Source organism: Clytia hemisphaerica, unplaced genomic scaffold, assembly GCF_902728285.1.
Source record: "Clytia hemisphaerica strain Z4C2 unplaced genomic scaffold, Clytia hemisphaerica genome assembly, whole genome shotgun sequence".
Classification (NCBI taxonomy): Eukaryota; Metazoa; Cnidaria; class Hydrozoa; order Leptothecata; family Clytiidae; genus Clytia; species Clytia hemisphaerica.
In genome coordinates this window covers 375,743-447,831 of record NW_027104248.1, presented here as the reverse complement: position 1 = coordinate 447,831, position 72,089 = coordinate 375,743, and the positions used below count along the sequence as shown (strand labels likewise).

The following is a 72,089-nucleotide window of genomic DNA, read 5'->3' as shown; positions in this document are numbered from 1 at the left end:
ACTAATTCATGGTTGTTTGTCCATACTAAGTCAAGTATATTGCCATCTTTGTGTGTTTCCTTAAGGATACACTGTTGTAACGTAAATTCATTTGCAAGTTCACTTAACAGATATAAACATTGCTTCTCATCACTAGAAGCTCCTTTTGTAGAACTCCCACAAGGCCAGGATGCATGTGGAAGGTTAAAATCTCCTAGCAAGAATATGTCTGGTAAGGTATTTTCCGCAAAAGTATTGAAAGTATCTCTCATCTTTTTTAATATTTCAGAAAATTCTATCGAGGTTGATGAATGACCGTGAGATGAGTCATCTGGTTGTCGATAAATAACAGATATCAATATGTTTAATTTCTTGGAGTGAACAATTAGCAGTTCATTCACACCGTTTGAATACTGCAACACTGGTTTAAAGGTTGAACTGATGTCATTTCTAATGTAAAGTGCTACTCCTCCACTGTGTCCACCATATTTCTTTTTGGTTCGTGATCTATCAGCTCTAATTATGAAGTAGTCGTTAATTTCAACTTCTGCATCCTTGTGATCAGCAAGCCACGTCTCAGTTAGAGCGATGAAAAGTGAATTTTTCTTATGTAAAATATCACTTACAAATGGAACAAACGATTGGACAGTTAATGGTTTTAGTCCTTGAATGTGGAGTAGCTTGAATGATTCTAAGCTTGCATCATATGCTGGTTGTGCATGTGGTGTTGAAAGATTGGTTGAGTTGACCATTGGTTGAAATTCGGGACTTGATTCATAAGCCTTGGTGGTGGTTGAGGTTGATTTTTGTTCATCTCTGCAAACTTTTTGTCCATTGTCTGTAAAATCTCGTCTTTCAGATTTTGGATGAGTATTAGAAAATCCCTCTCCTTATCACTGGCATCAGGAATTTCGCCAGGGTCTCTCAAATTTGTATCCTTCCTGTATTTTAACGAATTCTCAGTTAGTGTTCCCTTGACATGTACAAATTTGCACGATTTGTCAAGACATTTATTGTATTTGATAGAGTTGTAACACATCCTTGGGTGGAAAAATTTACAGTTTTTTCCTTCATTACATCCCCTTGGTTTTTTATTTCCATGTCTCAAAAGTTTTTTACAAGCTTGGGGGTGCTTGTACTGACATTTTTTACCTTTTATACCAAACTGACAGTCCCCTCTCAAATAATATTTGCACATTACCGTATTACTTTGAATAAACGCCCGGGGCGTTTATTTAATTCTTTCGATTTTAGGAGGGGCGTTTATTCGAGGGGGCGTTTAAAAGAAGGGGGCGTTTATTAAATTATTTGAGTCTAACGTCGAATGTTTAAAGCAAATCTACTTTTGTTTTAGTTCTATACCAGGATTTCAGGGCAAATTTCTTTTGGTCAGCGACTATAACTGCATCAAAACTGATCTGGTTACAAAAAAGACTAAAATCTTCCTTTTCAATCCTAATCAAAACTTGTATCAAAGTATTTAAGTTACAAGTTTCTAATAAACGCCCCTCCTCTAGAGGGGGCGTTCATTTGAAGGGGGCGTTTGTTAAATAATTTTCCTTTTAGGGGGGGGGGGGGGGCGTTTATTCAAGGGGGCGTTTAAAAGAAGGGCGGTGTTTAAAAGAAGTAATACGGTATATCCTTCTTCTCCTTTGGATGCTCAGTACCAATATTTAAATGCTGTTCGGCTTCTCTGGTATTTTTGAGTTCATTGCTTTGAGTATTTAGTGAAATTTGAGCTACTGCTTTTGAGAAGTTCTTGTTGATAACATTAAGTTCACAACTCTGGCAGATATAGTGGAATCCTGGTATCGATTTAAAGAATGGCTTGGGCAAACCTTTGTCGTCAAGTAATTTAAATTCTGAAAGGATTTTACTATAGCATTCACAATGAACTTCTTGTCCACAACTTTCACAGCAAAGAAATGGTTGACTTCCATGTTTGAATCTATATTGTTCATCGCATATCTGACATATATCAGGAAAGAATGATTTTACTTTAACAATAAGCATGTTGATTGCATCATCTTTCAAGAATTTTAACTTCATGGATACTGCAAACTTTTTCATTGCGGTCATTTGAATGTATGACTACACTCTACAAATCGTTGGTGATACCAATTTTAGAATATTGCTCCGTTCTATTGAGTCCAAATACTGTTGGTCTCATTCAGAGACTCGAATACATTCAAAAATCCTTTCTAAGAAGGATAAAAAACACCTCAAACAATTATTGGGAGTGTCTCAAGCAATCCAAAATCTATTCCCTTCAAAGAAGAAGGGAACGCTATCGCATCATCTATGTTTGGAAGGTGTTAGAAGGGATAGTACCTAACGTGAATAGCAGCATGAAAGCTTACGAAAATCCCTGGCTCGGCTGGTTGTGCCAACTGTCTATCTCCAAGAATCAAACATCCAAGCTTAGAGATTGTACTCTTTCTGTACAAGGTGCAAAACTATTCAATGCAATGCCAAAGAGCATAAGAAATTTAAAAAACACTTCAACTGAAAAATTTAAAAATGCCCTTGGCACTCACTTAAAGTCAATCCCGGATGAACCCCAAATTCATGGATATACTGGGTGCAGGAGAGCTAATTCAAATTCAATACTTGACATGAAAAATATCTGCTGAGATTCTTTTTCCCTCGACAGGTTAATCAAATAGAGGCGTGGTTCACCAAGAATTTTACCTGAGCACTTTGTTCGAAACACCTACAAAGTAATATAGTACTAAGTAATATCAAGATTACGAGATTTGGAGTGTGGGCCAATTTTACTTTCGTTTTTAGTGGTTTCATTTTCGATTTCAAGCCAACATCTTAGCAACGGGGTTCTCGCCCATAGTCAGGGGTTTGTGCAAAAAACTAAACATACATTCTATGTTTAATTTTTTTGCACCAATTTTTCAAAATGAAAACATTTAAGATTTTAAGTTCTTCTTTTATTCAATGATTTTTTACGGCACTTTGTTGACAATCTAACTCTTGCATCAAATGCCGGCTTTCTTCAGTAAATTGAAGATGAGAAAAAACCTAAGCCACAGATCACAGATTGAAACAAATATATGAAGGGTGGGATTTTACAGCCCCCTGTCGTGCAAAGCACTGAGAGGCCACGGATGCCAAAAAGAGGAGTCGTTTAAAATGTGGCAACTTCATTGGTGGAAATCTGATGAACAGCTGCGAAGGAGCACTGGGAAGCAATCAGTAGAAGAGACCACTTTTATTTTTGTTGCAGATTTTGATATAAACTTCTCTCAGAGGGATTACTTGTCAATGTATTGTGTCAACTTGACAGCATTGTATTGTTGTAAAGGGAAAGATAAAAGAGGTAAGTCTAGCCTAGTTTCTAATCCTGATTTAGGAGTTTAACTTAGAACTGCTGATGGGTCCGTCGTACCATATCCGGAAATTATCAGTGTGCGAAAGTTCTGGTTAGTTTATGATAGGCCCCCAAAACCTGATAAATCAGACTGAAATTGTCCCTGCAGGCTAGTTTTACCTTCACAGCGTTTACAAAAACGTATAAAAAGACGTGTGTGTGTGTAGTGTGTGAACAACTAGAACAAAAAAGTTTACGTTTAGATTCCCACGATATTTTAATGGTGAATGTGTTTCAACACTTTTTAAAAGTAAACTATATTAGCAGCTGCAAGCAAGAAAATAAACATTTAATCAAACTTACCAATCAGCTTGGTTAATTTCTTTGGATGAGAAAATAAGAAAATAAAACAGTCTTCTTGTTGTGGAGGCGAGACGGCAAGACGATGTCAGATAGTTCAGTCTGTATCACAATATGACAGTATGATATATAGTGTGGGTAGACACTCACGTCCACGTCTTTAAGTTGATATAATATCTATATCACAAAAATTGAAGTATATTTCAATATGAGCCGACTGTCCCGCAAGTGATAATTATTAAAAAAAGAAGTTTGGTTTTCAACAAATAGCTGACAAAGCAGAAAACTACACGCCCATTCCATCTGGATACGCCCTCGCAGAAACACGCCATTCTTCGAATTTCGAGCGATAGGCGTTGACATGACTAAATTTCATACACTGTAAGAACATTTCTAACACGGCAGTCCCGAACCCGAGAAGTCAGACAGATGACAGAACCACAAAGTTTGGAAGTTTTGAAAGTATCCTTTCCTTTTTTTTCACATTTTGTAATATTTGTCCTCTACATTATTTACCTTTTTTATCATGTACCTGTTTGCAACTCACATAAGTTATGGTATGTCCTAACATTACATTGTGCGCCGCATATCTCCGGCGTAGATTTGAGTTTTGAGATCTGCTGCCTTCAACTTTTCCCTGTTAAGTTGGCGCAGCTCCGGCGTAACATTTCCCTCCTTTCCAGACTGGGATTTATCTTTGCCTTGGTTGGCTTGGATTATTTGCAAAAATATGGGAATGAAAAAGTCGGCCGTGGCTTCTTTACAATAGTACCGTGATGTGAAGTCGGGTAACTAAATTAGACTACGCGTTAAATTAGAAAAACCATGGTACATGGTATTTGGCCATTCCTATTCCCCTGTGCATTAATCCGATTAATACAGTGATTTGTTTGTGTGATTCTACCCAAGCCCTGGTCGCCAAGAGGGTTAGAATTGCAGGAAATTCGGCCATCGAGATCACATGCGTTTGGTTTGGGAACGCAAAACACGAACGCGAACTACCCATGTCTATACTTTTCAATATATCTCCAGCAGTGAGGCTGGAACTTCGATTTTTGAGGATTACGATTTTACCAGTTTTTTAGCGATTTTTGCCTCGCTAGCCCAAATCTCGCAACCTCTTTACTAGCCTGGATATCCAGGCTGTAAATTATTTCACAGTCTAGTTTTAGATATTTTATGTTCTGATTTACAGCCTGGTCTCCCTAGAGCGATTTGCATTCTCTTTAAGAGAATGCAGTCCGCTTGCTTGCGCTCACTTCGCTAAAACCGTAAGGGCCAATCTACACGGTGTTGAGCAATTCTAAAGCAAAAATAGGATAGTCCTCAAGCTGCTAGTGAAGATAGGGCTTTCTGTTACACGAAAACATGAAAAAGAAGAAAACAGAGGCAAGTTCATTTTCCAAGAAAACATGGTTGGTCATGATAATGCATGCAAACTTTTTTATGGACTTTGGTGTAATCTTTGGATGTTTTTAATAGTTTTAGATCTTGTAAGACTGCTTTTTATTAATTTCTGTTTTGCTGCCCTGGGTTGGCTAGGAAACATGGGTTTTCACTTTCATTCTCTAGGGAGACCAAGCTCTATAATTTAAGAACTTTGTATGTTGAGGTAAATTTTGTTTTTTCTTAAATTTTGAGCTTGGATATCCAGGCTACCTCTTTACCTTAAGGAAGATCGAAATTAGAGTTTTTCAGCGTTCCGAAAAAAACGCATAGCAGAAATTTTTTCATCTTCACAGGATCGATTCTCAACAACAAAATACATCTTTTGGTCTTTGGGTTTGTTTCTGACGTTTTTTCTTCAAAGAATATCGATCACTTTCCTTTTCCCCTTGAGCGCGTGAGAAAAAAATGACTAGCTCGTTTTCGTGCGGGCGAATAAAGATGAGGCGGCAATTTTGCACTGAGGGTGCTACTTAGTTTCCGCCCTATTTTGCGCCCATGATAGAATGGTTCAAACACGGGGGTAGTCTAAATGATAAAATATGTCGTTCTGTAAGTGTTTATTTTCTGAGAGATACAAATAGTATATTTGAATATTATTAACTTATTTATTAAAGTATTTTTGAGCGCAAATTTAAATATATGGTTAAACAGGTTAAATAAAAAACGAATGATAACAGTTCTGTTTATTCCTCAAACCCCCAGGAAAAGTTTTTTTGCTGACTTAGCTATTTTACAAATTTCGGAAAAGAACTCCCATAGGAATTCCGATACCTAGAACCCGATTGGTTAATTTCAGAACGGCTTCAAGAAAGTCATAATGGTAGATAATTTTAAAAGTTTCTGAGGGAATGTGTGTAATTTATCGATGTTGATGGCTTGTTGATTCTTTCAAGAAAAAAGATAACAGGTATAGCTTTTTTTAATCCTAGAATATCGAGGTTCCAGCTACACTGTCCAGAACTAACAGATTTTTTGAAATTCTGTAAAAAGGTCTAAGTTCCTGAATAATTTTACTATGTTCTGTGAAAAAATCATAACCATCAGTCAAATACTCCTTCATCTATTTAAGATTGAAGACAAAAATTTGCGAAGAAAAATAAACCTTGAGCACAAAAAATGCTTTTTTAAACACTTTTTTCCACCGAAAAACAAAAAACTTTTACAGACTTACCTTCCCCAAACATTGAAGAAGCCTCTACTGTACTAATTAAATTAAATGAGATAAGATAAGATAAAACCTTAAAATCAACCAGAATTTACAACCTTTTGCCAAAGCAACAGACGTACTTTTCTCACCGCCATTTTGTTTTAGAATGAGAATTCTAGAGAATTCCATTCGATTCCAGCCCCCGTGGTCTTTTTTCATCCAATCAGATTGCGCGATTTCACTTTCGCTTTCTCTAGTCCAATAAGACTGCAGGATTTGAGTCATGTGACATCTCTATTGCAAAACCCGGCCGAATTAAAATAGAAATACTGGCTACAGGAACTGAAAGCAAGCAATTATGGCCTATGTTTGGTTTTTCTGAAGGACAAAAGGTATAGGAAGCTTTACTGAAAGAGGGATGAGGCTGGGACAATCTATTTAAAAGCTATGGACAAAAAAAGGCACTTTCTTGGGTGATAATTAAGATTTTACTTAGAAACTTTAATTCCCTTACCCCCGTCTTGGCCCCCCCTGATATGAACAAGGGAACAATGTTGGCCACCCCTACTGAAAATTTCAGATCAAAACAAACAAGGAATTAATTCCTGTAACTCGAAGAAAATTGGAAAAAGGGTTTTTGACTGTTTCTGATCCTAAAGTGCTATTTTTTGGTAAAAGCTATGCAATTTATTATTGGATTTCTAGAAAGCTTACCCATTCATTGTCAATACATTTTTTATTTGAAAGTAATCTCTTCATGGAATAAAAAGATATCTTCAAATCTTGTAGGGTCATTTTTCAAAAAATTTTTGCCAAATTCGATTTTTGCATTTTCCCATTTTACCCTACGCAAACGCACGTGAGATAGTTATTCGGTCGGTGGATAGTCGTCCACCGACCGGTGGAAAATTGGTTGTCAGAATAGTCATCCAGCCGTCGAAATACTTTATTGTATGAAAATTTCTCGGTCGAGTTCAGAAAACCGCGAAATGAAATTCCAGCGAAACTTCAGAATTTTGAGCTGTGAACCGCGAAATTAAATTCCGCGAAAATTTCTTCCCGCAAAAATTAGCGAGTAGCGATCATACATACAGAAAATTAGCACAATCGATCGCAATCGATCTTAATTGATAACAATCAAATTTTCATACAATAAAGTATTTCGACGGCTGGATGACTATTCTGACAACCAATTTTCCACCGGTCGGTGGACGACTCGATTTATCCAAGGCGTTCGACACAATCAGCCACGGTTTGCTACTGAAAAAACTACCGGCCTACGGGATCAGGACGACTGAGCTGAACTGGTTTCAAGACTACCTTTTCAATCGCCAACAATTTGTTTCGTATGATAAAGCCATGTCCCAACCGCAACCGGTCACCTGTGGCGTCCCCCAGGGAAGCATTCTTGGCCCACTTTTATTTCTTATATTTTTCAATGACTTTCCTGACTGTCTTGAGAATTGCAAAACGATCATGTTTGCAGACGACACAGTCATCTACACTGCGGCGAAAAGCTCCAAAGAAGTCAACGACATCCTAAACGCCGAACTCAACAACGTCCAACGCTTCATGACCGAGAACGAACTTATCGTTAACCTGAAAAAAGGAAAGACTGAGGGGATGTTGTTTTCCACCGCTAAGAAATTGCACGATTCTCCCAAACTGAATTTACTCTACGGTGAAACACCCATTAACAACGCTACCAGCTACAAATATCTGGGAATTTTGATCGACCCAGAGCTTCGACTATCCGAACATTTTGAAAAAACAATTAAGATATCAACTTCACGTTTAAAGCTACTGACTTTAATTCGATCGAACGTAACTTCATTCGCAGCCTACCAAATATTTCGTGCTATGGTACAAACTATCATCCTTTACGGGTCATCAACCAACCTAAACCTCAACAGATCTAGCATCGACCGCCTTGACAGTATCGATCGCAGGGCTAAAAAGATCATTAACAAACGGCAAATAGATCGCCATATTATCGAGCCGACATCGAATGTCATGAAGCGTCAAGCATGTTGCCTTGTGAAGAAATGTATGCTGGGTAAAGCAAGTGTGTTGCTGGCTAATCATTTCGAACAAAATAACCACGGTGTCAATACACGAAACCAAAATGCTTTTATTCGTCTGCCCAAAATTCGTTTAGAAGTTGCCCGACGTGGATTCTTCTTTATGGGAGGAAGGTTGTACAATACGCTACCAGTGGAATTGAGAACCGTAAATGACTTTAATATTTTTAAAAACAAAATAAAGTCTCATACTTTCAATTTTATTTAAGTATAGTGCCTCTGCTTAGCCTTTAACTTGCCACTACACTATCTCTTTTCTGGATAATTTATTTTTGGATCTAGCGAGGCTTTGGTTTTCACTCTCGTTGCTACATTTAACTATATCCCTAATATTCTGTATCAATTTGTTTACAACACCACAACACTACGTAATGATCTTTTACCAGAGATAGTAAAGAGAGGCGTTTAGGATATTTTATCTAATATTTATTCCGTCTTATTTTTTTTTTTTTTTTTTTTTTTAACATTTTGAATATGATAATTTCACTGTTTTTGGGTACTTTCTCCTTTTCAGAGTTTACACATTGCGTCACACTTTTCAGTATTAATATTCTCAGTCTCGACATACTGTATTAATAGACTTCACATACATGTATACTCTTAGTCTTGTTTACATTAATTTTAAGATAACCTTTTGAAGTATCTATCGATCACAGCGTGGTTTTTCTGCGGGTATAACCTTTCATATTTAGTTTAATATATTCTCTATTAGTTCTATTTTATGTTTGCCTCAGTTATTTTTCATACTGTGTTATGCCTCGTGTTTTTCCTTACTATCATTTACTCATGCCTTTCCAACATTGGAAAGTACGTACACCTCTCAATCAAAACGAGATCTAACATCGTAATTTCTACTTTCATAGCGAATTTAACTCCTCATTCAAATAATTAATTTTCAAGTGCTTTTTCATAGCCAAATTCAATACGTTCGTAAACTATGCCAGCATGCCTTTTATTTAACTTATAATTTATTTATTATTTTAGATTTATAACAGGACCAAAGGTAATATCAGATACTTGTAACTGTTTGCGTAATCCTGTATAAATATTCAATAAAACTAAACTAAACAATTGATGGCTAATCGATAATAATCTATAATCGATGAAAATCGATACCAATCGATAATAAAATTCCTATCGATTGGCCATCGATTAGTAATCGATCGATCATCGATTACGAACGACTTTTATCGATTGACATTGATTAAATCGACAATCGCTGTTATCGATTGGGTACGCCTGGCATTATCTTTAAGAATCAGGCAGTATGAGGAAACTTAGGAAGTGACTTTCTCAGAATTGGCCCATTTTTATATATATGGTAGGTATGAATGAGGTGAGCATCCTGTCAAAATCTTTTGGCATAACTCCAAGCGGTTCAGGTTTTATGGCAATTTGAATTTTCAAATTTTAGGGTCTACCGGCAAGAAAAAATCAACAATTGAATGAAAGAGGTACTTTGGCATAAAACTATGTTTAAATAGTTGGAAATAAAACACCTAGAACTTCATAACATGAAAATATACACAACTTTTAACAAGAAAATCAAAAAATATCATCTCCAAAATATCCGGTCAACTAAAAATCATGGCTCAAAACCAGGTTTTCATTCCGCATGGCAAAGTTTGCGCCATTTTGGAGGCCAAATTGCTCAAAATTGGCTCACCTGTAAGAGCTAATTTTTCTATTTCCTAAAACTAGGCCCAGAATACTTTACAGGAAAAGAAATTGAGACCTATACTCATACAGATTTTTCATAATGGCGGCCTGAACTTGCGAGAAATTTTTTTTTGACAAAAAAAATCACTTTCAAAGGGTCATTTTTGGTTTTTCTTGTAGAGTAACTGGAGTACTTTCAGAATAAGAAATAAAAAAAAGGGTATTTTTTGATATTTTTGAGCAATTTAACCCCAAAAATTTTTTAAAGTATTGTCCGATTTAGGCCAATTTTGCCCCGGTAACGAACCGAATAGACATGGTAGACATGATAATCTCCTTTCTAAAGGTATTGCTGAACATTTTGTGGTATTTTCCTAATTTAAAAGTCAAAATAAACCAGCTGCGCTGGAAGGTCAGCCCAATAAGCTTAAAACGATTAGAAGGAAGTACAATCAAGAAGCCTAATTCAAAGTTAAAGCCAAAGAGGTTGAAAAGCTCATTTTGGTTTAACTTCAGACAAAAAAAAGTTTAACACAAAGTTGAATTTGTCCAAAGCAGACAGAGATGTGATAGATTATTTCATCCTTGGAATTTCACATAAATCTTTTCGCTAGAATGTCTTAAACCTGTTCTTTATTCTCTGAGAAAGTATCCGAGGCGGCCGCTTTATAATATGTTCACTGCAGCTTTCGTCACTTTTGTTCATTTTTGGCATTTTTATGTTGATTTATTTATTTTTTCTCCAGTCAAGGCCGCCCTTCGTTTAAAGTTGAGTGTGCACGGTTCCAGGGGGGGCATTGACCTTGACGGCCGACAGGGACGTGCCACTGGAGTTTGAAAAGTGGACCCTGTCAGATATGAATTTTTGGCAAAATTGGCACCCTGGTCAGAACGAAAAATTGAAAATTTTCCCATTTTCGCCCTGAAAATAAAAGTAGACGAAAATTTGAAAGATTTTCTGTTTTGCACCCTGAAAATTGTCCAAAATAATAAGAAATCGACTCTGTCAGATACACATCTTGAAAATAAGTAAATTTGGGAACCTGTCAGATATCTTCAGAGCCTAAAAAAGGAACCTTGACGAAAGGCACGTCCCGTACCCAATTTTGCCTGAGTGCCTCCCCCGGGGCACAGTTAGCTGTCTAGTACACGGTTTTTTTATAAGAATGGTGTAAATCAAATTCATCATGGATATTCTTAGTCTGGACCCATACAAATTTTTACCCCATTTCACAAAGCTCACATGAGATAAAAATTACTATCGAGTTCAGAAAAAATCACCAGTAGACAGGGCCCCATCTAGGATATTCTTAACTTTTTTGGGAAAATCATCCTAAAATATTCTTACAGCATTCTTAGGTTAGAACTAGACTTAACATTTCGTACATACGTCTCAAGCTTAAATTGACATTTTTGTGAAAGGATTGAGCCTTACTTGGGGGTAATTGACAAATTTATATAATTGAAAATGCTCTAAAAACTGTAAAAATGGCATTCTTAGCTTGAGTAGTAAAATTCCATGATGGTGATAATCTTAGCAATATTCTTAATTTTTTGGTCATTTTCATCATGGACATTCTTATAAAGTGTATATATTCTTATAAAAAAAGCGTGTATAACCACTTGAAAAGAATAGTCAATTGATTCAGATTGATTTAAATGGCGTGTTGAACCTAGTATAATGTGAATGAATCGGGGCATTTTATATTGAGGAAGCTGCTTAGGAAATTCCGTCCAGTTTCGATAACTCATTCAAAAGTTATGACGATTCTAAGTTCATGTTACGCCACACTTTGACGTTCCTTTCTTACACACAAAAACTCTCCAGACAAGAAGCCTCAAAACCAATCATAAAAAACTTTCTTTTACACTCTCTATTTATTTACAATGCAATTTGAATAGCTTCTTTCAATTTATTGAATAAACAAAAAAAAATCATTTCTCACTTTCTTCTTTTAATTATAGTGATATTTTATTATTATGCGCAAATCTTTTATTTAATTTAATGAAGTTATGTGTTTCTTTTCTCTTCCAAGGAAAAATATTTTTTGCGCCAAAGTTTTCCCGATAACTAAATCATAATGAAATCGGAATTATACCAATAAATCGGAATAAAAAGCAAGACTGGAGACGCTGGAAAAAAGAGATTTGAAGGGTCACCGGGGCTGACCAATAACAATAAAAGCAAAATGGAAAAGGCTCATTTTGTCATTTTTGAGGCAAAAATAGGCCAAAATGACCCCCAAGGCTAAAAAGTTTGCTGATCCGGAGCCCGAAACTAATGAAAATTAGGAATTTTAGAAATTACTAATAAGTTTTCCCAGGCTTTGTCATTTGAAAATTCCAGGCGTGTGGTCAATCGCACTCCTAAAAAGTACTTTAGGCGTGTGATAAGGAGTGCTATGCATAACTTTAAGTAGTAAAATCCAAATTTATGGCGTGTGATTAATCACTCTCCTCAAAGATTTTAGGTGTGTGTGGAGGTGTGCGCGTGCTATCACACGCCTCAAACGATGCAGCCTGTTTTCCTAGACAAGACAAGACATACACCTTCCCAAAAATGGGAATAGGCTCTAACCTAAGTCAGAGATCACTGCACAATATACTACATAAACTATAAAAATAAATAATGAAAATAAATAACAAAAGAATAAATGACTGCTATTAAAATAAAAATCTACGAAATATTGTTAATCAACTTCCACCATCTCAGTCTATCAGAGGCAATCACATACCAATTACATTTATCAATACCAGCTTTTTTCAAACATTTAGAAATTGATCTACCATATGTAAACTTTGGACAACCTCTGGGCCTTTTAGATCGAACCCAACAAGATATCATTTTTCTCGGTAACCTTTCCCACTGCATACGCATTACATGCCCAGCCCATTGTAATTGCTTTTTTACAACATACAAATTTGGTTTGTTAGTTTTCGATGTCTAGATCTCGAGATATTTTGGTTTAAATATTGTAAATTGTCGATATTTTTTGCTGAGTCAGCAGTTTTTCAGCATATTTACCCACCTTAAAAATGAAATATCTCAAGATCAGAACATTGAAAGTTGACAAACCATACCATTTTCGGATACTACTAATTCAGGGCTATCCAACTGTGGGAATGATTTTTTTCTGAAAATGCTCTCAGAAAAATGCTGACGTCATCGGAAAACGCCAAAAACGTCAATTTTTCACCTTAAAAATGCCATTTCTCGGCACCAGGTGATTGAAACTTAACAAATAACCCCATTTTCTTTATCTAATTTTCACCCTGAATCTGTTGGTAGCGTCAGATATTTGATTTTCAGACTTTGAAAAAACCGTTAGTAAAGGGGGGACCCTTGATAAGTTCTATTAATTAACTAAAAATCGATTCACTCGAAAACTGCAGGAGATTCGAAGGGCAAATTCTTTTTGTCAATTCTACACCCTATTAGGAGCATAATATTAAAAATTTGCCCTGATCTAAGGGGTGCCCTACGAAAACCATTTTTAAGGCCTTTTCTGAATCTCGGACGCTAGTCTAAGATCCTGCATCGATGCCGAAACACAGTCAGAAAGAGAAAACAAAACTCCTGTCGTAAGTTTGTTTAATATAACTGAATTTTGCTATCTGCATTCCCGGCAAAAACAAGTTGAAAAGAAAACTGAACAAGGCACAGTGGACCTATTTATTGCGAGGGTGTCAAATACCATGTGTTCAATAATACAATCTGTTCCTCTAAAGAATCCTGCATTGTAACACACATGCGTAATTTGTCGTTCTTTTAAACCACATGTGGACAGGGAAATATGTAGTTTTTTATGAAATTTGTCGTTCTTTTTGTCTATTTTTAGTAATGCAGGATTCTTTAGATAAACCCTCATAAATTCAACTTTTATTTCCAAAAACGGCAATAATTGCCGAAAACAGCAATTTTCATTTACAGAAAAGAGCAATAATTGCTGTTTTTATCTTAAACACCCAACCGTTTCACCGAACCTCCAAAGGCATTTGATTTGAGTTAAGGAAGGGGGTATTGAAAAATACACGATTTCTCTTTCGATTTTACAGTAAGTGAAAATACAGACCAGATATGCAACAGTCCCATGTTTCGACCAATTGTCCCAAGTTAGAGCAGTTGACGGTAGCTTTCAAAATCTGCTCCCCACAAAGCTATGATTTTTAGGGGGTCAATCTGGGTCAATTTTTGCTTATTAGTCTACCTAACTCAGTACAGTAGTTTTTAGCTTTAGTAGATCTTCCACTCATGTGAACCTTTGCCAGTCTTTTGAGCTGATCTTAGAAAGCTTGTAACAATATTGTTAATAAGGTGCTTTCAAATGGCACTGTCTACCTATGGGTGGGAATTGACTTGTACCTTAACTTTTCCCTCTTGAATATGGGAGTCTACAACCAATTTGAACGTCCTTCCCATTGACACAGCATCATCAACATAATCAAAGATATCACATATATCATCCAAGGTGCTGTCCTTATATCCTTAGCTGTTTTATAAATTGGTCTGTTCTTGTTTGTCAAAATATCTGCTGAGCAATAGATAATATGGTGATCTGATAGCCCTGGGTCAATGGCATGGACATTTTGAATCTTAGGTTAACATTGTTTTGGTATGATGATGTGGTCAATTAGTGTGGCAGAAATTTCTGTTATAAATACGGTTCTGCTCTTTAATTATATTGCCCAGTGTGGAAACGATGCAAAGTCCACGCCAAATTGTTATTATTTTAAATTGATAGATATCTACAGCAAAAACCAAAAACCCTTGGATATTTGATTTTCTCATGCTTAAAAATTGCTCCAAATAAGCTTTATATTCTATTTACACTCTACGTCGTTATATGGCAGTCGAGAGAAAGGTGGAGCTTAATCCTAGCATAAAGAAATCGGGCGTTAGGATGGTGGTGCTCCTCTCGTCTTGAAAAGCTTCGACTTTCGCCAATACCTTACTTTATACCGCTCGTTATGCGAATACGCCAAAAGTAATTACCATAGTGTCCCCCCTGGATTCAGGGGGGAATGGGTTTTGAGGTCAAAAGGACGTATAGGGGGGAAAGAATTTTTTTTGAAGCCAGGGGGGGGGAAACGAGGGAGGGGGAATGGAAAATTTTCATTCCAGGCATGGGGGGGAACTCACCAAAATCAATTCAAAATTGAAAAACATCTGGTTTTATGAGATGATATAGCATAATGCTTAGTTTAAAAACAACCAACCTTTCCATATATTCTTGAATTAGAACTACCTTAGGGAAAACAATAAGCGTTAAGTTCATCAAATTACAGCTTTTTAATTTTATGCTTGAGGGGGGGGGACAGAAAAATTTTTGGAGGCAGGGTGGGGAAAAATGAGGGGGGGATGGAAAATTTTCATTCTAGGCATGGGGGGGGGGAAGAGACCCTGAAGGACACTATGAAATTACTGCCTCACTCCAAAAATATATTTGGCGTACTGTGCACCATTTCCAGCCTGGTATATATATTACACAGTTGGTGTCTTTTCAGCAAAAGGTTGAAATGAAAAACAGCACTGTTGATATCACCAATAAGATCAATATTGAAGTCACAGAGAATGATGAAATTAGTTTGTTTCTCATTTATCAAGCTAATAATTTGATCGAATTTGTCCAAAAATGTGGCTCTGTCTCATGGAGGTTGATACAGACATGACACTATCTTTTTACGATTCTGTACATTCAAGCAAAAGTATTTCAAGGTCATTATAAACAAATGCTTCATAGGTACTCAATGCCATTGAGAGTTTCTTTTGGTAAATCAATAAATCAAGTAAATCTCGTCAGAGAAGTTCATAGTTTTTGGACCTACCCCGGTGGAGCTGTCCTATAAATTAACCGTTGTATGTTCGTCTGTTTGTTCTTTCGTTAGTTACTAGCTTTTCTCGATATTGGCTCATTAGTTTTTTCTGATTTTTTGCACAAAGATGCATAACTATAAACCCTCGAATGTGACGGAGCCTGATTTTGGAGAAAAAATTTTGGAGCAAATTTGGGCCAAAAAACGGCTAAAAAACAGGTTTTTTGGACTTTTGGATCATTAAATTTTTTCTGATTTTTTGCATGAAAGTAGGGTACCATCAATTTTGTTGGCTCAAAAAACGCATATTTATCTATAAAAATCACTATTAATAAGCATACATCAATGTTTGTAGTCAAATTATTCAATTTTTTTATGAGATAGATGTTTTTTTTGCTCATGAGGGCTTACTTTTAATGAATATGTGTGTTTAGATATGAAATTTTGGTTGCTTGACGTGTTTTTATAGAAAAACTGGCCAAACTCGATATTTTTTATAAGCACATTACAATTACTTAGGATTAGCTTTTCTCGAGATTGGCTCTTTCATTCTTTATGAATTTTTGCACAAAGATGCATAACTATAAACCCTCGAATGTGACAGAGCTCGATTTTTGGAACAAAATCTTTGGGGTAAATTTCAGCTAAAAACGGCTAAAAAAGGGTTTTTTGGACTTTGTGAGATATTGGATCATTGTTTTTTTCTGCCTTTTTGCATGAAAGTAGGTAAAAGATGGCTCAAGCAGATTTTTGTAAAAAAAAAATTTTTCAGCTCAAAAAACGCATGTTTATCTATAAGAATCACTATTAATAAGCATACATCAATGTTTTCAAAATTACTGAATTTTTTTATGAGATATGTTTTTTTGCTCACGAAGTCTTGAATATGAAAGAATATTTCAAGAGCATGAAATTTTGGTTTCTAAACGTTTTTTTGTTATTTGTGTTCTGAATGATTGTTTAATGGTCACGCTCACGTAAATTATATATGTGTTAAAATGCATAACCAGGTAGGTCCATAAAAGTATCACTTGTTTATTCTTACTTCATCATCAGAGATACCGCTTTATAAATGGGTCTCGGATATGTTGAGAATATCAATCAGAGTATCTTCCAGCATTACTTTTATCTGGTCTAACTCTGGATATGATCCCTTGATGTTTGAATAGGCAATTGGCAATCCACGGTATTCTTTATGTCATTATAGTAACCTCAAGGAAAGCCAATTTTGTTTCCTCAGTAACAATTAGCTCTTGAGATGGTAATTCAAAAAGAAATTTCATTTGTATTCAAAATATTGTTTGTAGTTGGTGGTTCTGGGGGTGCTTTGCATTTTGGATACAACGAATCAAATTCCTCCAGAAGTTTAAACTCATCATATTGTTTGGTGCTGACATCACCACTAATTTGAACATCCATCACATACAGTCAATCTATGACTTGTTTTTCCTCAGCACAGTTGCATATTGGACATCTTGGATCCATTTTTCTTTTCAGTTTTGTGGTTACCGCGTTTTAGACAGGTTTCCATTTATTTTTCATTTTTTCATTTCCCTTATACCTTGAGGAATGAATGGTGTTTTCATAATTGAAGATTTTTGAATTTTTCCCTTCAGCATTGTTATAAGCCTGAATTTAAAAAAAATGTTGGTTGGTTTGCCAACTGACCCTACCTCCAAACCTTCAAAATTTTCCTTTTTAATTTTTTAAGAAAAAAAAAACAGGAATGACAGGAATGAAAAAATTCAAAGGGGCAGCTTTGAACTTGAATACTGTTCAGGAAGATCTTGTGGCTGGACCACCATAGTAAGTGAATTATCTCCTTTTTAGCATTTATACATTTATTTACATAAACCTTAAAAATTCTAAGAAATTCTTGACCATAAAAAAGCTTAAGATATACCTTTCAATCTTGTTTTTTAGTCCTGACGGCAAAGGTAAAGATGGATTGGATTTGAAACTTGGTGATTTGAATTTGGAAGATGTTAACGAGGATCAGAAATCAAGGCTAGAAGAATTTTTAAGAGACAAACAGAAAATTGGGTCAGAAATTAAAGATGGAGACTTTGAAAGAATGGAAGAACTTGGTGCAGGGAATGGCGGCGTTGTTATGAAAATGAAACATATACCAACTAATCTTATAATGGCTAGGAAGGTTTGACTTTTTCTATTTTACAAAAATGTATTTTTTGCCAAATTTTTACTTTCGAGAATTAGTGAAAATTCTATTCTATGGACCAATTTTAGCAGGTGACATTGTAAACCAGTGTGAGACAAGTGCTGGAACTGTTCAGTTTTGAAAATGAAATCCCTCCAGTTGAGATTTCTAACTAGAATTCTCATTGTAGTAATAAGCATTAGAGGAACAATGATATTGCCTCTTTTCTAATTTTGTATGTTCTCCCAGATTGACCACAATAGTTGACACCTTAATACAAAAGTAAAAAACAAAAAATTAGCTTCTGAAAAAAAATTAGCTGCTGAAAAAAAATTTATCCCAATTTTTAAAAGGGGAGTCTAATCTAATCATTTTTCTTATTTTTGCTTCAATGTCTTCAGTTGATACGACTGGAAATCAAACCAGCCATTAGAAATCAAATTATGAGAGAGCTGAAAGTATTACATGAATGTAATTCACCCTACATAGTTGGTTTTTACGGTGCATTCCAAAATGATGGAGAAATATCACTTTGTATGGAATATATGGTTTGTAAAATCTCTAAATGTTTTTATTGTTCAATACCAATAATGTGCTCGTTTTCCATGTTAGAATAACAGGAGGGTGTATCACTTTGTATAAAAAGGAAGAAAAGAACCTTCCTTTACTTGCAAATAAATGATGTATCATTTTTCATAACTTACTGTTTTGCTTGACAGAAGGGTGTGTACTGATCTTCGTATAATTAAATAATAAGAACAGCATGGTGTTCTGTTTGTTTTTTACTCATTTCTTCAATTAATTTTTTCCAGGATGGTGGTTCTCTAGATGTTGTCGTAAAGAAAGCTGAAAGAATACCTGAAAAGATTTTAGGCGTTGTCACTTATTGTGTAAGTACATGTATAATCTTCCAATCACCTCCAAGCTTCAGACAAAAAGACTAATCGATGCTAAATTCGACAATTATTTCTTGAGTTCTTTCAGGAAAGGCAATATTTGAAGTTTCACTTCAAATTAATTTCCCTATGCCACCAATGGGAAAAAGGATCTAAAATAAAATAATTTTTTTGCCAACCATAATTGGATAGGAAGTAAATTAGACTTCTGACTCGCATACCATTTAACAACTCACGTATACTGAGCAACATAAGAGTTGCCTGTTAGAATACCTTATTTTGTTTTTTTAACAGGTATTGATTTTTCAGTACACGTTTTTTGGACCTACCCCGGTGGGGTGGAGGTCCTATAAATTAACCCGTGTTCGTTAGTTAGTTAGTTAGTTAGTTAGTTAGTTAGTTAGTTAGTTAGTTACCAACTTTTCTCGAGATTGGCTCATTCAATTTTTCTGATTTTTTGCACAAAGGTGCATTACTATAAACCCTCGAATGTGACGGAGCCCGATTTTCGAAAAAAAAATTTTTCCGGCCGGTAGAACCGGAAATGTCCCGAAAAAAGCGGTTTTTTGAGATTTTCTCGAGATTTTAATCATAGTAGTTTTTTGCGATTTTTTGCACATAGATGCACAATTAGTACTGCCGAAAAGGTGTCGAAAACCGTTTGCCGAAAAAAATTTTTTTCCGGTCTGTAGAACCGGAAATGTGCCGGAAATCGTCGTTTTTTTCACATTTCCGTCACATTTTTTCAACTTATTTAATTGTTTCTTTACAGAAAAATGTTCTTTATGATGATGCCCAAAACTTAGCATTGTTTGATTTCCAAAAAATCATCCTTTGAATCCGGAACTCCTTAAAAATCGCCGGAACAGGCGAAAACCGGCGTAAAACGGTTTTCCTTCATTTTTTCAACTTATACTCCGACAGATTTTCATGATTTTTTTGCACAATGATGTAAAATGGCAATGCCCAAAATGTGACAGAGCCCAATTTTCGAAAAAAAAATTTTTCCGGCCGGTAGAACCGGAAAAATGTCCCCCGAAAAAGCGGTTTTTTGAGATTTTCTCGAGATTTTATCATTAGTTTTTTGCGATTTTTTGCACATAGATGCACATTAGTACTGCCGAAAAGGTGTTTGAAAACCGTTTGCCGAAAAAAAATTTTTTTTTCCGGTCTGTAGAACCGGAAATGTGCCGGAAATCGTCGTTTTTTTCACATTTCCGTCACATTTTTTCAACTTATTTAATTGTTTCTTTACAGAAAAATGTTCTTTATGATGATGCCCAAAAGGTGTTGAAAACCGTTTGCCGAAAAAAAATTTTTGCCGGTCTGTAGAACCGGAAATGTGCCGGAAATCGTCGTTTTTTCACATTTCCGTCACATTTTTTTCAACTTATTTAATTGTTTCTTTACAGAAAAATGTTCTTTTGATGATGCCCCAAAACTTAGCATCGTTTGATTTCCAAAAAAATCATCCTTTGAATCCGGAACTCCTTAAAAATCGCCGGAACAGCCGAAAACCGGCGTAAAACGGTTTTCTTCATTTTTTCAACTTATACTCGACAGATTTTCATGATTTTTTTGCACAATGATGTAAAATGGGCAATGCCCAAAATGTGACAGAGCCCAATTTTCGAAAAAGAAATTTTTCCGGCCGCTAGAACCGGAAATGTCCCGAAAAAAGCGGTTTTTTGAGATTTTCTCAGTTTTAATTTTCTCTGAATGATTGATTAAAGTGTCGATATTATTTTTCTTTCACCGTTAAACATCGATGCGTTTCTTAATTGCTTTCTCCGTTCCAATAGATATATAAATCGAAATTTAAAATTATACATTACTTCCATTAAATTCTAATTATTCGTTTTATAAATAGGTAGGTCCATTAAAGTATTACTTGTTTTTAAGAAACTAGTTTTACCAAGCAGCCTCGATGTTTCTTACATGTTTCTAAACTTTTTGACATAATCGGCCTATTTTTCATGCAAAGAAAAAAAAACATTTGTTTTGATTGGAAGGTTCTTTAAAAAAACAAATTAAAAAATGTTATTTTTTCATTCTCAGCCTCAGCATATTTCTTAGGCATTCTTGTTTCTTAAAAGTTTTTTTCCTAAAAAAATAAAACGTGTAATCCTTCAATAATATTTCATTATTTTGTTTATTTCAGGTGCTGAAAGGGCTAGCCTACCTACGTGAAAAACACTCCATTATACACAGAGGTGAGACTTTCTTCTCAACTTTCGTTGGGTTTAGAATCTGAGAATGTCTGTGTGTGTCCCATTTGGCTGTGGTCGGATTTGGCTGAAATTGGGCACACTTGTTTCTTCGGTGAATATCTTGGGGGTAATTTTTAATAGTAATGTTTTGCTACAATCTTGCCTATAAATTATTTGTGAAGCTACTGCAGTTGAACCGTGCATACGTTTGACTATTAATGTCATGGCCTGAAATAATGATTTCAAGTGAGTTAGACAAGAAAAATTTCCGTTCAGGGTTGCTTTTGCTTGAAAATTATGATTTTTGGTTCGGGCAAGGAGTAATTTTGATTGTACAATGTCCTTTGTCAGAATGCAACTTTGTGCGTTTGCTTCCTCATAGTTAAAATTTTTCTACATGTGTTATAGTAAGAACCAAAGACATAAGATTTTTCTAAATCATTATCGAACTGACAGTATTTAGAACTGTAGGCGGCAGCCGTATTTTTTTGTTTGCTTGAGTATGACTATCAGATTTTTGTACTATAATTTTTTGCTCAGAATATCATGCTCTACCCAATATTATTAATCGTTTCCATGGAATTGGCGTTTGAAAATCGTCAGCTTTTTTCCCACTTTTTTCCTTTATAGTTGGGCCTGCTGACTTTGGCCCATAAAAATTATTGTCAGGCCTTAGCAGTGACCCCTGCAAAAATGACTTCAAATACATTCAACTTCGGAGAAAATACATTTGATTGCGCTCTAGAAAAGATGCCATGGATCCTATTTGGCCTCCTACTATAAAGGGACGGTTAAACGTCGGATTGTTCTACAATTGGCAATGAGGCCAGAAGCAGATGTGAGAGGAAAGATCTATCAACAGCCTCCCCACATCCTGAAATGATGTATTTTCCAAACCAATGCTATTCCAAAGATCCTGTATTGCCAGGGTTTCAGCCTCCCCCCAGAAATCTAAAGGGCACCTAAGCCAGGTTGGGGTTGGGGGCTAATATTTTGCAATTCTTTGGGGTTACCTATTCATTGGGGTTAGCTAGCTGTTTTGATGGAGGCTCTTGGGGCTGTGTATGTTTTCCAAATTGAATATTTCAAAATTTTCAAATTATTCAGTTGTTTTACCCCAGCACCCAGTTTCCCCTTCCGATTCTCTTGTTTCTTTTGTTTTCCATCACGTCATCTTTTGCTATATTTTTCAAATGTGATTGTTTTTATTTATAGCCGCCATCTTTATAGCATAAAAACAAAGCTTTTCTCATGCGAGTGCGCTTCTCGCATCGTGCTAGCATAGAGAAGCTAAAACCTCCGAATAAGAGTAAGCAAACATGATAGCTAGTTGTTTTTTTGGCTCTGTTTAACTGTTTAACACTCACACTCATAACTGATTACAATCTTCTGGTATACAAAAGGTGTCAATTCAAAAAAATTATCGGCTGAATGGGGGTACCTAACTCAAAGCAATTTCTTAAGGGGCCCTAACTCGTTGGGGGCGCCATGCTTCAATGATTGCTTTCCCTTTCCATGTATATATAACATGTCATCCAACCCAAAGTCAGCACTCTTCCAAGAAATTAGTTATTTAAAAATGTTTCTAGTAACTTCTTCACCGTAACGAAATCTTTGTATTGTTAAACTCTGTATACATTCTTTGTATTGTGTCGAGAATAGTTTTCAATTGCTTTTACAGACGTGAAACCATCGAACATATTGGTAAACACGAGAGGTGAAATCAAATTGTGTGATTTTGGTGTTAGTGGTCAACTAATCGATTCAATGGCAAACTCGTTTGTTGGTACTCGTTCATACATGTCGGTATGTTTCAACATTAATCTCAGTACTCAAAAGTTCTGCCGTCTCAAAAAGAGATAGAAGAGGCCTTCTCAATCTCATTATGAAGCAAATTTTTTTGAGATATTCCCCTTTGGTCTATTAATTTTGGTGGGGGTTAAATTTGGGGGATTTGATAGCAGTGTGCATATATTTAAAGCGAATCGACTAAGTCTCCGCCGAAATAAATAGCGTTTCAGTCATCCGCCAAATCAAATTAAGTACGTGCCAAGCTTGATTAAAGTAGTAACCTGGGCTAATTTTGTTGTCCATCTTCTATGCATCACCAAGTACGTTGAATTTTTCAAGACAACCAAAATTCAAGAATCTCTTCGAATGACCCTTACTGCAAAGTTCAATTTGGGTCCAGATCTAGTGTTCGCCCCTCAGTTCTTGTTTAATGTCTTTCGTTTTATGTAAAAGATTTCTCTTCTTATTTTTCTTAACAGCCTGAACGATTACAGGGAACAAAATATTCCGTCCGCTCAGATTTATGGAGCCTGGGACTCAGTCTAGTGGAATTAGCCATCGGCCGTTACCCAATTCCATGCATGACTTCAGATGATATTACAAAAATACTGCGTGGTGACGCCAAAGGGGGCGTTGTGGTCCCACCCGGTGCGGCCGCCCCAGCTGGCGTGGAAATAAAGGCGATGGCAATCTTTGAGCTTTTAGATTATATTGTAAATGAGGTAAGATTTGACTTCTTTATAATAACAGGCTTAGGAAGGAAACTAATTGCGTGCTTATAAAACTGGTTACTTTACCTCGCCTACCATATTATCAAAATCTAACCTGATAACTTGAGTCCTTTAGTTATTAATTTGTTTCCTAGTCTATTTTGGGTAATTGACCTTGGACTCTTGATTTTGAATGGCCAGTTTTAACTCAGTCTTCTTAAATGATTTCATAAAAATATAATTGTATTTACCGGGGGGGGACCCACTAAAAAATTAGAACGTTTCCCGACGTCGTGCGGCCGAAAAAATGTCCCAAAGTGCTGGGAGTTTCGATATTTTGAAAATAGATATCCTAACCTAAACTGGTTACTAAACCTAAGTTTTAATATTTGACAATTTATGTTTGATTAATACTTTTTCTTGGTTCTTTTAATATCTTTCAACGACTTTCTTCGCACCTTACAGGAACCACCCACACTACCGAAATCCTATTTCTCAAACGAATTTTGCGACTTTATTAACTTATGGTAAGTAATATTATCAGCCCGGTCGACCCTGATGCTTTCTTTTTTTATCTATTCGAAATTCTTTAGATAGTTATTTACTAGGCACTAGTATGGTAATTTCAAAATATTGCACTGGATATAAACTCTTGCATAAGCATAAACTCGCTTATTAGCGGCCTAAAGCGTAATGCTTAAGAAGGAGATCAATGTGCGATTGACCTGGACTATACCGATAGCAGTTAAGTGAGGCAGCTACCACAACATTAGAAGAATATCAAATTTTAGACATGGTGTTCAACAATGTTATAAGTTCTTTCGTCTCAGACGGATTTCTGCCTCAGTTTCTGTCTCAAAAGAATACATGAATGATTTACCAAAAGTTCGAAAAACCCTGCTTTGACCACTGGATCAAACTCAAACGTATTTTCTTTTTCTTTTTTCCATTCAGCTTAAAGAAGAATCCGAATGATCGAGCCGACTTGAAAGATTTAATGGTTTGTTTTTTAAGAGAGCGTTCTGCCTTCTCTTGGTTTTCAGTTTCTTGTTTTTTTGACCAACAGGTTTTGTTATAATTTTGACAGGAGTGAGTTCACAGCTCAAGTTTGGCTTTAAATGAACTAAATAAATTAGAGAATACCTTCAAGTATTTTTGTCTAACTATTTTCCAAAGTCAAGAATTTTATAAAATGGGTTCTTACTCGTTCTTATGTTGAAGTTATATTGTTTTCTTACTAAAAGTCAAAAATTTGTAGCTTGGAAAATAGACAAAAATTATTTGAGGTTTTGCTCAGAGCATTAGAAGGAATCCACTTAAACCAGCTGATTAACCCTTGTTAAGGCCCTCTTACACGGAGCAATAATCAATTAAGATAAGATAAGAATTTATTATTTTTACATTTTCATACACGTAAAGATAACAATAATCAATATTATATTTTCTAAATATTTTTGATTTGATACACAGAGCAATAGTCCTGCTTTACAATAATAGATGAGCAGGAGAAGGTTTGTGCTGCTACTTGTGCAGCTCTTGTGATCGTTTGTAGTGCTGAACTTTTGAAAAGAAAAGTGAAGAAAAGAGAAAAAGTTGGCTGAGTGACGGCGGGGGCTTTTATCGAAATTGTTCCTTCTACAAGGCATTAGAAAGCGGTAATCTAGGTATTCCCGAGCCAAGATTACTGCCAAGTTCTAACGATCCCAATTACATCAATCATAAATCAGTACCTGTTTCCTATGTTTTTGTTGGAGATGAAGCTTTTCCTTTGGGTATTCACTGTCTAAAACCTTACAGTCAACAAGGCCTTACACTTAGAAGTCGTGTGTTCAACTATCGTTTATCTCGTTTCCGGAGAGTTACTGAAAATGCACTTGGCATTTTGGCAAGTAGATTTTGAATCCTTTTGAACAAAATCCCACTTGATCCTGACAAGGCTGTAACGATCACACTAGCTTCACTTGCTATTCATAATATACTTATGGAAATCTCAAGCGACTCTTATACACCAGAGGGCTTTATCGACGAAGTCGACGAAGAAACTGGTTAAGTAACTGAAGGAGCATGGCGTGAGCAAAATTTAGCTGACTTGGCTTTCCTCGAATTGCAACAAAATCGAGGAAACAATGCGTATAACCGTAGCTAGCCAAGTTCGAGAAATGAACTTGTGTCTTCTATCACTTTTTAATAATTTCACAAAAAAAATACAACACAAAACACACTAGCTGAATGATCAAATGAATGGAATATTTTTGTTTACATAGCCAAATCAATAGATTTTTCTTCCTTTCTTTTGTTTTGAATATCGTAAGCTCGTCGATTATAATCAAACTAGTTTGATTATAATCGACTTCTCTACAATAATCGGAACAATGGGAGTTCGACGTCATCAAGATAATGATTTTATTATTTTAAACTTTGATACACGACACAATAAGATAAGATTATCGTTTCGTGATTATTTTAAATCTTATCTTACACGTTTTTTTTTTTTTTAAGAAACTAGTTTTACCAAGCAGCCTCAATGTTTCTTAAGAAATCGGCCTTTTGAGCCTTAAATGTTTCTTACATGTTTCTAAACTTTGTCAAGCTTAAAGGACGCATGTCCATAATACAATAGTGTAATTGACTAATCTACGGTACTTTCCTATCTTCTATATAGATTTTTTGACTTTCTCAAGTGTTTCAAACTGTTATGTATGTATATTTCTGGAACCTTGATTGGAAAGTTCTTTAAAAAAAACGAATTAAAAATGCTATTTTCTCATTCTCAGCCTCAGCATGTTTCTTAGATGTTTCTTAGTTTTTAGGCATTCTGAGCCTCATGTTTCTTAAAAGTGTGTTTCTTAAAAAAAAAAAAACGTGTAATTCATTATTGCTCCGTGTAAGAGGGCCTTTAAATAAAAAATTGTTTTAACTTTTTCAGGAACATCAATGGGTTAAAGGAGCTGAAGAACAGATAGATGAAATAGATTTCGCCGGATGGGTCCAACGCCTCGATGACCCTGGACGACCTACCAATGTGTAACAAGCTTTCACCAACAATTATATTTGCTGAGTAATCAACAATCGAACAAAATGGTATAAAGTCTTCATGTGTAGTAACGTGTACAATGAGAGCATTAGAAAAAGACATGACGTAATGCTAAATGGAATAATATTTTGTTTTAGCCTTTGCTCAAGCTTGACAGTTTTTCATGCTAAAACTATTACATATCAATAACATACCAAATACGAAAGGTTGACAAATGACAAAATACCAAGCCTCCTCAGTAGCGCGATCCATCTTTAGTGCTAAATGACTGTTATGTAGTAGATTCATGATATGCACCATTGCAATGTCTTCTGACATTTCATCACTAACCCAATATCTGATTGGTTGTAAATGACGTAAAATCAGTCAATACGTCACTTTCAACAAATCAGATGTTGGGTCCGTGGAAGACATTGCAATGGTACATATCATGAATTAGTTTTGAAGAGGCCTGTTACGGAAAATGTGGAATTCGAAACACCATTGAATTGAAACGAGAGATATTTCGAAAAGCCTTTTTAACAATCCTCAATTTTTTTTTACCAAATTATAGATTGTAACCCTCTAGAAATGATATTACCGAGTTAATGTATCGGAGGATATCGAGGGCGACGGTAAGTGAAATCGATACAAAACAAAGTCGATAGTTGATGTACGGCTCTATATTGTCTTTGCTCACCTAAACAGACGACGGTATTTTGATGTTTTCACCGTCGTCGAGCAAAGTGGACGGTGATTTTGGAGACATGTCAACTTTACTTTATACCGTCCCCCTCGATTTATCTCGAATACATGAACTCGCTATTACTGAGGTTAAGCATACAAGGATAATCACGACGACGGACGAAAAATGTGTAAGGCTAGTGAAAATACGAAATTTAATTGGTTGAAACTCACTAGCCTGTTAAATTTTCGTTCGTCGTCGTGATTTTACCGATTTACTTAACCTCGTTATTGTTGAGTAACAGGGAACCAATGCAGCTCTTGTCCAACTACGGTTTTCCATAGGAAAAAACAACCCTTTAGTAACGTAAAGTCAGGGCCATCTTTTTTAAAGTGAATCTATCTATACTGATATAATAATAATAATAATTACACGTTTTTTTGTTTTTTTTTAAGAAACTAGTTTTACCAAGCAGCCTCAATGTTTCTTAAGAAATCGGCCTTTTGAGCCTTAAATGTTTCTTACATGTTTCTAAACTTTTTGACATAATCAGCCTCATGGAAGGCTGGATTGGAAGGTTCATAAAAGAAACCGAATTAAAAAAAGTTATTTTCTCATTCTCAGCCTCAGCATGTTTCTTAGATGTTTCTTAGTTTTTAGGCATTCTGAGCCTCATGTTTCTTAAAAGTGTGTTTCTTAAAAAAAACAACGTGTAGTCCTTATGATTTGAGAAATTTCTCCTTAACTCCTGAAAAGAATGATACCGCCAAATTTATTTTGAAGAGTTCTTTGAATTGTATACATCCTTGTTATTTCTTCTATATAAGGTCTTTAAATAAATGTTGTCCTGCTCTTAGTCGAGTTCATTGTTGACCATCAGTCTTCACTTATGATGGAATGCCAATACACACTTCTCGAGATAGATCAACAACATTTTGTGCATCGTTTTGCAATGAAATAATGACTTCAAACGAAATTTACACATGGAACATGTTTTCCCAAAAGATAGTTTTTCGATACAAAACCGCGAACGCTTGCAAACATTAATTAAGTCTAACGACGTTGAAGTGCCGTAGCAACAAGTCTTTGAGAACGAGGCTCGCAACATTTCGAGAAGTGTGCCCAAATTGCGAATACAAGGAAGAAGAAATTTTTTATACCATGTTATTTTTCACCACCAAATTGGGGACGAGATGGAGTTTTTACAAGCTCTTATTTGATTTGGTTGGTCGTCAGTCAGTAATAAAACAATTTTGTTACTTTTTCTAAAGAACGCGTCATTTTTGTTACTTCAAATGACCAATTATTAAAGTATCTTATAAAAACTCCATCTCATCTGCCAAATTGTTCTCCATAGCAGTTAGCATTGGAATGTTTTGCGGTATTTTTCTCCTTTTGAACTCAACACCCCTAGTTTGTTTAGTTGATAATTGTTTTTAATAGAATTTATATTGTGAGATTTTTTTTTTTGGAATTTTTGCTGAATTATATTTAGCTATTTGTTTGTTTGTTGTTTTTCTAGTTATAAATTTGTTTGTTTTTTTTCTGGTAAAATAATGATTGCATTTGAGTATAAAACTTTCTACCACAACAGTATGACACGGTTTCTTATTGTCAAAAGGATGAAAATGTTATGGAATTCTTTGTTTCCGGCAACACATATCATATTTTCATCTCACTTGATCCGAGTTTTTTCTCGCTAGCCATTATCAAGATCAGTTAGAAAACATTCGTGAGTGCTATCAGAGCGAGCAAAGAGATTGGGTTCGAGTTTGGTCCTAGACATAGGGACGCCCTGGGCGCCGCCATAAAAATAGGGACGCCGCCATATGCTGTAATTAGACTACGGATTAACATTGAGAATCTTGAAAATAACTGAAACTGAAAATTTTTCGTGCATTACCCACTTCTGTTTCATCTTTTTATGTATCTTTGTAATTATTATGTACTTGAACAATGCGTTTTCTTAATATTTGTTTTGTTAGAAATTCTTTTCTTAACCATACTTATCATACTTACTTTTTTTTCGTTGATCTAGCTTGTATACCAAACTGCAAAATATTTTTATTTATTTTCATTAAAAATAAACCATCATAGAAAAAAAATGATCTTTTAAATATTGCTCTTAATGTTCCTTTTATTTTCACCTTCTCTATCTGTTTTTGTTTTGCTTCTTTTCCAATTATATCTATCAACCATTAACGACGCGGTCCAGCTGTTGAGAGGACTGGTAACGAATATACAAGAAAAATGTTTCCTTGATGGCACATACAACCAACCAAGGAAATTCCCGCCATATCCATTTTTTTAAACATAAAAGACATTCCACTGAGCCAAGTTCCGAACCAAGTTCAGGATTTAAAGGGCTCTGATCTTGTCATTAAATCTGTTTTATGACAAAAAATTCACAAACATCAGTTTTTTACCAGCTAGGAAAACTTTTCGATTTTCAGAACAGATCCCTGCGGTTTCCAGGGCACCAGTTTTATCTTAGAACAGCCCCAGGGACTTAGGCAAAATAAGCAACGGGTATGTGCGAGCCGTGCCCTTTTTCATAACTCAAAAGTCATAAAGATAGAGAGAAATAAATTAGAGAATATCCCTCTCAAAGGGCGTAATCTTTTTTTGACAAAATCCTCTCAAAGGTGGTTTCACCTCGCAAACCTTTCGCGGCAGAAGAAACTCGGAGAATAGGAAGAACCCCCACTCTAGCGAGGACCTCACTAAAAGCCGTTTCTGCGTTGAGAAAAACGTCTATTAAATAAATGCATTTGACCCCTTTCTGTTACTAAATAGAAACACGGAGAGGTCAAAAACCGGCTTTTTTGGGTGCTTCCGTTAAAAAATATGACGTCATCTTGACTTACGCGGCATACGTATACGCAAAATTGCATTACGTCTCCCGCACGCTGCCCTCAATCGGAATTACCCAAGCATTTCCAGTCGGGTTCAACTTGGACATACTTTAATGATCGTGGAATTTTTTTAGTCTTTGTGTTGGTTATTAAACGATTAAAGGACAAACATACTTTCAGGCTGAAGTCGACTGCCCAGAACTTTTGTGGACCTTTGCTCATGTGGTCATGGTGGTGTGGGCAGGATGAAAATTTAGATGTTTTTTTACATTTTGTGGTATTTTTACAATTTTTAGCTAGATGCGATGTCATAGAAGGTTTCTAGGCCCTTCCAGCAGGTGATAGGTAAACCTGATAAACAACTGGTTCTTTCTTTTATATGGTTTATATTGGGCCAGACGTCCGCGCTCTCGATAGGATCGATCATCGGAACGGCTCGATGACGGATCGATATGTGATCGATGGATTACTTAAAGGGACCCCTCGCTTAAAAATGATAACAAGACACTCACTTCATATTCATATGAAAAGCAACTTCCCAAAGTATTAGCACGCAAAACTCTTTCTTCGATCCATAATAGACCTTTTCGCCTTTGCGTCCGCCATCATATTGAATTGTATGCAAAAATTATGGTGGCCGAATTGCCGTGGTGAAATTCCCTTATAAAGTATGCAAAACATTTGCAAAAAGAAAGTATTAATTAAAAACTTACATGCATAATTGGCATTATATTAAAGTGTAATCTTGTAGAAGGAAGATTAAATTTGCTTCTCTTGAAAACTAAAAACAATTATATTCACTCATCTCTTAGAACAAGCACTTCAAAAGACCATAACATTAGACAGAAACTCAAACTGAAAAATCACCCGCGAAGGTAAAAAACAATCCTTATTCGGCTGACGGCAAATTATTCTCCTGGGAATAGAGCCGCCAAATGATCAAATCAAAACATTGAGAAAGTGTGACGACATAATTACTGCTTTCAGTTTGCGTGTTTTGAAAGTTTGATGTGTGTACTCCGTCTTCGTGGAATTTTTTTATGGCATGAAAACAGAATATGCAATGTCTTTAAGAACAAATTCCTAAAAGGCTTTTGTTGTTCTGTAAATATTTCCTTTTGGATTAAGAAATTCCATCCTTTATTGTTCTAATGGTTATAATATTTATTTATAACATGCTTTGTTGTCTTTTTAATCTTTGTGTAAACTTGCATATGTTTTGCATACATTCCAACTAAATCCAACCACGGCATTTTCGTTCCTGTATTTTTGCATACAATTCAAGATGGCGGACGCAAAGGCGAAAAGGTCTATTAGAAATTAGAAATTTTGATCTTCACTCAACTTTCAGAAGTTTCAAATGGCTTCTGAAGGCCTTCGAATTTTCTCGCGCTCTTGTCGCACCAAGTTGTCGATACAAATGCACCGGAAAATTACAGTGCGAGGTGTAGAGGCCGGCTCTGGTTCGAACAGTCTAGAATCTGCGCTCTTCTCCTAAGAAAGGGTTTGCTTGGAGTCGAGTTGCAGGTTTATGGAGAATCGGTATCGGCTTCAGAACTCCCAATGAGCCCCGGTTGTGTTGGTTTCAGTCAGACGGAGACGCCATACTGTTTTCAGAGGAATTTTTCGATATCTCTGCAGGAACTAGCAGTAAGTTTTATATCCTTTGAATATGCTGTTAGGGGTTTTTGGACCAATATAGTTTGATTTCCTAAAGATCACAAACAAGCGAGGGGTCCCTTTAACGATCCGGATGGTTAAATGTTCCTATTTAAGATATTTGGTCTAAATTCGTTTATTTCGTCTCCATGTCATTTAACATATAATTATAGCTAACAGTTAGTCACACTACTAGGAAATCTAGCTTTCAGAAAAAACAATATCAGTCATATCTACAGGATGTATTTGCACAACAAGGATGAGAGTTACCTGAATCAAGTTCGTAAGACAATTTATTAAAACTTGAAAGTTTGAAACAAAATAAAACGTGCAGCAGCCAAATATCAACCAACCAAATTTTGTCATTCAATTCCCGAGACAGCGCTTCGATTTTTAAGGCCTTGTTTATACGCTAAAGTAAAAATGATTCCGCACATGTAAATGGGTCATTGTTTGAGGTCCGGCAAAATTTCCAGGAAATAGCCTGTCCGGCGGTGCGCGGATCTAGGTGGGTTCCGCCTCCCCCGTAGATCTTTTTCTTGTGAAGTTGATCTTCAAATTCGTTTTCAAGGTTGGCTTGGCTCAAATTTTTTCATCTATGGCTCAAATTTTAGGCAATTTCTCAAAGATTTTAAAAATGTTAATTTCATTAAAAAGCGCCGGGTTATTTTTTCATGAATCCCTTTAGAAGTTTTGCGGCGCATTTTTTTGCTTGAGAGTCAAGTAAAAGATATAGCGCTTTCGCAGCATTAATCTTTGATACGCATTTTGGCGGGACGCTAGTGTGACTAACTGGCTAAGTGGATGGTTCCTTAGTTCTTATCCCTCAGAACACTTGATACATTTAATAATAGAACGAATGATGAACAATCATTTATTAATACTGTTGAATATACAATACATCATAATCCTGTACTCATAACCANCACACACACACACACACACAGATTATTCGTTTTCAGCTTTGATTGTAAATAGAATTTTGTAGCTAAAGATTTATTCATCAGTATCAGTTGTGAAAATCAGTGTCAGGATGATTTATTAGTAATCATTCCCTTGTTTGACAAAAGACGAGAGAAAGAGTTAAGTCCAAAATTTGTGGTTTTGACCGTTGAAGTTTAGTAGTTTAATAGCTTTGCCCCTGGTGCCATTTTGTGATCAATTTCATCAAAATTAGTTTGATAGGACATCAGATGGAAGATTACCTGGAGGTATTTTTGAATAATAGATATTCATTACTTCACCTGATCAAAGTTTGAGTATTAAGTTCAGCAAACAGGGGAGTGGCAGAAGTTCTTGGTTCACTAAAGGTCATGGTCTTAGTGCAGTGTTTTGAAGGTAAGAATCTATGTGTGACGTATTGTCACACAGTCCCCAGAGTTTGACTAGCATAGCGAACATGAGAACAAAATTGCATATAATGTTTAAAGGATTGGAATTGGAACATGTGACGAAGTTTGGATTTGCCCCCATTTGCCCTTCTCAATGTAGCAGCAACGAAAGAATTTGAACCTTCCAGTTTAGATGATTGTCAAGTGAACACCCAAATACTTCACCTCTTACTTGGGGATAGAATTTCCCGCAAAGCTAATTCTTGGAATACAGTCCATGTCCTCCAAGGGGAACGAAAAATACAAACCAGTTTTGCTAGCATTCAAAGAAATTTTGTTGGCATTAGCCAGCTGACAAAACTCTAAGATCAGCATTAACTCCCCACAAAGACTCCATACAGTTTTTTGAAAAATTTAGTAAATGAGTATCATCAGCAAAATGATTTTCAGAGGTTCTTCAGAAAAGAGGACCCAGACTGAACCTGAGGAACTCCATGATTAATGCTTTAAAAGGAATTTGAGCGAAAGAGAAACATACTGGGAGCGGTTTAGTGAGTAAGATCGGAACAGTCATTAACAATGCCTCTGACTCCGTAGTGATCGAGTTTTTCAAGTAAGATTTCGTGATCAACTGTGTCGAAAGCCTTTTGTAGATCGACAAATACACCACAGGCAGACCCACCATTGTCAAGATAGTTTCGGATACGTTCGACAATATTAATGAGTGTATGCTCAGTAGAGTGAGCCTTACGAAAACCAAATTGTCGAGAGTAGATTTGATTATGGTTTTCAAGAAAATCAGAAAGACGTGAGTACATCACTTTCTCAAAAAATTTTTCAATGTTAGATAAAAGTGAAATTGGCCTATAATTAGAGACTTCAAGGGGAGAACCTTTGTGTTTGAAGACAGGCACAACTTTGGATATTTTGAGAGTAGAGGAAAAATAACTGAGAAAGGGTAGTTTTCAGCGCCGATATTGGCACAGAATATCAAGTCGAAAAGTTTAAGGTTTTATAGGAATATTGAGGACCCTGCTTATTTATTGAGAAGAGCCAATCACCTTCGCAATTTCTTGATTAGTGGTTGTGTAAGGGATGGAATAGATTGGATCTTTCATGAACTGCTGAATGTGTAAGAAGGCGGCCTTTTTTCCGAGAATCAGCTATAGTAGTGAAAATCATTGAAGGAATTGGCTACTTTCTCAGGAATCTGATGTCAAGAGTCACCTGTGATGATTGAAAGGGGTGATTCGAGTTAGCCTTGTTGAGATTAATCGCGAACACCAGACCAGACTTTTCTAGAGTTTTTAGAATGGAAATCAAAATATCTGATGTAGTGTTTTTTTACTACGTCTAGTCAAAGTGACTATCATATTTCGATACCTACGATATAATCATAGAGTCGATCTTTGGACTCCTTAGTTTTCGCCTTAGCGGGTTTGTTTGGTAGTGGTCACGTTTTTTTGATTGACTTTCAAATTCCGGGGTTATCCATGGTTTGTTTTTGCTTAACTTGACGTTGGTAAGTTTGACTGTGGGTAGATGTCTCTCTACAAGTACTTCATTCTGTCATTAAAAATATTGAAACAGAGTCTGGATTATGACCAAATCTCAAAAAAAGGGCCCAATCAACTTCAAAAAAATCCAGAATAAATCTTCTCGGTGAAAGAGACCAGTCTTGCGAAAAAAAGTATTATCTCAGGGAAACTTACCTTCAATGAGGAAAGAGACAACTGGGGGGAGATGATCTGATATGGAAAAGCATTCGTTGCCAGTACAGTTCATTATCAGATGGGCTAGAAATATATTATCAATGAGAGTCCTTGAGTCCTCAGTTATTCTTGTTGGTAAAAGGATCTGTGGAAGTATAAGATTAGAATCGAGGATATCCATGAAGGACATTATTTCTGAATCATCTCGCATTTTAAAAGATTAAGATTGAGTCTCCAGAGGAGGAGTTGCTTTTTCTCAGAAGAAATTTTATAAGCAGAGGTTTAGAAAATCTTGATTGAAGCCAACCATTTGGATGGCGATATTATACAACAATGATATGGTACTGTTGGTAGGATAATTTCAGCAAGCATTTCAAGACTACATGAAGATAGCAAACTTGGTCCTGTCGTCCTAGGTTTGTAAAAGAAAGAGTGTGAAATATATAAGGCTACTCCACCTTTAGAAGATTCAGTTGGTGTAAAAAGCTTTTCGTAACCTGGTATAGCAAAGTCCTCTTTTTTTTCGAGAGGACTTTCTGTTTCGGTGTCAACAAGGCTTTTGGTTTCTGAAATCCCTATGACACTAAATTTAGAATTGAGGAGGGCAAGCAAATCTTCAAGGTCGTCAAAATGTTTTGAAAGTGAAGCAATGTTCAGGTGAAAGGCAGAAAATTTAGATGGAGTGTTGGCTGCAAGCGATTTGAATTCATCGCAGTCAACATAACTACAGCTATGAGCTTGAAACTGAAATTCAAGCTCATCATCAATGTTGAGATCAGATATTAAGGATCGAAGTTTATCACTCATGTCACCAGGAGCATCACCATTAGAATTATTAATGTTTAATTCAACAGGAAAAGGAAGGGAGTAATTGATGCAATTCGGACAAAACCAGGTCCCAGAAAGGGAAAGGACTTGAAATTGTTTTAACGTGAGACCAGAGCATTTTCTTTGGTGGATCCAATGGTCACAAATATCACATTGGATTGAGTTACATTTTTCACTGACATTCTTAGTACAAACTGAGCAAGGGAATATTTCAGGCATAGATTCTAAAAAACAGACACACTCGGGACACACAGCACAGGTCAGGCAGAGAATAAAAGGGATGGAAGAAACTTATACAAACAAAACTGAAACAAATAGGTATAAAAAAAATAATTAGATTTTTAAAAAGAAAAAAAAGAACAAACCTCTGACAGGAAGCAAAAACCCGGAATTTGAAAAAGCACCACTGTCTTTGAATGAAAAAACAACCGAGTGTACAACCATGCTAGCACCATCTGAAAATCGTATTGGACAAAGTGCTTAGCAACTGATTTGTTGTAAAAAAATGTAAACTAATATGGCGGAGAAGTAAGAAAATTGTTCGAAGACCCGAAGACATGCAAAAAATGAAAATAAGCTACTCAGTAGTTTCATGTTATTAATCGGGTTGAAGAATTGTTGAATATTTTAGTAGATGGCCTTATGCGAAACTTTGATTTTGGCATTGCTTTTTCCTTTGGCTGTGACAACCAAGGATTCATTTTGAAACTTGTAGGAAATAAGGTTTCTCTTTTTAACGAACGACCATCCAAGAAAGTTCTCTAAGTGGTCGTTGAATTTTCACGCATATAGATTGGCAAGTCCGGTAGTTCAGTTCATTAAATTGACATTTCAAGTTTTTTTTGTTTTTTAAACATTTTTCTGAGTTTTTTCTGTTCACAAACCTGACAATTGTTCTTTTTGTTTTGTTGTTTCTTGTTGGTGGAAGTCTGTGGATCTATAGTTCTTCGTTTACTTTCCATCAATCTTTTCCAAAATCTTAATTACTTTATCTTCCCATTTCTTCATCTCTACATCATTGCTATGCCACTGACTTCCCATTATTTCGCCTTCCATATTGATTTTGCTTTTCTATGTTTATTGTTTGTTCCTTCTCACGTTGTTCTAGCTTGTTCACTTTATTTTTAAGATTTTCAACAGTTTTTTGCAATTTTTTGTTTGACTCGACCAAGTTTTTTATGATTACATTTTTTATTTCGGTTATCTTTTTGGATGTTGAGTTCATCTAGTGTTAATTTGTCTAGTTTTTCATTTATTTTGTTAAAGTTTTCTTTCATAAATTCTTTTTCTTGTTGGTTTTGTTGATTTCTTGTTGTAATCGACATGTTGAATGTTCAAGATGGTGTGAGCGCCAAAAAAACTTTAGAGCTCTTTACTCATCGAAGTCCGAGATGAGATGAAAGTTGGCAGTTAATCCACTCTTGGATTAACTATATTTTTCAAAATTTGAAAATGGACCACCACGGTCAAAACAGGCATAGTGTTTTGGATTAACTGCTTGAACCCCCCCCTGCTTTGGTGCATATGCTGGATGCAATATCTCCAAATCATGCAATCACTTTAATGTTTGATTTTTTTTTGGATTGAAGCAGATTTCAAATGATTATTAATACATGTAACCTTTAATTTTTAGAGTTACGCAACTAAATAATTCTTAAGCATGGGTGGCAAGATTCCAGATAATGTGAAAATGGATTTGCGGTCTGTTTTATTAGCAGCCAGTGGTACAATGCAATCTAAATTGGCCAGAGAGTATTATGATATTATGGGTGAACATCTACCTATCAAATCACTTGGCTTCAAAAATATTTATGAGTTTCTCTTAGCCTTGGAAGGGGACGTTTGTCGCATGGAATTCTCACTCAAGAACAACGATAATATTGTCTTTGCAATCTTGGATAACACTTCCTTTACTTCGGAACATGCTAAGAAAGCCGCAGCAAAGTAAGTTTTAAAGTTTTATCATCAAAGATTTTTGAAAATTTTTACAGGAACAAGATAGAATATTCAACAAATTAATAAGTATTTCAATCACAAAAAGCGTATCCTTGATCAATTTTGAAAAAGAGAATGAATATTATTTTGCAAAACTTTGATGTATTTTGCTTTTTAAAATTCCATGAAATTGAAACTCTTTGCATTGTCTGGGGGGGTTGCATGGTTGGCGGAGGAGCTGAATCAGCCCTTTTTTCGGATGGAGTGACAGAACTTGACAAAAATTTAGACGGAATTTTGGAAATTGGGCCCTCTGATAGAGATGGAAAATTGAACAATTTTAGTGCGGAAAAACAGAATTTTGCAAATGTTTTCCGAAATTTCGGGATTAGCAAAAATTATTCTGAATTTTTGACAAAAATCTTGAATTTCAAAGGAATTTTTGGTGGCAGAATTTCAGTCCTTTTTTAGACAGTTTGACAGAAATTAGGAAAAAAATTAGTGGAAATGCGGAATCGGGTACCCCCTTAAACCCCTCTGTCTGTCCAAAATTATATTTTCAGTAAACAGAGAAAAGTTTTTCCCCAATATTGGGGGACAAGCTGGAGTTTTTACAAGCTCTTATGTGATTTGGTTGGTCGTTAAGTTAATTTCATTACTTTTTCTAAAGAACACGTCATCTCTATTACTTCGAATGACCAATTAGTGAAGTATCTTCTAAAAACTCCAGCTCATCCCAATATTGATGTTCCTTGATTTTTCAAGCATTCCTCATTTGTGTTTTTTTCTTGCACTAAGTGAATATTTGATTTTTTTCTCAACAGAACGATAACAGGGAGTGTACCACACAAATCTCCTGAAGAAATTGCACTCATATCTGATGGCCAACCCGTTGGCAAATTAAAACCTTCAAGAAGCGATAGGAAGAACAAAAATAATGGAGGTTTTAAAAGAAAATCACCAAAAAAGATGGAACTTCCTCCACAGCCAATACAAACACCGATGGGACTCCCTAATCAGTTTGACTGGAACAGGCTGAACCAATTGACGAGAAATACAAGAGGCGAATACACTTTGATTGGAAGGCTGAACGGTATAAGAAATGATGTGAGTGCTTTCATTCATTAAAAATCTTGAAATTAAGAGAAATTTGAATATAGTGGCTTTAGAAAGAACATTTTTAAAGCAAGCCCCTTTTTTGCCCTTTATTAATGTGGGGGGGATGCGACACCTTCCAGAAATATTTACGGAGAACGGATACCAGGGTACGCCTTTGTTTAAGTTTTTTATAACTTCCAACGTACACATTTTTTATCTTATTAAGACCGATGAAATGAAAGATTTTAAATTAAATTTTCAATAGTTAAACATTTTAATCATTAAAATATTCCAAACAAAGGCTAGAATCAGGCTTTGTCAATAAAAACAAACAGATTGAATACATTTTTAGGCTGCATCGTTTGAGGCGTGTGATAGCACGCGCACACCTCCACACACACCTAAAATCTTTGAGGAGAGTGATTAATCACACGCCATAAATTTGGATTTTACTACTTAAAGTTATGCATAGCACTCCTTATCACACGCCTAATATACTTTTTAGGAGTGCGATTGACCACACGTCTGGAATTTTCAAATGACAAAGCCTGCTTTTTGGAGTAAGAACTCAGAAAACGAAAGGAATTAATATATACACATAGTGTGCAGAGGGGTCCTGCCCCCAGCATTTTTCAGGGGGGGCTAAGGAAAATAGCCTCCGGCTAAATTCTAGAAACATAGCCCCCACTTTTACAAAACAAATTTTGCATGCAAATTTTGGATAAATTTATTGCGCCGCTGCAATCAGGGACAAAATACTTGGGGCAAAATTATTTTAAAGGGAACCAGAGACCACCTTGATTTCAAAAGGATACTGTGCATAAAGTGGAGATTGTCATTGAATGATTTTAATTTCAGAGGATGCACAATAAAAAATGCTGAAAAATGAGAGCTCATACAAGTCTGTAGCACAAGCGAAACTAAAGTTATGGCATTTTAAAGCTCAACAAGTAGCCCGTTGGGCGTGAAGGCCCAGCAAAAGCGAAAAGTAGTAAAAACGTGTTAGGGGTCATCGTACAATACTCTACAATGTTGCATAATCAAAAAAGAAAAATACAAAGACGGGGGTTAGCTGGGGCAACAATAAACGAGACGATGCGCATCACCTATATCAAATGCAACAACAGAGTATAATTTTTTGTTCAATAGTTTTTCTTTTATAAAATAACGTTTGGTTTTTGTAAAATAAAGTTTCGTTTTTCCTATGCAAAGTATAAAGTTAGGTATAATGATTTCGTTTGCTAACTCAGCTTTTTTAGATTACAAGCTCTTTCGTATTGAATAGATACAAATGTGAAGCATTTTTGATGAAACAGAGAGAAATCAAATATTTGTTTATCTCGCAAAAAAGACAATAAGCCGAATCTGGTCTGATACAATTGTGCTCAACAGAAACGGGAATACTTATGTTAGACAAACCTAAGTACATAACCTTTAAATAGAACGGTTTTTTTGTGTATTGGTTTTTTCCAATGTCCTAGCACCTGTACCAAACCCTACTCTTTATGTAGCTGACGATAGTATGTTGTTACGTTTAAGAGATTTTGTGTGAAGCGTGGTTCAAAAAGCCTCTAAGCAAAATTCTTATGTCTCTCAAAAGAAGCCAATAAATCTCTTGGGACATTATTACAAAAAAATTACTATTTTAGTTTTTTATGACACTGCAATAGGTCTAAAGTTGATTCTAGTTAATTGTTTTCAACAAAATGCATGTAATTAAGAAATAACCTTTCATAACAAGAAAAGATTTCAAACACTCATTGTCTCTAATAACCCCAGATCAATACAGTTTGTTTTTCCTATGTAAAATAAAGTTTAGTTTTTCCTATGCAAAATAGAGTTTTTTTTCCTATTATATATAAATAAGCTTGTTTTTCCAATGTAAAATAAAGTTTGGTTTTTAATTCCAAATTTCTTTATTTAAATTTCGATACTAGTAGATAATATAAGTAGCTGAATATGAGAGTAGTTAAGTAAGCTAAGTCGATTTCGAAGTAGTATCGATATGTCGCAAGTTTGATTAGCCGAGTAATCTATTAACCATGCAATCTAGTATTCTGCAAGCATGCATTCCGAGTAATCTAGTAATGCCGAGTAATTCGTTGTTCCAGGTAATCTGGTGAGGCGAGTAATCTGAGGTAAGTGGTTGAAGGGTTTAACCCTTCAGTAGGGGTTTAGTAACACTTTGGTCTTGAAATCTGTAAAAAGAAATAAAAAAGGAATTTAGAAAGATGTATACTATTCATCATCATATCAATTGGAAATTAATTAGTCAAAGAAAATATTTACATGCAAAGTTATTCAAGAAAAGCACAAAAGCAGTCAAATTCATGGCACATGCTGATAAATTAAATTTCATTTACGAGAAAGCTCTTGACTATTGACTTACTGGAACTTTTTCCATGAAACAGTTAAATCGAGCAAATTACTGTATGAAAGTTTTCCTGGCCTTTTTATCTTTAAAAATAAACACTTAAAAGGACAGAGATGGTTTCTATTATGACAGTTACAATAGAAAAGACAAAGATGCAGTTTCCTAAGGAGTTCTTGTTCATCATCCAGCTTCGTTATTACATATTCCTGCTGCAAGCATGAAATGATGTCAAGTTTAGACCTGCTTTCGATCCCCCTCTAGCTCATAAGTACCACCTGAATAAATCATTCATGGTAAGACAGATGACAACTGGTCAGGAGTTGTTTTCAAGCTGAAAAGAAGAAACATTAATTTAACATCAAAGAATTTGAAAATTTACCAATTTTATAACCATTTTGAAGCAGATGAAAGGTTGTTCTAATAATATTTCTGCTATGTTTATTCTATGTACCCTAAAGGGAACTAATTTTCACGGTCCGTGAAAAAATCATTTAATTTTCACAGTTGATCCTGGTGTAACACATAAAAATTACAATAATAATTTTTGAGAAAAACCCTGAAAATTAGTTCCAAAAGTTTTAAAAAAGACGCAATGAATTCCCAACATTTTGTAAGAAAAGGCAGTGCGCTGACCAATGTAAAAAGAGTTTTTTTATCAAAGCTAATTCAAAAATGTACTTTTTAAGTTGCGAATTTGTGCGCAAAGGTGAAAGTTAGTGAAATTGTATGCTTTCAATGGAGTTTGTGGACGAAATCAGAAAGAAATTGGCTAAAAAGATTTTCGTCACAATACTTGCTTTTTTATCGGCATGTAGTTGGAACTCCCCCCCCCCCTAATCGGCCAAATGCCGATAAAAAATTTGAGAATCTTTCGTCAAAGACCCCAAAGATGTAAAAGAGAATAGACCTTTTTTCAAAGAGGAGGTCCTGTTGAATAATTATGTAGTCCAGCCATAAAAACAATGATAAAGCCATGCATAATTACTGTATCATGCATATTGTAATAATTATGCATGGTTTTATCATTGTTTTTCTGCTGGACTACATAATTATTCAACAGGGTGGCCTCTTTGAAAAAAGGTCTATGTATTCAAACACAGCCAAATTGACTGTCCAAAATTTTACTAGGCAATGGTTGTGGCCGTTCTCCTTCGTCATGCTCGTTTTCGGGGTAGAGCGGAAGAAAAGGCAAGAGGAAAACCGGGCAATTAATGTCTACCCCCATATCGCCCTGGAAATTTCTGGGGGTTGCCAGGGGCTTGCGTAAATGATTGGTTTGATTGACTGTCAATTACGTTTGACTCGTTCGATTCATGGACAATGATGTTCGATTGCGTTTGATCAGACAAGGCCGCGACCACAGAATTCCCTCTATCAAGCACCTCCCTCTATTAAGCGTTGTCCCCTATTTAAAAAGCGCGCACCTAAAATCACAAAAATTAAATGCGGCACACTTAGTTAGAGTAAGTACTCTCGGGTACCTAATAGCCGGGGGGTTTGGAATAAGCGGGGGGGTTGGAAAAAATCTCAAAACTTAATAAGCGGGGGGGGTTGGAATAAAAATGTCCTGGGTGGAAAACTTTTGAAAAGGAGGCTAATACAGCAGAGTTAGGACAAAAGAGGGAACTTTCAAAAACATTTTCCCAAAAATCAATAAGCGGGGGGGTTGGAATAAGGATGTCCTGGGTGGAAAATTTTCGAAAAATTAATTAGCGGGGGGGGGACGGCTATTAGGTACCCGAGAGTAATATTCAATTGATTCGATTATATCTCATAATCGAACGGCAATAAATCCTGGGTAATATTTGATTGCGATTAAATTGTATTCAACAATCGAATTAATCGCATCATTCAATTGCGTTCGATTGACATTGTCTGGAAACGGGCATTGGGCTGCTCCAGTTTAAGTCTGTTATAAGGCGGTGGATGACACAGGTTGTCCGAGGTAAAATGCTTTTTTGAAAGTACTGGATTACCAATACAGAATCACTTTTATAGCAGAAAAATCTTGAATCTGATATTGTCAGATTGTCTAATCCTGAACACCCCTTTCTAATCCTGACCTACCTCTAATACTACCAGATGGTGTCAATTGAACAACTTCGAACAAAAATCGCAATCGAACCAATCGAATGTAATCGAACGCGATCGAATAATTGCGATTTGATTGTCGAACGTAATCGAATCTTAATCAAACGGCCTATTCCTGGGTAATATTCGATTGTGTTCGATTGCGTTCGAGTTATGTTCGATTGATAGTTGACTATGTTCGATTGGTTCGATTGATTGTCAATTACAATTACAATTGGATTAATGTTCGATTACGATTATGTTCGATGAGTTTGATTGCGATTAAATCAAATTGGATCACTCTGTTAGAGGTTTTTAGCGTGGACGGCCGAGTGCTTAAGTACCCTACCAAATCGAATAAAATCTAATACACAATTGAATCAATCAAACGTAATTGAATACAATCGAACGTAATCGAATACAATCGAACGTAATCGAAGCAATCGAAAAGTAAATCCTGGGTAATATTCCATTGCGATTCGATTGCGTTTGACAATCGAATTGCAATTATTCGATTGCATTCAATTGCGTTCGATTCGTTCGATTGACACCGTCTGCTGGATACTAATTTACAGAAAATACTGTCTTTACCTTAAAAACTTTAATTGAATAGTATGAAGAAGAACTAATCTACTGGTCCAATATAAAATACCATCTAAATTTGGAAAAATTGTTTATTTTAGAAGTAGGTCTGGATTAGAAAGGGGTGGTCAGGATTAGACGTTTTGTGGCCTATTCTACTCGATCTGAAAAATTTTATTCCAAAAAAAATACATACCTCTTGTTTTACAAATGAGCAAGCAGCAAACAACACAGTAAAAGGATGAATAATCACGAAAAATAACGATTGTATATCAATAAATCTGTAAACAGCAACAATCAATGAAACAACAGCGTCTGAAAATGTCAGAGTTTGTCTGATATTTCAGGAGGAGAAAAAAACTTTGTCTCCACTTAATCCGCCATTTTGAGCTATAAAATGCAAAGAGCGCGAGATCTACAACAACAACAACTTAGATAGACTAGTAACTAATCGTTGTATTTCACTCTGCAGCTCCGCTTGCAACAGACTCACTCCCTTCACTGAATACAATACGCAATACGGATACTTGCTAGTCTACAATTTAGAAGGAGCGCGGTTTTTGTAAAAATGAAAAAGAAAGTGGGACGGACAAACAGACAGTTGCTTTTGAAAGGCCCGTTCGCTAACGCTAGCTGGGCCAAAAACTGTCCATTTTTTCCATGAAACAGAGTGTCACCCAAAAATTTTTATTGTTAAAGTGGTTAATAAATTGACACTGACTGATGATTATGCTATCAAGGTCATGATTTTTAGCCATAGCAACTATAACACTTTGAGAAAATCAAAAAGATTTTCGGTAACACTCAACCAATTTTTTAAATTTATCATGAATGTGGTACACATGATATGAAACAGAATCGGCTGTAAAAATTTTATTTAACTTTAGAACCCTATATAGGGTTAATGGAAAGGTTTTCAAGATAGATCAAATGCTTAGATTTTGATACAAAGTTACTATATCAGCTTAAAAAATGTTTGAGGTGATATGGTTAAGTGAAAATTTCATAATTTTTATTTCAGTAAAGTAAGATAATTTTCCGTCATTCCGTAACCAAAAATGATTTCTCAATCAAAAACCAGTCTTCCCCCAATGGCAATTAATTTAGGCCCTGGTTTGAAGTACTCAGTAAAGGTAGAAACTTGCCAAAATATTTTACTCTAAAAAAATGTTTCCTTAAAACTTTACAGCATTTTTAATTTTTCCGTCATTCCGTAACCAAGATTTTTGGAAAATAAAATCATCAACGTTCAATCCAGGGAAGCCAAACATTGCTGTAAATGAGTTTTCTTGATCAATTGTTTGCCTATGTTGGATTTGAACAACTAAAACTGCAGCATTCTTGTATTTTTTGTGATATGGCTGTGGCTGTTTTTTAGGCTAAAAAGCTTTAATTTCAAGGCTTTTTAGCCTAAAAAATGGCAAAATCATGTTTCGGAAGTGCTGTAGCTCTAAAACAACTGCAAACGAGTTTAAGATACTATGAAAATGATACATATAAATTGAAAATGTAACTGAAAAAAATTTTCAGTCCCAGATGCCTTTTGGTCCCTTTAATAATTGCCCCTTGGCACAAAAGGGAAATTCACCGGGGTGTTTTGAAACCACAATCGATTTGTAAGTGCTCTAAAGTAGGTTCGAAGGGTAGAGTTTTAACTCTGAGTTTTAACGCTAGACTTAAGACTTTAGGACCTTAGGATCTGAGGATCCAAAAGTTTAAAAATGGTCCAGTAGGGCTTGAAATATAGCCTAGAAACCAATAAATCCCTCCCAGATCGAAATAATCGATGAAATCAAGTTGAGGGCCTGAAATTGACATTCTCGCTCGAACTTCAATTTTCGAAAAATGGTAAATTAGCCAAAAGTGCAAATATATTATGGCACGGATTGTGGCAAATTTTTTTTCAAGAGGGATAAAACCTTCCCACAGCATAGATTTTTATCATGATTTAGAATATTTTCAACCTATTAGCTCTACCCCCAGTTCTATTACACAACACTCAGCCCCACTAGCAAGCTGGCCCCCGGTATTTTTGAAAAATACAGCCCCCAATCAAACAAAAATGGTTTAGCCCCCCTCCCCTAAACTCAGGGGGGTGCATTCTATGGTACAGCTACGGCGATCGAAATAAAGATATGGGAAAACTAGTTGCTGATTGGGCAACAAATCAGGCTACCACCCACTCTCAATCGGCCAACTTCGCTTTTGATAATATATTTTAATGATATTAAAAATACGACCTTTCTTTATTTGGTTCATGATAAAAAAGAGTCTTTTTTGTGTCCCTGTCTTTGCCTGAATAATCCAATAAGTCCAAAAAATCTAATTGAAACCGCAAGTTTCATGGTTTGTTCTGTAATATATTCGAGAAGGCACGAAAACATTGGGAGGGCTATTTTTAGAAGGTCAAAGGATGATAAAAAGTGGAAGGATAATCCTTTATCTAAATTTAAAAAAACTATTTCAAACAAACTATAATGACATGATAAAAATTCCTAAAAAACTCTATAAAATCTGTTAAAAAATGAACCTAGCCGAAAACTTAGACAATATCTTCAGCTCTATGATGTCTCAACGGTGGCAACCTCATCGTATTTGGTAAATGTACACTACTCTCCTGATCCTCGTAGGTCCCATAATGCGATCTATCACTGTCAACCATCCTGTCTTTTTTAGTCTTTTTCCCTTTTTTACGAACGCCTCCTCCTGAAGTAGAGGAACCCGTCCGTTTTGCTTTTGAAGTTCGTTGCGGTTTCTTTTTCGATTCGTTGTCACGTAGTTTTACATACCCGTTCCCTCGTTGTTCTTCACTGCCCCCGTCTATGCTATCATCTAAATCCGCGACAGGTTCTGGAGAGATTTTATTATTCTTAGTACCAGATGGTCTCTTTTTCAACGGCTTCTTTTTAGAAGGTGTAGTCTTTTTAACTGGTGTTTGCTGAGAATGTGTTGACGCTGCTTCTTCAGCCTGTTCAATGATGACATCATCCGGGGAATAGTCTTTCTCTATTTTATAGGGTGATAATTTGACTAGTATATCAGGGAAAGTTGTGCTTGATTTCTTGAACATCCCTTCAATAGAGTAAGTATTCATTAATGTTAGTAAATGTTTGTCCCAACGTTTTAAAAGTTCTTCCAGTTCGCTTGTCAACATTTTCTCTTCCTTTTTTAAAGATTTCAACGTGAAATTATTGATTGTTCTTTTGCGATGCAATCGCTTTCGTTTTCTATATTGTATCAACTCGTAAGTTCCACCTATTAGTAAGGACAATCCCAGGATGATTAAACAAGAATACAAGATCGGTTCAAACATGCCAGATTTAGTGGTAAAAATCAAATTGGCTGCGATCTCTGGTGATTGAAGTTCTTCCATTGAGCGGAAAGTATCGAACACAAAATCGTTAATATAATCCCGATGATATTCGATATATTCCAGTATTAACTCATACAAATCGCCCCTATAGATGGTCAAACCGAGATATGATTGGTCCATATCGGTAACTATAGAGTCAACATAAAGCTCGTCTGTAATTTCTTTTGAATGGTATTTAGCTGTGTAGATATCCAGCAGAAGACCGTCTATTCTACCATCGATGAGAGCTTTCGTCAGCTCTGGCACACTGTTTTGATATCGTTTGTCTGCATTACCTTTCATCAAAACCGATTTCTCGAACACTCGATCCTTCAATAAACCAACCCGCCCTTTATTAACTGTTGGTCTTTGAGATGCCGCTACTGTGGTGATGGCGGTTGTCAGGGCGGCAGTTAGTAAAGCACATATGGTCATTCCGCAAAGTATCCAGAATACGGATATGAGACGACCCGGGACAGACCGCGGAACTCTGTCTCCGTAACCCACGGTCGTCATACTGATAAACGCCCACCAAAAGCCTGAAAAATAAAAAAATGTTCTTTACTTAGTTTTAGTATTACAATATGAGAACTCGACAAAGATTTTAAATTAAGAAGACATTTTCAATACTCTCATCCATTGAGTTTCAAGCCCGAAGGGCTAGAGGTCAATCTCTAACCTTTCTCAGGCAAGAAAAATTGAAGCCTTAAAATATGCGCCGTATTTTTGATGACGGATTGAATCTAGCAATTCCTTTGTTTTCGAGTGATATATTTTTCGAAATTAAGCGGTAAATTTTAGTTTCAATCTGTCATTTGTGTAAAAACCAGGCGGGTCGCTCAAGGCCGCGCAACTTTGGTAGGATTTGTTGGCTTCAAATCCTACCAAAGAGATTGACCTCTAGCCCTTCGGGCTTGAAACTCAATGCTCTCATCATCCGGGACGAGATGGAGTTTTTACAAGCTCTTATTTGATTTGGTTGGTCGTTAACCAATAATAAAACAATTTTGCTACTTTTTCTAAAGAACGCGTCATTTTTATTACTTCAAATGGCCAATTATGAAAGTATCTTACAAAAACTTCATCTCATCTGCATCATCCAAAAGGGCAAAAATTTCATCATTATAAAGTCATTAGTCAAACTGTTCATCTGTAATGATTGCTAGCATTGTCGACTGAGCTTTTGGCCGTATAAAAGGTTCCTTAGAATCAATTATAACAAACCAAGAAATCACCAAGTTACTAAGTTACCAAGTTACTAAGTCAGTATCAAAAGAACTACCTTCAAAAGCACCGCTGACAAATCTTCTCGGGAAGTGTTCTTTATTCCACCATGTATCCACAATCCAAATCGCAACCCCGGCTGCAAAACATAACAATATTGCTACCCCGAGCAATGGCCAAATATCAATGATCGCCATGACAACCTCATGTGCAAACAATGTCGCCGAAATGGATGATTTGATAATAAACATGGCGGAAGAGAGCTGGATGACTGGGATATTCAACATAGGTAGAGTTGAATTGACCTGAAAATGAAGTTATTATTATCACATCTGAACTGTGTAAATTTGTTTACGTATAAATAAGGTATCTTTGATGAAACTGAAAAGGTCAAAAATAGAATTTTAAAAATTTCTGTCGGTAACCATCACCTATAGACCGAATCCGAAAAATCCAGTTAGGAATAACCATGCAAGTCTGTTTCTAACTGACATAAAGTTTCACCCAAAAAATTGAAGCAAAAATTTAAACTATGCACAGGTCCGAACGAATATTCACAACCTTGCACAAGTAAAATGTAACTAAAATCCGTACATATCAGGGGGGGGGGGGTGAAGCAGTTAGTACAAGACATCATGCCTACTAACTGCTTTCTCGGAAGAAGTTAGTAACACCACCACCTTGGTACACTTAGTACAGTTAGTACTAACTGAATTTAGCCTTGAAAAAGGCTTTTGACCTTCATAAATTCAATAAAATAAATAAAAATCAAATTTAATATCTTAAAAATGATTCAATATCCATAGCTTTCAATAGGAAAAAACAACATTTTAGAAAATCAAATTTCTATTGCAACCAGCAAATTGTTTTTAAGATTTAAAAAAAAAATTTCGAAAATTTGAAAAAAAAATCTACTTCCCAAAAAATTTTTTTGGGAAAATATGGTCTTTTTTTTTTATTTTCTCACAAAATCCTATTTTTTACACAATTAGTACCAAAATTTGGCAAATTTTTAGCAGGGGACCACCCTTTTTTGCAGTTAGTACATCTGAGTACTAAGTGATTTTATCCAATTCATATGGCACACCACCACGGTACTAACCGGCATGATGTCTTGTACTAACTGCTTCACCCCCCCCCCTGTACATATATATGCTGATCGTTTGTCGTTCGTAAAAATAAAAAAAATAAAAAGTCATGCGGAATCGGTCTGGTTTATGACCAAGCATGCAAATAGATAAGAGTCGAACTAATAAAAAGTACATCAATCTATATCTTGAAGGAGAAATTTCATGTTCACAGGATGCTTGCTGTTTTTAGAGTCCGTAAAATATTCTTAACTTGTTCCTAATATTTAATTTACTTTGTTCTTATAAAAAAGTGTACACTGACCTGATACTGGCGTCCTTGACTAAAGGTCGGCAATATAATGTCACTTTCTTCTTTGTTTTCAAAGGAGATCAACTGTGTCCTATTCTCTACGTATTTGAACGTAATATTCAAACAGTTGCCACAGCATTCTGCCAAAGCCACCGATATGATTTGTTGTAATAATCCAGTGGTCGGCCAAACTGTTTTATTGAGAATCTGAGCGCTGGTGAAAGGCTGCATTTGCATCCAAGATATTATAACGCTTTGATTGCAAATAGGTTCGACGTCTTTGGAGCATGGTGTTCGCCACGCTTTGGCGTATATGTCATCGTTGTTCGGATTATCACGGTCGAATCTGAAATTTGATTTGCATCTTGGGCGAGATGCTTTTGTCATGGCAACGATAACCAGAGCCGCAATCATCAATGAAACAAATTTCAACATCATTGTATATCTTTTGATTCTTTCTGTTCCATACAGACAGGGTTTTCAATTAACTTTGTTTTTTCGTATGCATATTGTCTGCCAGTCTAGAATACTGAATATTTAGAAATATCAAATTGAAATAAAAATAGTGCAACCCTATTGTAACTTAAATCAGATCGTGATTGTTTTCTGTCCACCACGGTGAAGCTCTTTAAGGTGATCGGTATAAAAAACAAAAGAGTCTGACGAATCAGCTCAATTTCGTTGGGTCTGCGCATCGCTTTAAAGGGACTGGGGATGACAACAAAGTTAAGTATGGTGTTGAAATAGGACGCTGTATCAGAAAAAAGTTCAATTTTTGAAACAAGATTCTTGTTATTAAATTTACTCGGTCATTGATTTTTCAGTGCATTCAAAGGTTTACCGTACGCGTAAGAAAATTATGACCATCTGTTATCAGGTAACCTGCTGTATCCATTGTAAACAACGTCCAAAAAACGTCAATATTTAGAAGATAATTTTTCTATCAAAAAGTACTCCAGAAGCAAAACAAACACTGTGATGTCTTTGAGACTGATATATTTGCCTTTAAGGACCAAAAATATCCCTATGAAAGATTTATTATTTTCTCTCCTTTTTTTCCAGAAAAGATTTTGAGCCCTCCTACACTCTCTCTGTGTGTTCTATTTTTTTTCATCTATATAACTTTTTGTACTTTTTTTGAACTAAATTCTTTCACATCTCTACTCTTCGAAAACCTTTAGCAAATAATTTTTAATTTAGTTACGACTACAGTATTGAAAATACAAAGGTTATCGATTTCAATCTACTGAATTTACCGTTTCATTTCTATCAAAACTTCTCACCACGACCAGTTAGACCTTTGATTCAAAACAGGTTAGATTTTTCAATAACAAATTGAATTGAATTCTATCCCTTTTTCATTTAATTTTGATGAGGTTTACTTCTTTGAAAAATGGCGAATTTTATAAATGTTTATTCTCTGATTTGAATCAAATGAATATAGAAACCCACGTCTCACCACAACCAACAAATACCGCGTACAAATTTACATATTTGTAGTAAACACTTGCTTAAGCGGGCTAAAGCCGAATGCACTTTTGTTGAAGATTTGAGGTATAGAGGGAGCTAATCTAAAGAATCCTACATTTGCTAAAATTAGACAAAAAGAATGACAAATCCGCCATCCACAACCCATCCACTCGGATAGTTTGTCCACTTCAATGTTTTGATTTCTCTTTTGGACTAGCTGCATATGGTTTAAAAGAACGACAAATTGCGCATGCGTGTTATAACGCAGGATTCTTTACAGGAATAGACTGATCAAATTAAATAGTGCTTATTGTTTGTTGAATTTGTTGCTGGAGATACTGGGACGACACTCTCAGCGGACCCAAATTTCACGCCATCACGCCTAAAAAAACTCGATTTCACGATCACGCCGCCACTTCATTTTCATGCCATCACGCCTTTTTTTCAAAATTTCATCACGCCAACCGCTGGGGGGGGGGGCTCATTCATAAAATCAGTCATAAAATGAACAAAATATTCCAGCGTAAGAAAACCCAAAACAACAACAATCGACAACCACCTAAAAATCCATCGTTAATAAAAAATACAACCGAGGCCATCAGAGAAAATTAAAAGCAACTTGTTTAAACAATTCACTCACGCTACAACAGAAATGAAAATGTGTTCAGCTCAGAGCATATAAAAAAATTTTAGAAAATTTTATTTTATTCAGATTTGTTTTGATTACTTCAACATTTCTGCAATGTTTATATTTACTTCACTGTATAAACATTACGTAACCAAATTTCCCTGTTCTCATGTTTTTGTAATGCCAACTTATTTATTAGAATTTGAAGTTTTAAAAGTGATATTCAGGTCCTTTATAATAACATTAGGCTCGATTGAGACTAAAAGAAATCACCGAGAACGATTTTACATGCTGACTAAATGTGGAACATGGGTTTAATTGAAAATAGCCTAACATTTCATACTAAAAATCATGAAAAATTAGAAAACTTTATTGAGTTAAGCCAGCTTGTTTCTTATGAAAAAGTGTTTGTTTTGAATCTACGTACTTTCCCTCGATTCAAAACATGTTGGTATGTAACACATTAAAAAGCAAAAAAAAATTATTACATTTTCTATGCATTCAATCTCCCTAATTTCAATCTACAATATCCATCCCTCTCTCTCTATGTAAAATGTGTCCCAAAAAAAGCGGACAAATTTTCCATAAAAATAAGATTACATTTCTCTGTTCAATCAGGTTCAATCAATAGATATTCAATTCCAAATGTAAAATGTGTCCCAAAAAAAGCGGACAAATTTTCCATAAAAATAAGATTACATTTCTCTGTTCAATCAGGTTCAATCAATAGATATTCAATTCCAAATGCAAAATGTGTCCCAAAAAAAGCGGAACTTTATTCCAACCCAGTTCCAACTGACTGAACTTTTATGAGTTTTTTTTCGCTCACATTTAAAATCAAAGACCAGGTCACTCAACCACTTTCGATATAACTTACCCTTTACTCACAAATAATAGCAGGTGTTTTGCTCATGTTTTGGCTGTGTAAAATGATTTGTTTTTATCACCAGATCACAGAGTGGAGATAATTATCAAAGTATTGTTTCGAGGAATATTATTTCTCATATCCTTCATATTATTTCTTGAAATAATCCTCTTTCTTTTATCTTTTTCACTCCAAATTATTTTCTTGCTTTTCTATGAATAACGTATCAAACGTAGACAGTAGAAAACTTTACATAACTAACCTTTCTTTCTTGATCATGAAAGTTTTCTTTATCCGCATGAAATTAGTTTTCTCTGAATAAGTATTCATAAATGAAACGCTAATTAATGACATTTTTAAATTACTTTCTACTTAATTAATTTGAAATTAATTAAAGAGGCTTCATACGATGACCAGTAAGTTTGATAAAAGTGGGTCTCCATAGTTTGAACCGCTATAATCCGAATGTCTCTAAACTGGCCAAAATCGATTTAAGGGGGTTGCGCTTACTTCAAAACCTATTCAACTTCAATATCCCCCAAATTCGAATGACCCTCCCTCCCCCGGACCTATTCTACTGTCTTTGAGTTAGGATGAAAATTTGAAAAATGATTTGATTGCAATTTTAAATTCAACATTTTTTTTTTAAGGATGAACTCAGACGATTGTTCAGCGGCATTCCGATCAAATATATCGGAAAATCGAATAAGTAAGTACAACATTCATCCTTAATATTTTTTTTGACCTACCCCGGTGGAGGTCCTATAAATTAACCTCTGTCCGTTCGTTCGTTCGTTCGTTCGTTCGTTCGTTCGTTCGTTCGTTCGTTCGTTCGTTCGTTCGTTCGTTCGTTCGTTCGTTCGTTCGTTCGTTCGTTCGTTCGTTCGTTCGTTCGTTCGTTCGTTCGTTCGTTCGTTCGTCCGTCCGTCCCTCCGTTCGTTACCAACTTTTCTCGAGATTGGCTCTTTCATTCTTTATGATTTTTTGCGCAAAGATGCATAACTATAAACCCTCGAATGTGAAGACGGGCCCAATTTTCGAAAAAAAATGTTTTTGGGTAAATTTGGGCCAAAAAAAGGCTTAAAAACGGGTTATTTGGACTATGTGAAAAATTGGATCATTTTTTTTTCTGATTTTTTGCATGAAAGTAGGTCTTCTATAAGAATCACTATTAACGATAAGCATACATCAATGTTTTTAGTCAAATTACTAAATTTTTTTATGAGATGGATGTTTTTTTTGCTCATGAGGGCTTAATTTTGAAGAATATGTGTGTTTAGACATGAAATTTTGGTTGCTTGGCGTGCTTTTATAGAAAAACTGGCCAAATTTGATATTTTTTTATAAGCACATTATCAATTACTTAGGTATTAGGTTTTCTCGAGATTGGCTCTTTTATTCGCTTTTTCTCGATTTTTAGAAGAAAAAAAATTTTGGGTCAATTTCAGCTAAAAAACGGCTAGAAAAAAGGTTTTTTTGGACTGTATTATTGGATCATTGTTTTTTTTTGCATGAAAGTAGGTAAAATATGGCTCAAGCAGATTTATGTAAAAAAAGTATTTTTCAGCTCAAAAAACGCATCTTTATCTATAAGAATCGCTATTAAGCATACATCAATGTTCTTAGCCAAATTACTCAATTTTTTGATGAAATAGATGTTTTTTTTGCTCACGAAGTCTTGAATATAAAAGAATATTTCAAGAGCATGAAATTTTGGTTTCTAAACGTTTTTTTAAAAAGAAACAATTGACTAATTTTAATAGATCGTCACTATTTGTGTTCTGCATGATTGTTTAATGGTCATGCTCACGTAGATATCAATTATATATATGTTAAATGCATAACCAGGTAGGTCCATAACATGGTTTCAGCCCCCCCCAGCCCCCCCCCCCAGAAATCTGAAGGGCACCTAGGCCAGGTTAATAGAGGGGGGCTAATGCCTTGCAATTCTTTGGGGTTACCTATTCATTAAGGGTACCTAGCTGTCTTGATGGAGGCTCTGGGGGTTGGTTATATTATTTTCCAAATCGAATATTTCAAAATATTTCAAATTATTGGATTTTTTTACCCCAGCGCCTAGTTTCCCATCCAATTTTTCTTTCGTTTCCCATCACGCCATCTGTTGCTATATTTTTCTAATAATGTGTGCGCTTCTCGTGCTACCGTGAGATTGGGTAACTTGCATCAGTGGAGGCTAACATGCATAGACCTCAAATAAATGACCTGGCTGGTCATTAAAATACAAAGTTAAATCAAAACAAAAATGGTAGAGTAGAGCTGCGAGCGGAGCTGCATAGTTTTATTTTAATGACCAGCCAGGTCATTCATTTGAGGGCTATGCATGTCAGCCTCCACTGATGCAAGTTACCCGATCTCACGGTAGCATAGAGAAGCTAAAACCTCAGGATAAGAGTATGCAAACATGGATAGCTAGTTGCAGGGCTCCCACAGCTCCTCAAATCTCCTCAATTCTCCTTAAATCTCAAATGTCTCCTCAATTCTCCTCAAATCTCCTACTTTTTCTCGAATTTCTCCAATATTTACTTCAAATCTCCTCAATTAAATTTGACCAAAAATAAAAAAACATTCAAGGTAGTATCACTGGCCTTTGAAAGATGTTTCGAAAGTTGATTTTTAAGAATAACATGCAAAATCTTTTGCTCGCTTCGCTCGCACATTTTCTTTACTCTAATATCATGTTTCCATTTACTCATTCTTTTTCAAAAACTCGAAATCAGTGGCGTTCTAGCAGGGACAGGGGCCACGACCACCCAACAGAGCTTTTTAAAGGGGGCGCTAAAGAGCAAGGGGCACTAAAGGAGGTTTTTAAAACGCCCCAATCTTAAAAATTATACTTTATGCATGGCTCCCTTAATTGCCGCCCAGGACCAATTTTACTAAAATCATTTTAAGTTACTTTCAATTTTTCTTGCTCGCTTCCCTCGCAATCTAGTTATTTGGTAATTTCTTTGAAATCTTGCTAATTTACAAGTTTTTTTGTGTAAAATGTAGCTTTGTTGAATGAAAACCTAACTGCGCCCCAAGCTGCCCCAAGACCAATTTGCTAACAACAATATTATTTAAAACATAAAAACTCAAATTTTCGCTCGCTTTCGCTATCGCAGTAAACAAAAATTTCTTTGAGTTTCTTTTTGATCTAGCTAATCTAAAATTTCTTTTTAAAATTGTCTCTTTTTCTTTCATGATTTAGGGTATCTTGGCAGTTCGATTTTAAAAAGCTTTAATTTTAGAATTTAAAAATCTTTTCAGGTTTTCAGCCACTGCTCCCCTTTAAGGATAATTACCTAGGACCCCTCCCCCAAGAAGGAGACTTTGGTAAACCTTTCCTTTGTTTAATTCGTAAAAAGCTCATTTTTGCAATAAAGGAGACAATCTCAAAAGATTTTTGTGCATCTTTCAGGAAGAGCCACCACCCCTACTGCATGTTTGGATGATGTCGATGTAAAACATTACCAAATTTTTTAATTGAGCAGTACAGTGTTGCTTTTTTAACAACAAAAAGCATCATTTTAACTTGACAAGTTTATTGTCAAGAAAATCTCCTCAATTTTTCTAAAAATATATGAAGAACTCCTCAAATTGTTACAGAAATCTCCTCAAAAAAGCGAAAAATCCTCCTTAATTCTCCTCAATTCTCCTTAAATTTGAAATTTTGAAAGCTGTGGGAACCCTGTAGTTGTGTTTTTGGCTCTATTTAACCGTTTAACACTCACACTCATAACTGATTACAATCTTCTGGTATACAAAAGAACAAAAAGTGTCAATTCAAAAAAAATTATCGGCTGAATGGGGTTACCTAACTCAAAGCAATTTCTCAAGGGGACCTAACTCCTGGGGGCACCATGCTTCAATGGGGGCACCTGAAAAGTGGGCCGAAACCATGCATAAAAGTATCACTTGTCTTTCCCTTGTTTTTGGACCTACCTCGGAGGTCCTTTAAATTAACCCATGTTCGTTCGTTCGTTCGTCTGTTACCAGCTTTTCTCGAGATTGGCTCATTAGTTTTTTTATGACTTTAGACACATAGGTGCAAAATGGCAATTCCCAAAATGATTTTTGAAACTCCCACCTCGGTTATTAACCCAGGGGGGGGGGGGTTAATGAGGGGGTTGAAAATATTTCGGACCCCCTTAATATTTGTGACCTGAGAGTAAAGAACAATTTTTTTTTAAATACATGTTTAATGCTGTAATGTATTCTAGATTTTTGACCGTACCGTATACATTTCTGTTCCTGAATGAACTTCTTTTTCTCTTTTAGTTCGTGTTTCATCTCCTTTTCGAACTATTTGTTGGCGTTCAGTGCTTGGATGAAAATGTTACTCAATCATCCTATGTTCGATTTCGCTCCGAGTATCGACCGAGAAATGAGATGGCTCTCTACTTCACATAAAATCATGGCGAAAGGCCTACCTTTCGAAAAACTACATTTGGTAAGTATGAACACGCGCCTTGGAACTGCCATTTCTCTGTTGTGTTAGAAGAGATCACCGAACAATAACAACCGTGGTCCAACTGCAATTTTTGCTCGCGGTTCGAAAAATTCGTTCGATTCTTATAATGGGCTATTTCAGAAATAGTCTTTTAAAAAAACCCATGTTGCGGAGGTGTGACGTTGGTCTTGCAAATAAAAGATCCTGGGGGTCTGTTTTTTTTTAGTTTAAAAATCCAGGGTGGTCATAAAAATGAGGTTGAAAATCCAGGGTGGTCAGAAAAATGATAAAAGATCTAAGGGTGTCCTGAATAATTGAAAAAATTCCAGGGATCACCTTTCCCAAAAGACCCCGTCACAACATAGGGGTACAAATCTTTCTGGAATAGCCTAATCTCTTACGAAATTGTTTTTAACTGAAAGGTGCCAAAAAGAACTTTTCGTTTGTTAATGTCATTTTGCAGGTCAACGTGGTTCAATTCTTTAGTCAAAATGCTACCGAAGATTTGTACATGATTGAAACACGTTATAATATGAGGTAAGTATCCCTTAAATTTTGTCTTTTAATTTATTGATTAGTAATTTATTAAATGCCCAGAAAAAAACAGCAGAAAGAGCACGAAAATGCGCCAGGAATGTTTCCCTGGGAATGAGAATTAGCCATCTTATAATGCCTCGAAAATTGGCTAGATATCTAGGGGGTTTCTAAAAATCTCTGTAAAATTTTAATGGGGATATGACTTTGCAAAAAATAAAATCAAGGTATTGGAAATCTCCATATTAGGGAAGCAGTGGCTTACTACAAAACGAGGGAAGCTGCAATGAAGAAATGTTCGAACGGACGCTCATCCATCAAATGTGTTGACAATCAAGAAGTCTTGGTCGAACTATCTATGATCAACGGTAAATATTTAAAAATTCGATTATTTGTTGATCAAAAAATTATATTCTTCAAATAGGGTCAGTAATCGAATTTTAGTTCTAATTCATGAGTTGACTGCGAGTGTTTGCTATGCGGGTTTTTCGGGTTCTCGTTATAATCTTTTTAACGAAACTTTCAACTATCTCTCTAGCACCACAACCAGTATCAATGGCTTCCATTACAAACACCTTAAACAACATCAAACTCATAACACAACCACCACCATTGATGCAACAACCAGCATTGCCTGGTCTATTGCCAACACCTTCACAACGACAATTTCACAAACAACACACAGTGTACGAGGTAGCTGACGAACGACCAGGGAATTCGTCACCTACACCTACAGAAGCTGAAAAAGTAGGCGACATTTCTTTTTTATCATTTTTCATGACCATTGCAACGACACTGCATCATTAAGCCAAAGTCTGATCTGATTGATTGTAAGTGACGTAAGATCATTCAGTACATCACTTGTAACCAATTAGCTGTTAGGTCCGTACAGGTCCGTAATGGAATCTCCGAAGACAATATCATAAAGCTTTTAGAGAGATTCTGGTACTTAGAAAGCTGATATCCTGACTTATAATTACAGGTATTTATTAATTTTTAGTTTTGACCCTTTATAATTCTTTACTCGTGAGCTTGTCCGAGGGTTTTTGCCTTGAGTCATCCGATAGTAGGCCCTTTTAATTCTGAGTATTAATAGTGTGTGAAAAAGCTTTTGAAATAATAAGAGCTTAAAATATCTTGGCTCTGGTTAGCTAAAGTTAAACAGAATACTTCTAAGAATGCCGTCATTTTTTGCCGACAAATTTGTTACACAGAGACAACACACAGGTGAATAATAAGTTAGTGTGTAATCTCGTCATCATTTGTTTAGATGTTGGAGTTTTTGATATTCAATATAGGATATCGTTTAGTAAAGTTTGGTAATCATTTATAGGCTTTAACAGAAGAAGAACAAAACATTGAGAGTTACATGACCCGACGCTGTGGCTTCATATTGAATTACAGGCAATCGAACGAGATGTTTAAAGTGACTTGTAAACGATCTGCCAGAACTGCTCGCAACGTGGCTGACCAGATTGATTTCATTGTGTCGCATGTTGAGGATGGATGTCGATTCTGGATCATGGTTATTGACCAGCAGGTAAAACATCGATTATTATCGGGAAAGTATCCCGATTGTATTGGGTGTATCGCGCTCTTATCATATGGGCAAAATCCAGTCTTGACGAAATTTACACATAACACATAACAATAAGTGTTATTCACAAGGGGATAATATGAATTTTGATTCTAAATCATGATTGTTGACCAGCATGTAGAATATCGGGTTTCCGTTTTGGTAAAATCGGATTGTTATTTTGGTTCAATCTTGATTATCATGGAGTAAATTGTCTTTACTTTATCGACATATTTTTGAGATTAAAATCGGTTCTATTTCTCGATATAATCAAGTTATTATCGGGGAAATTCGGGTTCGTTAACTCGTTTATTTTATGTCTGTACATGAAATATTTGCGAGTTTTCTCTTGTCATTGTACAATGGTAGAGCATCTGGCTACGGTTTGCAAGGTTGTGGGTTCAACCCCCAGCCAGGTCATACTAAATATTCCCAAAGTGGTACTTGATGCCTCTCTGCTTGATGCTCAACAATTGAGAGAAGGATCAAGGGTAGGTGGAGCAATCCAGGGAGAAAGAGTGGCCCCCTCTCCTACCTTCGGGTAGATAGCTATCGAAAGAGGAGCCTTCGGGTCGCCTCCGACTGCGGTCGCAGACTTACTTACTTACTCTTGTCATTAAAAAAAAATAGCTTTCGCCAGAGGGAAATCATCTTCTTGTAGGGGGAATTTTATCACCAGGCACCTGTGCTCTTACCTGACTTACATTCAAGAAACCTTGGAAAAATTTTGGCATCCCTTCGAAACCATCGTAAAGCATTACGTAATAGACCTATCCTATTTCATCTAGAGAACGAATTTCAACAAGCTGATGGAGATTGAACAAGCTTTGAGTGAGAGCTCACAGAAAATTCAACCACCTTCTATTAAACCAAAGCCGGGAACTCGTGGATGTGCTTTGTTTTCTGAAAGTCAGTCTTCATCTCCAAGATGGTACAGGTATGAAAGCACAGGATTAAGTTCATTCTGCCCCTTACAATCTCACCTGCTTTATTACGTTACCAATAGTTACGAATAATGAAAAGTCAATGAAGCACTGGGATCTAGGTTTTGCTGATTGTTGAATAGTAGAATGAATAATTCCGATTTGACTTCTTAATAGCTTAGGATGATGGTAAACAAGCATTGTAACCGTTCTCGATTTTACGGGAAAAAATACGGGTAATTCCGAATCGCTTGAGTCACTTCGCCACTCACTCATGTTTGAATTTGTGACGAAATTACACGCCCTTTCAATTCCACTTTCATTTTTTCTTGATCAGATGTTACGTTCTGCAAGACAAAGAAGACGAAGATTGTGAAACGATCACAGTTTTCTACGTTGATTGGGGAAATATTGATAATATTCCTTTCGAAAATTTCCGAAACACTTATCCTGATCAATGGAAACTGCCACCGCAAGCAATCCCATGCAAAATACACGGTATGAGATGAGAAAGTATTATATTTTGTTTTTATTTGAAGTACGAGAAGCATGGGAAAGTAATCTGTAGTGAGAAAGTCTTCGACCAGATTTCCTCACACTTCAATCATTTCGACCTAAAAAAATATTTTTTCACTGTTTACTATTTACCAGATTTCCTAGCGCTATTTAAATTTCCCCACTTCAAGGTTTTCAATGATATAATTCTGTTCTCATTTGATACCCTTATCCTCAGCATTTTAAACGGTGACTATCCGCTGCAAATATTACCTCCTTCCTATCAAAAAAAACAAAGACAAAATATCTGACTCTCTTAATTAGGCCTCGAAATGGCTCGTGAATTATCCGCCAGCAAGCGTGAACAATCTAGAGACAATTTAAGATCAGTGTTTCAAGATCAAATGATGAAAGCAACCGTTGTCAAAGATGCGGAGTACTCCCAGGTAAGGAGAATTAAGATCTGGTTATCCCGGTACTTATTTAGCTAATTCTTGACTCTGCAGTTGTTTGTGTAAACGATACATAGTGGCAATAGAAACACCGCGTGGTGATCTAGAGCTGAATAGCCCTTATGACTCCACTGCCACCTTCAGGGTAAACATTAAGCCCTGCAAAAGCTTTAATTGGAATGCAATTTTCAGATAGGAAGCGTAAATTGCCTTTTTTTTTCAGCGAGGAATGATATGAGTTAAAAATCTATTTTAAATGTAGATTCTGCTCATATGCCTTGTGTTAGCCAAAACCAGTAACTGATAACAGAGCTTTATACTAGTTTGAGTAAAGAAAACGATTTAGGTTGATTTCACACTCAAAGTTTCATGCCAACCAGGATGGCAATCTTCAGTGAAATCAATTGCACTGAAGATTACCATTCTGGATGGCATGTATAGTATAGGATTCTACTCACACAGAAAACTGCTTCGACTTTGAAGAAGATGATTTGTGAAATTCCCCTCGACTGCCACAAACAACGCCTTTCACAATTAGGGCGGTGCTCAGGGCTCATCCCTTAAAGCTAAAAAGCGTCAAATTTATTCCCAAGAATATTATTTCCTTTTACAGCCACATATTGTCGAGTTAAAAGAGCTTTGCACTCTGGAGAATAATCAAACATTTGACGTCAGCGAGTTTTGTTTATCTGGCATGGTACGAAGGATTGGGAGTGAGGAACAAGCCAATGAAGAGTCTGACGATTCATGGAACGAATTCTATTGTGAGTTGTTATTGTTTCAGTGTTAAAATTTCCTCCGTCTCAGTGAGCATATTAAAACTTCCAATTAGCGGACAGCTTAAAAGGCGAACACCTCTGATAAACGGACAATTCTATTGTAAGTTGTTATTGTCACAGTGTTGGATTTCCTCCGTCTCAAAGAGGCATTTTCGTTTCAAATTCTATACGATTCACCAAAATTTCTGGAATATGTCCTAAGTCCTAATTTGCTGTGTGAAATCCATTTTCCATACCAGACCAAAATCCTATAGCTTTGACCGCTGTTAGTTGGTGTGATGGTTATTTCCCATATTCATGATGGGAATCGTTGCAATGTCCTCTGACATTACATCATGGACCAATCAATCAACCAATCAGCTGTTGGGTCCTTGGAAGACATTGCAATAGTGCATATCGTCGCAGTAAAATAAGAGTGCTTTATGTCCAAAATCACTGTTTTGCAGAAATCGAGTTTAAAGTTTTCATTATTTGCTTGAGCCTAATGACGAAGACTTATTGTAAAATTTTCAAGTGTTTTCACTAATTCTGCCTTTTTGGTAGTTGTGTATCACATTTTTGAAAAAAAAATCAATGAGTGCGCCATTGAGTGTACCATAATGGCGCGCATTCGTCAACAGAAATGGACATAAGGCATTTTTCTTCTATAAATTTCACTGGAAAATAGAATTCAGTATAAATTGCTTAATAAAAGTGATGAAAACAATCCCACAATTTCAATTAAGAAACTGATAAACAAAAAGCAGGTAGGTATAATAAGTTTCTAGTCGTTTTATATCAAGAATCTATTCTTAATCTATCAATTCATAACATTTAAATTAGCTTAAGTCCACTTTATTCTAGCACATGTAAAAGTAAAAAGCCTTATGTCCATATTTGGACAGCTTTCTCCCAAATGAGATAAAATCCAAGAAATCTAAAGTCACCATTCAAAAGAGCACAGCCTTGTGTCCCAAAAAATGTAATAAAATTTTTTTTCAAAAAATGGACATAAGGCACTCTTATTCTACGATATCATGAATACCAGTTTTTATTTCCTGTTTTATTGATTGTGATTGAACTGTGCACAAACGATCTGTTTAACAGCTAATCTTTGAATGGAAAAGAATGAAACTAATGCAGACTAATAATGGCAAACGACCGAGCTATTTTGGGAGCTTCCTTATAAAAAAGTCACGTCGTGAATATCATGAAATTCAAAGATAGTGGCGTTCATTCTTCGATGCAAAGGAATTTAGCGTTCGAGTTATTCATGATATGCACCATTGCAATGTCTTCCATGGACCCAATAGCTGATTGGCTGAGATTGACGTATTGACTGATTTTGTGTCACTACAACCAATCAGCTGTTGGGTCAATGATGTAATGTCAGAAGACAATGCGATGGTGCATATCATGAATTGAATACAAACACATGAGTTGTATATGTGTACAGAAGATTTTTCATAACTCGAACCTGTATGACTTGAATGTCTTCTTTCCATAAGGTACCTTAAGCCATGATTCGAACAAATTTGTGTTCCCCATGTATGTTCGAGTTATGGAGACTCAATTGTAGTAATCTCTCCACTTATTTTTAGCACAAGAAGATGAGAAAAGAGCTGAAGAAGAAAGGAGAGATGAAAGAGAAGAAGAAGATGAAAGAGAAGAAGATGGTGCTTCAACCACCAGCAATAAATCTTCACTTTTCCCTTACAATTTCGAACAATTAGTCTTTGGTATGGTCTCCGAGGTAACAAGCGTCACTATTTCTCTATACACCTTTTTAGTTATACAGTGGAGTCTCTATAACTCGAGCATGCACCGGGAATTCTTTTCGAGATATAGAGTAAGTTTTTTGAGGCACTAGTACACGTTTTTTTTACTGCAAGATTATACTTTATAAAAAAAAGCTCCTCAAAAATGCCAAATACTTGCTTGAGGTATGTATTACATGCTAGATTTCGGATAGGTTTGAATCCAAACCTAAGAATACCGTAAGAATATTTTAGGATGATTTTTACCTAAAAATTAAGAATATTCATGATGAATTGAAAAAAACACCATTTTAATAAAAAGCGTATAACTGGAGGGACACGAAAACTCGAGTTATGGAGTCTCTACTGTAGTGTAGGCAGGTATAGGGAAAATTTTTGTCAAATTTCTTATAGCAGGAATTTCCACAAACTAAACCGCGGTATATCTTAAACTAGGCTTTTGGTTTTCAAGATTTAATTCTGGATGAACTGAAAAAGAGATGAAAATATTATGGTATATTTATTTTTATAGGATACTTATGTATCTACAATCACTGCAATAATTTTTGGCAGTAAACACTGATTTTTAAATAAACTTTTATCCCCCCCCCCGAGCTTTAATGGTTGAGTCTGCAGCCCTGTTGCCTTCTTCAACCATTGAAAATAGGGGGGATTTAGGAGAGGGAAGTGAGTAAATCCAGTGTTATTTTGAGGCTGGTGGAAATATATTATTGCACTGATTGCAGTTACCTTCCTTTCTTTATTTTGAATTGGTTGGCAATTACTTATTCTTCTTCATACAATTCATAATTTCATTCTGTATAGGTTCATAACGCCAACTTGATATACCTTCAACTTGGCAATTTAACATCTTTGAACGATTTGGAGAGGGAATTACTGAATCTGCAACTATCAAAGAACGAGGTTCGATGACATTTCAATTTCATTCTTGCAATTCTGAGAATGCTCACCGTTCTTATGTTTACTCTGTATTTTCATTTTTAAAAGTTCAGAATCGCGAAGAACGTTGATTCAATTTATATTCTATATATTCAGTAAATACAAGTTTTTGACAATAAAGTGGTCAAACAAATGGTTAAAAAGCAACGAATCAATATTTCGGATTCACCGCGGCCTTTTTTCAAGTTTTTCTATCGTAAATGTGTTTTAAACAACACAATTAATAAGCATATGAAATTTTAACAAACCAAGAAAATTTGATAAGCGTATGAAATTTCAGTGGCAGCCAATTTGGCGGGACAAGCTGGAGTTTTTACAAGCTCTTATTTGATTTGGTTGGTCGCTACATAGTATGCAGAGGGGTCTGAACCCCCCCCCCCATTAATATTTCATCCCCCCTATAAAGGTATCCCCCATATTTTCAAAATTTTTTGATCCCGCACCATTTACAGGGGTCCGAGCCCCCAGCATATAATTTGTACTCCCAGTATTGGGGAAGAATTTTTATTGACTTAAATCAACATAAAACATAAAAAACAAATTTTTTAACCAAAAAGTTACTGTCCCCCCATTTTTATTTGATCCCCCCCCCTATAAGCTCAAACCCCCCATTTTAACTGGAAAATTGCCCATCCCCCCCTATAAAGCCTTCCTTGAAAACTTGGATCCCCCCCCCCCTTAAAAAAGGGGGGTTCATACTATGCGCTAAGATGTAATAAAAGAATCTTATTACTTTTTCTAAAGAACGCGTCATCTCTATCACTTTAAATGAAAATTAGTGAAGTATCTTGTAAAGACTCCAGCTCATCCCAATTTGACAACGCGTGTTTCAAAATTTTCTTGTGATCCAAACCATCAGCACATCAACCTTTAACTTATATTTCTTCCAGGGACGTTTGGAAGTCAACAAAGGAGGTACTTTTCTGTACAGTGGCAATGGTTTGAGACGCCGTGTCATGGTGTTGGAAGCCGATCAAAAATCCGCCACTGTAAGACCATTTATACATGTTTAAATATCGTATTATTGTAGTGTGATGTCACTCATCCCGTTCTGCGCCTGTGACGAGCTATATGTTCATCGCTATGTGGCATCACTATGCATCATGGTAACTGTGTCTCGCGTGCACGGAAGCAGCGGTGTCTGGACAGCGCTAAGAGTTCGAAAAAGGAGGAATTCCTACTTCGCAAGGAATAAGACTCATTCCCTAATGGGGGGGGGGCTCATATCATCATTTTTGTAGTAGATCGAATCTGTTCTTTGCATTTAAAAATAAAGTTTTTGCTTTTAAAGACATTGTCTAATTTAGATAGACAGTCTTGACGTTTTCCATGGCCAGCAGGTTTTGACTTTCTCCAGAAACTGAACAGAACATAAGAGGAGAAGGGATCAATCATTCTGAGACTTAAATTATTAGTCCAATAAGGGTACCGTATCGAAATTCCATTACATATGATAATCTAGACGGCTTTAAGAAAGTTTCCACTCTTAATTGCATGCGTATTTTTAGGCGAAAGTCTTACACGTGGATTACGGGGCAATCGAATGGGTTCAAACGAGACAATTACACAATCTTGAAACAGCGTTGAAAAACCGACATTTTCAAGCACGACCTACAGCCTTGGCCGGTCTCAAATATCGATCCGTATCTGATGTGACGAGCTACGTTAAAGATTACGTGAAAAAGGTAACCTACTTCTTTTATGATTAGGAATAGCTGCATTTTAGATAATCTAACCATGTTAAACGTTAGCCCTTGACTCGATAATCATAAATAAGGTACAAGACCATATAAACCATCTTAGCTACTCAGTTATGGCTTGGGATTGGGATCAAAACTTTTAACTTTAAATAATTTACAAAATGAATGCTCTACCCGTTTAACTGTTGTTTTAAAAAATGCATCTGGTTCTAAAATGAAACATTATTTTACTCTTCTACTGTGTTGTGTGTCCTATTTTCGAACGTCGCTGCGTTCTACCATAGTTCTACACTTTCTCTAACCCTAGAAATTGAAGCAGTAATATCGTCAAATGTTTTTATTTCAGCTCATTCGTGCTTTGGTTGTACAAGAAAACGAGAATGGGAAGTTATTTGTGGAGCTGTTCGATGCAGAAACAGGTGCAAGTTTGAACAAGCTCTTGATACAACGTGGTCTCGCTGATCCAGCTTCTTCAACCGGTGTGGACGGAAATGAGCGAGACGAAACAGCGAGTGTTATCAGCGTCCCAAGACATGCAAAGCAAGGTAAGCTCCTTTTTGTCGTCAAGGAGAAACCCTTTGATGGGCAATACGAGAAATATTTTAAGAATGAAAATTATGATTTCTTGGAGGTTTCGAGACTGTAGATATTTATTCTGCGTATAGTTATTAAACATTTCCATAATTTCTTTCTCTTCAATTTTCAAACTTCGTTCATCACGTTTCTAGTTAACCAAGTCCGAAATCACATTGGCTAAGTGCGGCTAATGGTGATATAGCGTTATCGGTGCTTTTATGTGCTATTATATTTTATGTTTACGATTTTGAAATCTGTTTTTTATGCTTATGGTGATACAGTCACAAGTAACTATCCGAATAATTCTATGACCGAATCTAATCATTTTAAATTTCAAGGCTAGTATATCCCAACAAATCTAGTCAAGACAATGAAAATGTGACTGCCACTATATTTTCATTTTCAGTTCCCCAATCATCTTCTGCTTCGTCTGCCGGCTCATTAGACTGCAAGGCAAAGCAACAAACTGTTCCCATAGCAACTAAAAATAATTACAAGGCGGAAGATGTGAAAACATGGGTGGACCAACATTCTCCGCCCAAAGAGTCTGAGGAATGGCGATATCGACCAAGCACTCCGCCTTTTCCACCCCCAGATATTGTGTCTTCCAACACTGTCAAAGCGTCAAATAATCTCAAAGAGGGAGTTCAATTGGAAGGACGTACCATCAAATTAGGTGAAGGAGAGTCAAACGAACTCCATCTTACAGAGGGGAATAAACTAGACTCGGAGGAAGTCGAAGCACTTCAGAAGCGTTGGGGAGAAGAGAAGAAATCGTTAATGGATGTTCAAGATAAGTTGCAACACATGTTGAGTCTAGCGCCCGAAGAATTGAAAGAAGCGTTCAAGGAGAAAAAGAAGGAGAAGTTGCTCCTTATGCTCAGGTAAGAATACTTTGCATATTCGATCTGTACTATTTAGACCATATTCACCCATCCTGGTTCTGTGAGTTGCCGAGTTTGTGAACGTAACCTTGGAATGTAACTTGGATATTTTTAACCAATTCTGAAACATTTTATAGAGATAGAGACCTCTAGTGTAGTGATGAGCAGACCTCGTCACGCCTCCACGCAAATACTTTTGCTCTCGTCGTGATCAAGAAAATCACTAAGGTTTATTCGTCACGCGAAATAAGAGCATAATTCTAAATCACGCTTCAAAATTTTCCCAAATCATGCATCATGCTTTAACCCTTACGTATGTAAGTCTCCTCAGCAAATATCTTTCTAGCTTCACACACCGAAAAGATATATCCTCTGAATTTTTATTCTCTTAGGATGAAGAACTTGAGAGCAGAATTGAAGAAAGTCGAAACGGAATACTCCAAGGTTGTTCAAGACACGGAAGACTTACTCGCTTCTATTTAATAATAAACTTCATTGAGAAGATAAGTAATGGTTTTATTTGTTGTTGCTCGTGTCAGAACGGAGACGGAATACGCCAATGTTGTTCAAGACACGGAAGACTTACTCGCTTCTATTTGATAATAATCTTCATCGAGAAGATAAGTAATGCTTTTATTTGTTGTTGCTCGTGTCGTATCAGAATGGTATTTTTTTTAATCGCAGATTTTTTAAGTGAATCGTACTTGCGAATGAAAATGTATTTAATTGGGGTTTTTTGTCCATAATGTTGAATGTAGATTCAATTTATTTTTTGGTTACTAGACTTTTTAAGAGTTAGAGTTAGATATTTTTTTTTACATTTTATAAACTTTTTGCAACCAGTTAAACTACAATTTAAAAGTTTTTAGACTTCATTCAAAAGGACTAATTCCTACTTATGTCTACTCAAATCTTTCATTAAACTGACACCGTTTTCTTGGTGGTGTATTTAAATGGTGTAGTTGTAATGATGATAGGGGATACTACAGTGCGCTTTCACTAATTCGAACTTCCATTATTCGATTCTTTCTATAATTCGAACAAATTTTTAGTCCCCTTCAAGGGAAACCCTCGTAAAATACTTTCTATAATTCGAATCTCTCTTTAGTTTGAACATATCCGATTCTCCGTTTGAGTTCGAATTGACGAGAGCCAACTGTTGATTGTAGTAGGATATTGTTGTGTTTTTACATTTCTCAAAAAACTAAATTTTCTTTGTATTATTTTCTTAGATAGATTTTTATAAACTTTTTTTAGGTTCCCTTATTTTTTTGTATCTATGTTAATAAAAAGATGAAGATCTTTACTTGTATTAATGGGTATCAATTATTACTAACCTGTATTTTGTAAGTATCTGCTTGGAGAGTTCTGAATATTTTTCGTGCTTTTGGAACACATGCAAAGGGAATTCAACGGGATAAATCCGTTTAACGGTCGTCTCGCGGTGGGATATGGGATATATAGGGTCAGTAAAAACCGTATTGGTGGCGAGGCTTGCCGAGTCCCACCTCGGGAAGACCGTGTAACTAATACAATTATTCCCCTACTGCATTAAGGTGATATGTCATTTAAAGTTTCATGGGTTTGAAATCTGTTAAGATAAGTAGATTTGCTCTTGGGTTATTTGGCAAATTTCCAGCCTCGTTTTTTAATCTGACAAAAAAACCTTTTATTGACACTTTTAATTTTGGTATGAAAAAGCTCGGTCTACTAACATTACACCTGATTACACTTTAACTCGTCGTTTAAATTTTTTTCCCGTACAAGAAAATTAACTCGACGTTACAAGTACTAAATTCTCCCAGTCGAAAATTTTTTAAAACCCTGGGAACAGAGATCTGCACTCTGCCCGCAATCTGCCCACCACGTTGAAGCTCTTAATTCAAGGGATGAGTGAAAAGAAACTAGTCTTTAAGGCTGGTTTTGCAATCCCTTCCGCACACACCAGATATTCTCCAATGCTTGCAATGGGTTCACTACGTCTGCTGAATAATATGGCTTTTCACTCTCTCACACGGCAGTTTATCTTTTTTATAAAGCACTATTCCCGCATTCATGTGTCCAACGAAAGGCAAAAGTTTGGTAGTCTAACACAATACCACCCCCTCCTGGTGGTAACATTAAAAAAATCTTAGAATTGAGTCCCAATTGAGTCTACTTTTTGGCCCTATTGGGTATTTGATAAGATTACCGAAATTATGAAATTGTAACACTCGTTTTTGTTTTCTTCAACTATAATGTGGAGCAACGTAGACATTTTTCGCGCGCGATTCGCTTTTTATACCAAAATGGTAGGCAAAGTAGCGGTGTTCATGCAAGAGCACCAGATTCTCAAAGAAAGATATAGCATGCACATGGAACATTTTAGCCTGGCCTTGTGATTTAATTTGATTTAATTGTTTTTTTACTTATTGAATTTTAATTGGTGATTGGATACATAGTATGTAATGTCAGAAGTTGAGGATAGACAAACTCTTCTCCAAAAGCTGTTAAAGAAACTTCCTTTTCCTGCTTGGGTTTTTTTGCTCATTATTTTTGGACCCATTCTCCCTGTTGTTGTTCTCATTGTTTATTGTATTGATTGGTATTGCCAGGTATCTTTTATATATAATATTATATCTTACATACTAGCCGTATTGTATAAGGGTTGCGAAGCGATCCAGACTCCACCTCAATTCGCAAGTTGCTAGCAAAATAAGAGACACTCTAAAAATCCCTCTAATAAATAAAGCCGCTATAGAAACAGGGTCGTAAGCTAAGAGCCTTAATGCCCCAAACACACCACATAATCTACAGAGGCACAACACCGCCGCCGCCCGCCGCGCATCGCTCTTTTTTTTTCCTTCTAGTTATTCTAGTGTAAATGGTGCCTTAATCTGAGATCTCTAGCTATCAACGAGTGGGTGTGAGAACAGGACAGGTCAGCGAGAGTAGTTGAAGACATTTTTTAGACATTTGTGATTTGACATTGCGTGAGAAGGTGCACCGCTTCCCAACATATTCCTATGTATCCTAGGCTTTATTCATGTTACTTACTTTTGGTTACTTTTGGTTGTCTTCGAGCTTCATGCTCTGGCAAGAAACTTTCTGCTTCACACCACAATGCTGCATCCATCAAACCTGAATAAGGAAGGATGTCAGCAGCTAAACAGTTTTCATGTCAAGAATGGAGTTAGAGTCGGCTCTCCTGCACCCTGTGTAACCATGAATCTGTGGCTCGTCTGGGATCGAACTGAGGTGTCTGTCTAGAGAGTTTTTGAACTTTTCGACTGTAACATTCTTCATATCTCTAATACTCTGGGGAATTGAATAATTTAGCACCTTGCACAACAAGCGTGCTATCATGTAGTTTTGAACTATGGGTGCGAACACACATCCTTCCCAATCTTGGGAGTTCCCTGATTGAAATTTATTGTTGAGGTTTGGAACCAGATTTTCTATTTCCATGTATACAGGATCCGAAATCTCCCTTTCTTTGAGTGAGTAAAGTTTAGCTTTTTCAGACAATCCCAAAGTTTTTTGGAGTGCCAGTTATTCTTTTGAGAAATGATTTTTGGATTTCTTCAATCTTTGGGTAGAACTGACAGCACTTGGACTCCATAGGACTGAGCATTTCAAGACTGGAATAACCAATGATTTGTAAGAGTAAGCATTAGTTGGGGTAAACGCGAAGAGAAAGTCCGCAGAATCCAGGAAATCAAGTGCTTTCTCATGACTGAATTATGTTGATGTGTAAAGACAGCATCATCTGACATTAGTACTCCCAGGTCCTTCACAAATTTCTCCTTCCTATTTTTCCTGAAGGGATTTGTAGTGAGTTGGTTTTTATTTCTTATCTGGACCATAGCGTAGAAGTTCAAACTTTGTGTCATTTAGTTTCATGTTGTTTTCTTCAGTCCAGTCATAGACTTTTTCTAGTTCTTTTTGAAGTTTCAACATCCTTGTGTTTTGATGTTTGGTGGCACGTGTATATCAGCAAAATATTTTCAATATACAGTAGTATTGTCATCAAGTCACCAATCAATATTAAAATATAAGAGGCCCAATCACGGCCTTGAGGGACTCCTGAAATTACTTCTGGGCTGGACTTGACACATTTCCTATTACTGTTTGATCTTTCAGTAGGAATGATTCAATCATCTTGGATTGGTCCGGATATACCCAATGCTTTTAATTTCCCAAGTACAACGCATGATCGACTTTGCGAAAGCCTTTGAAAAATCAAGGTAACAACATCTCATTCACCCTCATCTATATGTCAAGAATGAGGTCGTGTTGCGAGAAGCTGACTAAGGAGGATCTCCCACTTCTGAAACCATGTTGGTTTGGATTGAAAAGGTCATTGTTGTTCATGTGATTTACAATATGATTTCTCAATGTTTTC

The 72,089-nt window shown here is 35.9% G+C and overlaps 4 protein-coding genes across 4 annotated transcripts in view; 2 read left to right on the top strand and 2 right to left on the bottom strand.

Annotated features, from left to right (window-relative positions):
- Positions 1–3,891, bottom strand: part of LOC136816443 (coiled-coil domain-containing protein 124-like) — a 16,612-nt gene extending 12,721 nt beyond the window's left edge. The window contains exon 1 of the mRNA XM_067072766.1: positions 3,665–3,891. The gene's annotated coding sequence lies outside the window, so the exon portion shown is untranslated. The remainder of the gene's footprint in view (positions 1–3,664) is intronic.
- Positions 3,892–17,490: 13,599 nt separating this feature from the next.
- Positions 17,491–27,276, top strand: LOC136816442 (dual specificity mitogen-activated protein kinase kinase 2-like). Its single transcript, XM_067072765.1, has 10 exons — positions 17,491–17,617; positions 17,735–17,966; positions 18,371–18,517; positions 18,782–18,859; positions 21,027–21,078; positions 22,757–22,881; positions 23,346–23,588; positions 24,042–24,103; positions 24,531–24,576; positions 26,503–27,276. The coding sequence occupies exons 1-10, from the start codon at positions 17,538–17,540 to the stop codon at positions 26,602–26,604; spliced, it is 1,167 nt and encodes a 388-aa protein (XP_066928866.1). The 5' UTR covers positions 17,491–17,537; the 3' UTR covers positions 26,605–27,276.
- A 10,014-nt stretch (positions 27,277–37,290) lies between these two features.
- LOC136816441 (uncharacterized) lies at positions 37,291–69,017 on the top strand. The gene is made up of 19 exons (XM_067072763.1): positions 37,291–37,603; positions 38,419–38,701; positions 53,288–53,346; positions 56,919–57,090; positions 57,554–57,627; positions 57,874–57,992; positions 58,163–58,371; positions 58,958–59,164; positions 59,989–60,137; positions 60,461–60,621; positions 60,943–61,064; positions 61,684–61,834; positions 63,430–63,581; positions 64,411–64,509; positions 65,436–65,534; positions 66,054–66,230; positions 66,592–66,790; positions 67,228–67,705; positions 68,098–69,017. The coding sequence occupies exons 1-19, from the start codon at positions 37,320–37,322 to the stop codon at positions 68,186–68,188; spliced, it is 3,285 nt and encodes a 1,094-aa protein (XP_066928864.1). The 5' UTR covers positions 37,291–37,319; the 3' UTR covers positions 68,189–69,017.
- LOC136816440 (uncharacterized) lies at positions 45,971–50,205 on the bottom strand. The gene is made up of 3 exons (XM_067072762.1): positions 49,687–50,205; positions 48,353–48,599; positions 45,971–47,609 (listed from the first exon to the last, which is right to left on the bottom strand). The coding sequence occupies exons 1-3, from the start codon at positions 50,110–50,112 to the stop codon at positions 46,261–46,263; spliced, it is 2,022 nt and encodes a 673-aa protein (XP_066928863.1). The 5' UTR covers positions 50,113–50,205; the 3' UTR covers positions 45,971–46,260.
- Positions 69,018–72,089: the final 3,072 nt, after the last annotated feature.

Bases quoted from the DNA above. Each gene is read 5' to 3' on its own strand.
- LOC136816440 (XM_067072762.1), bottom strand. From the start codon at position 50,112: ATGATGTTGAAATTTGTTTCATTGATGATTGCGGCTCTGGTTATCGTT. The intron at 48,600-49,686 runs GTCAGTGTACAC...CTTCATTTTCAG, and splicing joins GTCAAGGACGCCAGTATCAG to GTCAATTCAACTCTACCTAT. The intron at 47,610-48,352 runs GTAGTTCTTTTG...TTTATTTTTCAG, and splicing joins TGTCAGCGGTGCTTTTGAAG to GCTTTTGGTGGGCGTTTATC.
- LOC136816441 (XM_067072763.1), top strand. From the start codon at position 37,320: ATGGGTGGCAAGATTCCAGATAATGTGAAAATGGATTTGCGGTCTGTT. The intron at 53,347-56,918 runs GTAAGTACAACA...TTTCTCTTTTAG, and splicing joins TATATCGGAAAATCGAATAA to TTCGTGTTTCATCTCCTTTT. The intron at 66,231-66,591 runs GTAACCTACTTC...TTTTTATTTCAG, and splicing joins TTAAAGATTACGTGAAAAAG to CTCATTCGTGCTTTGGTTGT.
- LOC136816442 (XM_067072765.1), top strand. From the start codon at position 17,538: ATGACAGGAATGAAAAAATTCAAAGGGGCAGCTTTGAACTTGAATACT. The intron at 18,860-21,026 runs GTAAGTACATGT...TGTTTATTTCAG, and splicing joins TAGGCGTTGTCACTTATTGT to GTGCTGAAAGGGCTAGCCTA. The intron at 22,882-23,345 runs GTATGTTTCAAC...TTTTCTTAACAG, and splicing joins GTACTCGTTCATACATGTCG to CCTGAACGATTACAGGGAAC.